This window comes from Lagenorhynchus albirostris, chromosome 2 (assembly GCF_949774975.1).
Source record: "Lagenorhynchus albirostris chromosome 2, mLagAlb1.1, whole genome shotgun sequence".
Classification (NCBI taxonomy): Eukaryota; Metazoa; Chordata; class Mammalia; order Artiodactyla; family Delphinidae; genus Lagenorhynchus; species Lagenorhynchus albirostris.
In genome coordinates this window covers 179,271,853-179,341,966 of record NC_083096.1, presented here as the reverse complement: position 1 = coordinate 179,341,966, position 70,114 = coordinate 179,271,853, and the positions used below count along the sequence as shown (strand labels likewise).

Here is a 70,114-nt window from a genome sequence, read left to right as displayed (position 1 = left end):
GAGGAAGAATATGAAAAAAGCACATGCCAGCTGTCTATCCCCCTTTTCATAAATTCTGTAATACTTGATAACTTCTGCTTACAACTTGCTGGCCAGAACTTAATCACGTGGCCCTATTTAGCGGCAAGAGAAGCTTGGAAATGTAGTGTTATAACTGTGTACATTGCCAGACTGTAAAAAATCAAGGATTTGTTAGTAGAAGAAGGGGAGAATGGATATTAGGTAGGCAAGTAGACAATAAAACACTATGTCTTCTTTCCTTGCATATTAGGACACCTGGCCTTTCCTCAGGACGACTTTAAGGGCCCACTTTTGAAAAATATAGGCAATTTTAACACACCTGCTATTTTGTTTTATAGACTTCACTTGTTACGATCCTAAGTCACCAAGGGTTACAGCTTAATATGACAGAAGAGTAATAAAATAAAGCAGCAGATTGATCTCTTTATATCTAAAATCTAATTTAAAAGAATTTTTTAAGGAGAAGAGTAAACTCCTTGAAGAATAAATTTCAGGTCTCTGTGGCTCTCCCCTTAGATCGTAATTCAATTCAGGCTTTGCCCAGATCCTGCTATGTGCCCGACATGGTGTAGAAGCAGGGGATAGAAGGAGGGCTGCGTGGCGCCCACCCACGGGGTGCTTGCTCTCTGGGAGGTGATACATGGGTGTGAAATGGCCTGAGATAGTGCCTGCGTTCCTTCCTCATTAGGTTAGGTGAGGAAAGAGACTGGTTACATTGGGTGGGGAAATCACTCATATTCCTGACAGAACTCGTCCAGTGGAGGAGAATGCCGGTCCTATGATGCTCCACGCGGGCTGTAAAGACCTTCATTAGCAGCTGCAGCTCTTCTCAGTGACAGGTTTTGGGGCAATTTTCTGGGTCTCCTGAAATCACTCAGTGATTTGCATGGGTCTCTTGAATTCTGCTGAGAATATTTCACCTTTTAGATTTCGTACGAAGCAAAACTCTTAAAAGATGGGGGAAAAAAAAAAAAGAAAGAAAGAAATCCTTGCTTTGCCCTCAATCTGGATCATTAAAAGCGTGTGTAATGAGATGTTCTAAAGGGACTCACCGGCTCCGTTTCAGTCATGGGTCCAGTCTTGGGAGGCCACCATTCCCAGCTCCACGGGGACAGACATGCGAAGGAGGGGTCAAGTGACTGCTTTGCATCCATCAGCTCAATGACTACTCTGAGAGAGAAAAAGATGCATCACATTTGAGACGAGGGAAGAATGCTTTTCAGGGGTCATTGTCCCGCGAGTATCGCCCCCACGTGGAGGATCGGGGACTTGCTTCCCCTTACCGCCAGCTGGCTGAAGGGATCTTTACGTAAAGAGCTCAAGAGGGCAACACAGGTGCCCCAGGGCCCCGTGCAACTCCCGCCTGAGAAATCGAAAGGTGGAGAAGGGACGCCTGGCTAAAGCACCCCCTGGCAGTGACATTCTTTCCCTGAGAGCCGGTTCAAGGTGGGAGCTTCTGGGGACCAGGTGTGCGCCTGGGAGAGTCTTTGATCTTCCCAATAGATCGCCTGGAGGGGAGAAGAGACCTCAGAGGAAGAGGTCTGATCTCCAGGGACTGGGGATGGAATTACAAATAACAAAAAGCCAGCCAGAGAAGGCATTTTCACAGGAGTCAAAAGAACAGCAGGTGTCAGCTCTTCCCTATTGAAATTTCCAAAGACCCTTCAAAGTGCCTGGTGTGATAAGCTTTGAATATCTGCTGAGCCCAGGTAAACCTCATCTGTCGCTTTCTCGTGTCTTCTTCCTGCAGTTCGAGAGCAGGCAGAGGCCACGGCTAGCAACCGGAGGGCAGCCCAGGTAGAAAAACTGTACCCTAGCCCCTCCCCTCCAGGAGCTGGGGGCAGGGAAAAGCTGTAACTCTGGGGTTCTGACTATTATATGGGACTAGACATTTTAAATCCTGGCTGGAGAGAGAGGCTGAGAAAGTCACGTCTCATCCAAGATTTCAGTTTCAGATTTCATCCAGAGGTGGAGTAAGCGTCCCAGCAGGTTTGAACCGGCAGTGGGGCGAGATGAAGTTTTGTCTTTTGCACCCAATGAGTCCCACTTGTTCAAGGTACCAGCTACATGTGAAAACTTTAAAAACATCTCAGGGTTAATCTCCCAGTTGCAGCAAAGCACAATAAGGCATTAATTAGGGCTCCATTTACACTTCTTGCTTCACCTCTAAGCACCTGTTTATGGGGAGCTGGTTCTTCTAATGGCTGCACTCATTCCTGTTCTATTTGTAATTCGGATTTCTTTAAGTACCTGGGAGCCATGCTCTAATATTAGCCAACTTTCTGGAACTTAATACAGATAAACTCATTCTAGGAGAATTAGGAGAACGTCATTAGCCTGTTACCCAATTGCATGGGTTCTAAGAATGAAGTATTTCAGAGACCCTAGCGCATGTTGGAGTTTCATATGCCTTTTACTTTGTAATGGGGACTCACGTACTCAACATTCTCCTACACTGGACTGGTGTTGATATCAAGGCAAAGTGTCTGATTTTAGCTAACACATAATTACCTTTTACAATAAAATTGCAGCTGGGCAGTTGAGGAGGTGTTGAGAGGGATACCGAAGTAGAAGCGAGAACTGGGCCCTTGAGGAGGTTTTTGCTGTGTGGACATTGGCTGCTGTCCCAGGTCTGAAAAGTGTCAGTCTTGGGGATAAACTTCTGTGTGTCTAGCACTCCCCATACAAAGGTCAAAGGATGACTGACTTGTTCTAATCCCAGGGCACAGGGGAGACAGGTGGGCAGGGTATCCTGGGCTAAATGATACTGCACAAGCCAGACACCTCTCAGATCCTCATCTACGGGATGCTGCCCCAGTGTGACTTTCTTTTTTCTTTTCAGTATTTTCTTTTATTGTGATAAAGCACACACAACATAAAGTTCACCACTTTAATCATTTTAAGTGCACCGTTCAGTGGCATTAAGTATTCACAGTGCCGAGTAACCATCACCACCATCCATTGCCACAACTTTTTTCATCTTCCCAAAGAGAAACTCTGTCCCCAGTAAACACCGACTCCCATTTCTCCCCTCCCCCAGCCCCTGGCAACCACCATTCTACTTTCTGTCTCTATGAATGCGTCAGTTTTAGGCATCACCAATAAATGGAACCGTACAACATTTGTCCTTTTGTGTCTGGCTTCTTTCACTTAGCATAATGTTTTCAAGGTTCATCCATGTTGTAGCATGTATCAGAATTTCGTTCCTTTTCGTGGCTGAATAATATCTCATGGTGTGGACGTACCACATTTTGTTTATCTGTTCATCTGTTCACTGATACTTGGGTTGTTTCCACCTTCTGACTATTGTGAATAATGCTTCTACGAATGTTGGTGAACAAGTGTCTGGGTCCCAGCTTTCAGTTCTTTTGGGTATGTAACTAGGAATGGAATTGCTGGATCATAGAGTGATTCTGTGTCTAACTTTCTGAGGAACCTCTAACTTGTTTTCCCTATAAGCAGCTGCACCATTTTACATTCCCACAAGCAGTGCATGAGCGTTCCGATTTCTTCACGTCCTCCCCAACACTTGTTATTTTCCCTTTTTTTGTTTGGTTGTTTAAGTACAGCCATCCTAGTGGGTGCGAAGTGGCGTCTCATCGTGGTTTGACCCGCGTTTCTCTAATGACTAATGACGTTGAGCATCTTCTTATGTGCTTTTTGGTCATTCCCATATCTTCTTTAGAAAAATGTCTGTTCAAATCCGTTGCCCATTTTTGAATTGGGTTGTTTGGTTTCGTTTGTTGCTGAATTGTGGCATTTCTTTATATATTCTAAACACTACAAATTTACGAATATTTTCTCCTATTTTGTGGGTTATCTTTTCACTCTCTAGGGTCCTTCGATGCACAATCAAATGGGGCTTTTTGCATACGTTGAAAAAAAAGTTGATGTGACAAAGATCTGCCAGCTGACAGCTATGTCATGTCAATTAATTCATCTATTTAACCCACAAGTGTGTATTAAGGAGACCCTCGTTCTGGGGTTTATGTTCACAAGAGATAGTCGCCACTAGACAGCTCCCCTTCGAAGCATTTATAGTCTAGTTAACAAGTCACTTCCTGTAAAACAGAGAGGCTGAAAAACACCCACAGTTGATGTTGGCAACTGACATGCGATCATTTCAAATGTGTGAATTCCAATCGGATGTGACAGGAAGTGCCCCCGCACCAAAGGAGGTTGGTCGGGGAAGCCACACAACTCCGCATCACCTGCCCCAAACCGCTCGATCACATTTACCACCAGCAATCAATATTGCCATCCTCACAGTATAGCATCTGGACCGTAGGCCATACGCTGTATGGCATCTAAGCTAGCAAGAACTTGAGAACATTAACTTTAGGTGTTACAGCATTCCCAGCTCAGTTGGTCCCTAACCAGGTCAAGATTATTATTTTCTGGGGAAAGAGCTCCTTTGTAGCTTTGAAACATATAAATACATCAGCAGTCCCACCTTTCATGGAGGCTACATCATCAAAACTACAGGAACAGGGCTTCCCTGGTGGCGCCGTGGTTGAGAGTCCGCCTGCCGCTGCAGGAGACACGGGTTCGTGCCCCGGTCTGGGAAGATCCCACATGCCGCGGAGCGGCTGGGCCCGTGAGCCATGACCACTGGGCCTGCGCGTCCGGAGCCTGTGCTCTGCAGCAGGAGAGGCCACAACAGTGAGAGGCCCGCGTACCGCAAAAAAAAAAATAATAATAATAAATAAATAAAAATTACAGGAACATTTTTTATTGAGCACCTAATTTATGTCATGGGTGCTCTGTTTTCTTAGTCTTGATTTTAAAATAATAATAAAAGTTATTTACTGTTATATATCATTGAGTTTAACAGAAGTAGATCTTACAAAACCAAAAAGTTAAAAGGCAGTCATTTATATAATCAAAGGAGTCTGTAGCTTTGAAAGCCTTCATCTTAAATTCTTATGAAGAGGTTTTCTGGCACAGATAAGATGGTTTTATAGAAGCATTAAATCTCTGGACAGGGCTTCCCTGGTGGCGCAGTGGTTGAAAATCTGCCTGCCAACGCAGGGGACACGGGTTTGAGCACCGGACTGGGAAGATCCCACATGCCGCGGAGCAACTAAGCCCGTGCGCCACAGCTACTGAGCCTGCGCGTCTGGAGCCTGTGCTCTGCAACAAGAGAGGCCGCGACAGTGAGAGGCCCGCGCACCGCGATGAAGAGTGGCCCCCGCTCGCGCAACTAGAGAAAGCCCTCGCACAGAAACGAAGACCCAACACAGCCAAAATTAAAAATAAATTAATTTAAAAAAACATCTCTGGACAATATCAGCAGAGACCCTCATCACGAGTCCTGGGCCCTGGACAAGTGAAAGCCGATCAGAAATCATGGTTGCTGAAATGGCGATACAAGTACATGAGGGAAATATTGCATCTGAATTACATGTTGTTTTCCAGCAACATTTTTGTTACTTAAGGCAAGGTACACTCATATTTCAGGGAGCCTAATGGCACTGACTTAACTTGCCAACTCTCCCTACTTGAAACCTCGCTCCCCTATGAGAGTTTAAGCTCCTTGTGTCTCCTGGACCCTCAAAAACTTGCTTGAGAGGGACTTCCCTGGCGGTCCAGTAAGACTCCACACTTCCACTGCAGGGGGCACGGGTTCGATTCCTGGTCAGGGAACTGAGATCCCTCATGCCGTGCAGTGCGGCCAAAATAAATAAATAATAAAGTATTAAAAAAAAAAAAAAAGACTTGCTTGAGAGTGGGGGGACCAATTGCTTAAGCCAAAAGGCCAAGCAGCATCCTTGATTATTCCTCCTCCCTTGTCACCCACGTCTAACGCATCAGCAAATCCCATCAATTTCCTCTCCGGAAGCCTCTCTCCACAGAATACAGATGTCCCTTGAATGTTGACCATGTGTTTCTGATCCTTTGACACCCGGGCCTTGCTGACCCTGGAGGGACTGCCCCCCCCAGGGCTAGCCAATTCCTAGAAATAGTCTGTGATTCACTCTGGCGCAAAGAGTGCCTTTCATATGCAGACAAACCCGTCCGGAGCCCTAAGCTCCGACCTCCTTCTTTACCAGGCTCTCAGACTCAGGCCACTATCTACCTGTCCTAATCCCCCGGGACCCAATACAGCCAACTAGGGGACAGCCCCTGTGCCCCGGAGCCTGCTGAAACTCTTCAAACTGGCCAATCCTAAGCCTGCTGACCCTGCCTTGCCCATGCTTTCCTTGGAAACCACTATAAAGGCCCTTGTACACATTTTCCCTCTCTCCCTCTGCCTCCTGGCTGACCCTGGTGCATCCCCACGTGGCCCTGCGTGGGCGGCAGGGCGTGCCCACTCTTCTTGGGAACTGGAACAAACTACCTTCTCAATGGCAGTCATCTCCTGATCTGTTGGCCTTGCCGTACCTGAATAGTAATAACATCTACATTTTAATACATCCTGGAGTTGTGCCCCTAGCCTGTCTGGACCCTACAATAACCCCCACCCACTCAATGTGCTTCTCCTCCAGGCCTGCAGCCCAGAAGCCCAGGGACTTTCCAAAATGAAAACGGATTGTGTCCTCTTCTTTAAAATTCCCTAGGGGCTTCCACTACAAATTAGAATGAAATCCACATTCCTTTCCGTAGCCTGGAAGGCACCACGTGTCCCAGCTTCTACAACCTGTTCTTAGGTCTCCCCTTGCTCAGTGCTCCAGCCACACTGGCCTCCTTTCAGCTCTGCAGAGATGCCAAACTATTTCCTGCCTTGGGGCCTTTGTACGTGCTGTTCTCTCTGCCCGGAACACTCTTTCCCTAGCTTTTGTGTGATTGGCCCTTTTCCCTCTAGTCTCAGTCAAATATCACCCCTGGAGAGGCCTTCCTTAACTGTACAGTCAGACACCCTGTTCCATTATTCTGTTTTATTTTCTTCATCACACTTGTCACTCTGTAATTATTCTTTTGCTGCTTTATGGTCCATCTCTCTACCCCACACCCCGACATGGAGTAGAACATAAGCTCCTTGAGAACGGGAGCCTTGTTCATGGCTGTGTTCCCTGAGCCTAGACAGCCTGGCATGTCGTACTGGATGAATGAATGAGGGGTACCTTACCTGTGTTTCCAGGACTGGAGAGGGGAGTAGAAGGGGCTGAGGAGTAAGGAGTTGTCCCCTGCTGTGACCCTGCAGCCACTTGGAAGCTGCTGGCTCACCAGAGGCTCCCCAGCTCCTGGCCTCTTATCAGGCTACTGCAGTGTCAGGGCTGAGAGAGACAGACAGTGCCTGCTTCCTGGAGAAGCCAACGGGAAGCCAGCCTCTGTCTCGTGAGGTTCTGCTGACCAGCATTTCCCCTGCAAGGGTGCCTTCTCCTTCCACAGACCCCAGGTTCATCTGTCCCCTGCTCCAGAAGCTTGGCTGTCCCCAGGCTGCGTCTCCACTTGGCCCAAAGGATATGATGCAGCTTTTGCCGGTGCAGAGATGTCTGGGGTGGCTGCCAGCACTTTTATCTTTTCATTTCATCTGCCAGCCAAGAGCTTTCCCCTGCTTTTGCCTCTTGAAGCTTAAGGCAAGAAATGTTGACCTTGAGTACAGGTGCTTCTTCATTTGTTACTCAAGGTCCCCTGTCCTGTTTCACACCAAGCCAGCGGCTCCCCAATCTTCTCTCTTCCTTTCCCTTGACCCACCATGTTCCCTGGCAGCCTCAAAAAAATTTTTGGGATTTTTTTTCCTGAGATCTGGTTCAGGCAGTAGGAGCGCTGCTAGTTTGCCCCCTTTACTCAAGGGTACCAAGGCACCTCTTTAGACTGTGGCCAAGTGGCTGCTTGGAGGAAACATTTCCAGAGTCATGCACAGAGTGAAGGGGACTCCAACCCCTGAACTTGGGGGCATTCATCTGACAAACATTTTTTGAGGATCTGCTGCTTGCCAGGCATTGGTCTGCTGGGGTCTGTCTTACTGCACCAGGGAGGGACTTTGGTCATGTCCGTGTTGCATAGAAATCCAAGCATATGTGTTTGGGGCACATTATGCGACAGTTCAACAAAGCATTCTGGGACAACTGGATAGTCACATGCAAAAGAGTAAAGTTGGGGGACTTCCCTGGTGGCGCAGTGGTTGGGAATTTGCCTGCCAGTGCAGGGGACACGGGTCCGAGCCCTGGTCTGGGAAGATCCCACATGCCATGGAGCAACTAGGCCCGTGCGCCACAACTGCTGGGCCTGTGCTCTAGAGCCCGCGAGCCACAACTACTGAAGCCCATGCGCCTAGAGCCCGTGCTCTGCAACAAAGACAAGCCACCCCAGTGAGAAGCCCATGCACCACAACGAAGCGTAGTCCCTCCTCGCCCCAACTGGAGAAAGCCTGTGTGCAGCAACGAGGACCCAATGCAGCCAAAAATAAATAAATAAATATTTTTAAAAAAAGAATAAAGTTGGACCTCTTACCTCTCACATCATACACAAAAATTAACCAAAAATGAATCAAAAGCCTAAACATACGAGGTAAAACAAACTCTTAGAAGAAAATGCAAGCATAAATTTTCATGATATTGGATTAGGCAAAGCCTTCTTAGATATGATTCCAAAAGCACAAGCAACAAAAGAAAAAATAGATAAACTGGACATCAGAATAAAAAATTCTTATGCTACAAAAGACACCATCAAGAAAGTGAAAAGACAGCCCACAGAATGGGAGAAAATTTTTGCAAATCTGGTAAGGGGCCTGTATCTAGAATATATAAAGAATTCTAACAACTCAATAATAAAAAGATAACTCACTTGAAAAATGGGCAAATAATCTGACTAGATATTTCTCCAGAGAAGATATACAGTCAGCCAAGAAGCACCTGAAAAGATGCTCAATGCCATGAGCCATCAGGAAAATGCAAATCAAAAAAACACAATCAGATCCACTTCACACCCACAAGGATGGCTAGAATCAAAAAGTCAGATAATAACAAGTGTTGGCGAGGATGTGAGAAATAGGATCATCCATTGTTGGTGGGAATGCAGACTGGTGCAGCCACTGTGGAAAATAATCTGGCAGTTGCTCAAAAAGTTAAACACAGAGTTACCATATGACCCAGCAATTCCACTCCTAGGTATATACCCAAGAGAACGAAAACATTATGTCCACATAAAAACAGGTATACGTTCATAGCAGCATTATTCATCATAGCTCAAAAGTAAAAATAACCCAAGTGTCCATGAACTGATGAATGGATAAACAAAATGTGGTATATCTGTACAATCAAATGCTATTTAGCAATAAAAAGGAATGAAGCACTGATACATACTACAACATGGATGAACCTTGAAAACATGATGTAGATACACATTATATATATGTGTCTATCTAACATACTATATATACACAAAAGGCCACATATTATAGGATTCCATTTATATGAAACATACAGCATAGGCAAATCCACAGAGACAGAAAGTAGATTAGTGGTTCCCTAGGACTGGAAGTGCTCAGGGAAAATAGGGAACAAGTGCTAATAGGTACATGGTTTCTTGTTGGGGTGATTAAAATGTTTTTTTCTTTTGCGGTACATGGGACTCTACTGTTGTGGCCTCTCCCGTTGCAGAGCACAGGCTCCGGACGCGCAGGTTCAGCGGTCATGGCTCACGGGCCTAGCCGCTCCGCGGCATGTGGGATCTTCCCAGACCAGGGCACGAACCTGTGTCCCCTGCATCGGCAGGCAGACTCTCAACCACTGCGCCACCAGGCAAGCCCAAATAAAATGTTTTTAATTGATTGTGGTGATGGTTGCACAACTCTGTGGCTATATTAAAAAACAATGAATTGTACACTTTAAATAGATGAATTGCATATTATGTGAATTATATCTCAGTAAAGCTATTACCAAAAAAATCATGTGATAAAGATCCTGGACAATCAAGAGAGTCTGAGAGTCTGGAAATTTATAATCTGTGGTAGGCAGAATAATGACTCCCTGAAGATGTCCAGGCCCTAATGCCTGGAACCTGTGAGTATGTCACCTTATATGGCAAAAGGGACTTTGTAGCTGTGATTAAACACATGGAGTCTGAGATGGGGAGATGATCCTCGTTTGCATAAGTGTGCCCAGTCTAATCATGAGTCCTTAAAAGCAGAGGTCCTTTCCCAGATGCATCAGAGAGATGAACCTAAAAATAATGACGAGAGATACAAAGCACTTGACCTGCCATTGCTGGCTATGAAGATTGAGGAAGGAGGCCACAAGCCAGGGAATGTGCTAGCTACTAGAAGCTGGGAATGGCCCTCAGCTGACAGCCAGCAAGGGAACAGGGGTCTCAGTCCTAAAACCACAAGGATCTGAATTCTGCCAACACCCAGATGAGCAAGAAAAGGGCTCCCCTTGAGAGGAACACAGCAGCCCTGCCACCCCTTGGTTTTAGTTCGGTGAGACCCACATCAGACTTCTGACCTAAAGGGCTGTAAGATAATATATTTGCTTTGTTTGAGCCACTAAATGGTAGTCAACTGTTATGGCCACCATAGAAACCAATATGTCACTACTTTATGTAGAATTTATGAAGCTAATTTTAAAAGAGAGAGAGAGAGAGAGAGAGAGAGAGAGAGAGAGAGAGAGAGAGAGAGAGAAAGGGAGAGAGAGAGAGTGTGCTGGGCTTTCTCATGCCTGGGGATGAAAAGATGTACTGGTGGTTGAAAATCCATGACACCTGTTCTTTCCTCCCCACCCTGTACAAAGAGCAGAGTGAAGAAGTAGAACTGACTTAGTGACTGCTTCCCCCAAATAGAAACTGCAACATGATTTTATTTCTAACTCCACTGCCCTCTCTTGTGAGTCATTCGTCTCTCCAGGTCTCACTTTCCACATCTGGGAAGAAGGCTCAATTAACCCTGACTTCTGCCTACCCCACAGTTCAGGAAGACAAAAAAAGTCAGCTTCAAACAGAGCTCCAGAGTGCTCCTTGCAGACACAGTTCAGGTCACGGGACACCCTCCATCACCACCACAGGGCATCACTCCTTTCTTCCGGCTTCCTTCAGAGGGTTTTGGGCATACCTGGTCCGATGGGATATGGAGTACCTTGTGATGTGGCATAACCTGTGATGTGGCGTATCTTGTGATGTGGCCTTGTAGCTGCTGTTAGCAAAGAAATGAGAAAAGCTTTAGGTATGCAAAGGTGCTAAAGCTCATCATAAAGCCCCGTGGACAAGCTTTGAGATTTTTGGTTTTAGGGGGCAACGCTCTCACACCTGGATGAAACCAAATTGTTTTCATGATGGAAAGAAAGCAAAGTAATGGTCCAGATCAGACTAGAAGGTACAGAGTCAGGAGGAGACTGAGATAAGGACTAAGAGTGAGAGAGGGTAGAGAAATGAAAACATCTCAGCTATGTGTGGGCATGGAAGTACTGGCAGGGAGAACAGCTGTGACACCCTAGGCTCATTTCATGTCACTCCCCAGTCCCCACCCCACTGACACCTAAGTGGACACATGCATGTTCTTAATAAGCTGCTTACTGCTGACTTGGCTTTGGGATGTTTTGAGAGGTGCCCTCGAGGTAACGGACGTTGGCTGTACAAGGATCTGGGAAACGTCCCCACCGCTCATATCAGTCTCTGAGCACTGCCTTCTCCCATCTGTGCCTCCTTTGGCCCCAGTTTACATGCTATGCGAGTGCACAGTGCACCCAGGGTTACGAACATGGGAAGGGCTCTTGGCCAAGTCCTGGCATCGTCCAGCATGGTTTGGCTGGCCGCCGCCCTAGACCCTCCCACCCACTTCCAGCTATGGAGGCAGCCGGGCAGGGACCCGGCTCCTTGACTCTCCTCTCAGGTCCCACCCAGTATGGCCAAATCCTTGCTGAGGCCCAGCAGCTCCGTGCAGACCCCCAGATGGCCCCTAGCTTTGATGACAGTGGAGCCCAGCCCCCCTTGGCTCCCCAGCCTTCCTGGAACCCTCTTGCTTAATATCCTCTGTGGTAATCACGCCGGTTGGCCCTACTTAGTCTGCTGGCCACTGCCAAGTTCCTTCTGCTAGTTCCTGACATTCCTACCTCTAATGGAACCTTCATGGAATCAAAAGCTGCTAAAAGTCTTCTTTCTCTGGTCAGAATGCCCTCTGTTGGGTGGTCAAGCGCTCTGCAGCACAGGTGACCAGGCATTCTCCTGTCTCTGGGATGGGAGGAAGGTGGGTCTGAAGAAGGGAAAGAGCTAAGATGCTCAGGAGTAGGGATGAGACCATCCAAGAGGTGGTCCTGGGTGGTCTGGCTGGTCAAGGTAGCTGCAGCCCTGCCTTATTTAACTCAAGGTCACCCAGGGTCTGCTGAGAAGCAGGAAGGAGCAGCAGCTTCTCTGATGGCTGCGGCCCCACAGGGGGCACTGACCACGCTGTAGGGCTGGGAGGAAAGTGGGCATGAAGGTGAGAGTGAGGGTCAGGTACTGTGTGATAATGGTGAAGGGTGGGGCAGAGGACCGGCATACCACCCACTGAGTGTCAGAGAGGTAGCTCACCCTGTCATCTCTTTATAACCTCACCATCACCCCGCAGAGGCCTTTTGCCCATCCACGATCTTGCTACTAAAGCCACACAGGTGCCAGCTACCACTTCCTGGGCACTTATCACAGGTTAGTGTCTTCAAGGTCACACGAGTGTAGTCAGAGAGCTGAAGCTGTCTGGTGGAGACACGGCCCACAGCCTGCTCTCCCAACCGTAAACCACTACTTCCGGATATTAAAAATGGGATGCGCCAAGCCGCCGGTTCCATAGATGGAGAAAAGCGAGGTCAAGTGACCTGTTCTAGGTCCCACAGCTTGTGCCAGATGGTGGGCAACCCGGCTCCTCGACACAACCACTTCCCTCGGCCCTCCTGTGGCCCAGAAGGCGGCCTCTACGGTGCACAAGAGAACCCAAGGCGACAGAGAGGGTCCGCTCACTTCGTTCTTAAGTCCAGCCCATCCACGGGAACCCAGGAATCATGTGGGAGGGCCCAGACCCCGACCCCTACCCGCAGCGACCGGAGCTAGGGGGCGTGGTCTCGCCTGCGCCTCTGCCGCCCGCCCCTGGTTCGGCCCCACTGCGCGCGCCCCTCGCCTGGTCCCACTGCGCGTGCGCGTCCCTGACCCGGAGGGGCCCCTTCTGCGCGCGCGCGCGCGCCGAGGCCGCAGGGGTCTACGGCCGAGGTCCCGCGGCTGCAGCGCCCTCGCGGTCAGTGACGAGTCTCGGGTTGGGCCGGGAAGGGTCGGTCGGGCCGGACCTGGCCTCGCGCCTTCCCCGTTCGCCGCCCCCGGCGTCGCTGGCGAAACCCGAGCGCGCGTCAGGCTCGGGGCCGCGTGACGTGCCCCTGTTAGGGTGGGCCCGGCGGGCGGAAGAGGATGCGTGGGGCCCCCGCTTGGCCTGAGCTCGGCCCGCAGCACCGGGCGCCCTGCGCAGCCCCCGACGTTTCCCGGAGAAGCGGCCGGCTCTGACGGGCGAGATGAAGTAAGCTGCATCCCCCGCTTTCTCTCCGGCTCCTTTGGCCGCAGGAATTATTTACAGCCCGAGGGTGACCGCGTGCTCGCGCCCAGCCGAACCCGCAGGCCCGGGACGCCGGCCCCTCGTGGCTGTGAAATCCTTGGGCGTTCAGTTGGGAAGAGTCACCCCAGCCACCACCCACCCGCATTCCCTTCTCCGCCTTCCTTCCGCGAAATAAATTATGGTTCGCTTCTGCCTCCGTATATCCCCTGACGCGGCAGTTGTGTTTGGTGGCGGGTGGGCAGGAGGCAGCCAGGCGCGGTCGAGGCTGGTCCGGAGGGGCCGGCGGCATCCCCTTTCCTAGGCTTTCTGCAGTTCAGTTCAGTGAGAGGAGGAACTTGCGGCTTCCCCACTCCCCCACCCCGGAATCTGCTTAATCTTTGGCATTAGCGCTCAGGTTTCGATCAGCGTTTCAAACACATCCATCCAGTGAATGGTTTTGCAGAAGTAAACCTATCTGGGTCTCTGAAAATCAGCTCACTCAAACTTGAATGTGTAGCTGGAAGTGAGAACTTCTGGAAAAATCATAAGCCGAAATTGCTTGTCCCCCAACCCTCTGTCCCCTCCCCCCACCAGGCCCGTAGCTTGTGGAAGGTAGCCAATGAGGGAAACCTGGGTAGACCAGGTGTATTTTTTTTTCCATATATATATTTTTTATTTTTATAGATCTTTATTGGAGTATAATTGCTTCACAATACTGTGTTAGTTTCTGCAGTTTCTCCTGTACAACAAAGTGAATCAGCCATATGTATACATATATCCCCATATCCCCTCCCTCTTGAGCCTCCCTCCCACCCTCCCTATCCCACCCCTCTAGGTCCTTGCAGAGCACAGAGCTGATCTCCCTGTCTATGCTGCTGCTTCCCGCTAGCCATCTATTTTACATTTGTGTCAATGCCACTCTCACTTCACCCCAGCTTCCCCCCCCACCCCGTGTCCTCAAGTCCACTCTCTATGTCTACGTCTTTATTCCTGCCCTACCACTAGGTTCATCAGTACCATTTTTTTCTTTTTTTAGATTCCATATATATGCGTTAACATACGGTATTTGTTTTTCCCTTTCTGACTTACTTCACTCTGTATGACAGACTCCAGGTCCATCCACCTCACTACTAATAACTCAATTTCGTTCCTTTTTATGGCTGGGTGATATTCCATTGTATATATGTGCCACATCTTCTTTATCCATTCATCTGTCAATGGACATTTAGGTTGCTTCCATGTCCTGGCTATTGTAAATAGAGCTGCAGTGAACATTGGGGTGCATGTGTCTTTTTTTTTTTTTTTTTTTTTTGCGGTACGCCGGCCTCTCACCGCTGCGGCCCCTGCCGCTGCGGAGCACAGGCTGCGGATGCGCAGGCCCAGTGGCCACGGCTCACGGGCCCAGCCGCTCCGCGGCACGCGGGATCCTCCCGGACCGGGGCACGAACCCGCACCCCCTGCATCGGCAGGCGGACTCTCAACCACTGCGCCACCAGGGAAGCCCGCATGTGTCTTTTTGAATTATGGTTTTCTCAGGGTATATGCCCAGTAGTGGGATTGCTGGGTCATATGGTAGTTCTATTTTTAGTTTTTTAAGGAACCGCCATACTGTTCTCCATAGTGGCTGTATCAATTTACATTCCCACCAACAGTACAAGAGGGTTCCCTTTTCTCCACACCCTTTCCAGCATTTATTGTTTCTAGATTTTTTGATAATGGCCATTCTGACCGTTTTGAGGTGATACCTCATTGTGGTTTTGATTTGCATTTCTCTAATAATTAGTGACGTTGAGCATCTTTTCATGTGCCTCTTGACCATCTGTATGTCTTCTTTGGTGAAGTGTCTATTTAGGTCTCCGCACATTTTTTAATTGGACTGTTTGTTTTTTTGATATTGAGCTCCATGAGCTGTTTGTTTATTTTGGAGATTAATCCTTTGTCCGTTGTTTCATTTGCAAATATTTTCTCCCATTCTGAGAGTTGTCTTTTCGTCTTGTTTATGGTTTCCTTTGCTGTGCAATATCTTTTAAGTTTAATTAGGTCCCATTTGTTTATTTTTGTTTTTATTTTCATTACTCTAGGAGGCGGGCCAAAAAAGATCTTGCTGTGGTTTATGTCAAAGAGTGTTTTTCCTATGTTTTCCTATAAGAGTTTTTTTTTTTAAAGTATATTTACTTATTTATTTATTTTTGGCCGCATTGGGTCTTCGTTGCTGTGCATGGGCTTTCTCTAGTCGTGGCGAGCGGGGGCTACTATTCGTTGCAGTGCGTGGGCTTGTCATTATGGTGGCTTCTCTTGTTGCGGAGCACAGGCTCTAGGTGCGATGTCTTCAGTAGTTGTGGCACGCGGGCTCAGTAGTTGTGGCTCATGGGCTCTAGCATGCAGGCTCAGTAGTTGTGGCACAAGGGCTTAGTTGCTCCTCAGCATGTGGGATCTTCCCGGACCAGGGCTCGAACTGTGTCTCCTGCATTGGCAGGCAGGTTCCTAACCACTGTGCCACCAGGGAAGTCGTCTTCTAAGAGTTTTGTAGTGTCTGGTCTTACATTTAGGTCTTTAATCCATTTGGAGTTTATTTTTGTGTATGGTGTTAGGTAGTGTTCTAATTTCATTCTTTTACATGTAGCTGTCCAGTTTTCCCAGCACCACTTATTGAAGAGGCTGTCTTTTCTCCGTTGTATGTTCTTGCCTCTTTTGTTGTAAATTAGGTGACCATATGTGCGTGGGTCTATCTCTGGGCTTTCTATCTTGTACCATTGATCTATATTTCTGTTTTTGTTCCAGTACCATACTGTCTTGATTACTGTAGCTTTGTAGTATAGTTTGAAGTCGGGGCACCTGATTCCTCCCTCTCTGTTTTTCTTTCTCAAGATTGCTTTGGCTATTTGCGGACTTTTGTGTTTCCATATGAATTGTAAACTTTTTTGTTCTAATTCTGTGAAGAATGCCATTGGTAGTTTGATAGGGATTGCATTGAATCTGTAGATTGCTTGGGTAGTATAGTCATTTTCACAATATTGATTCTTCCAATCCAAGAATATGGTATATTTCTCCATCTGTTTATGTCATCTTTGATTTCTTTCATCAGTGTTTTATAGTTTTCTGAGTGCACATCTTTCGCCTTCTTAGATAGGTTTATTCCTAGGTATTTTATTCTTTCTGTTGTGATGGCAAATGGGATTGTTTCCTTAATTTCTCTTTCTGATTTTTCGTTGTTAGTGTATAGGAATGTCAGAGATTTCTGTGCATTAATTTTGTATCCTGCAACCTTACCAAATTCATTGATTAGTTCTAGTAGTTTTCTGGTGGCATCTTTAGGATTTTCTATGTATAGTATCATGTCATCTGCAAACAGTGACAGTTTTACTTCTTTTCCAGTTTCTATTCCTTTTATTTCTTTTTCTTCTCTGATTGCCATGGCTAGGACTTCCAAAACTATGTTGAATAAGAGTGGCAAGAGTGAAATCCTTGTCTTGTTCCTGATCATGTGGAAATGCTTTCAGTTTTTCACCATTGAGTATGATGTTTGCTGTGGGTTTGTCATATATGGCCTTTATTGTGTGGAGGTAGGTTCCCTTTATGCCTATTTTCTGGAGAGTTTTTATCATAAATGGGTGTTGAATTTTACCAAAAGCTTTTTCTGCATCTATTGAGATGATCATTGATTTGTTAATGTGCTGTATCACATTGATTGATTTGTGTATATTGAAGAATCCTTGCATCCCTGGGATAAATGCCACTTGATCATGGTGTATGATCCTTTTAATATGTTGTTGGATTCTGTTTGCTAGTATTTTGTTCAGGATTTTTACATGTATGTTCATCAGTAATATTGGTGTATAATTTTCTTTTTTTGTGATATCTTCTTTTGGTTTTTGGTATCAGGGAGATGGTGGCTTCATAGAATGAATTAGGGAGTGTTCCTCTTTCTGCAATTTTTTGGAAGAGTTTGAGAAGGATGGGTGTTAGCTCTTCTCTAAATGGTTGGTAGAATTCGCCTGTGAAGCCATCTGGTCCTGGACTTTTGTTTCTTGGAAGATTTTTAGTTACAGTTTCAATTTCATTACTACTGATAGGTCTGTTTATATTTTCTAATTCTTCCTGGTTCAGTATTGGAAAATTGTCCCTTTCCAAGAATTTGTCCATTTCTTCGTGGTTGTGCATTTTATTGGCATATACTTGTTTGTAGTAGTCCCTTATAATCCTTTGTATTTCTGCAGTGTCAGTTGTGATTTCTCCTTTTTCATTTCTAATTTTATTGATTTGCGTCCTCTTCCTCTTTTTCTTGATGAGGCTGGCTAAGGGTTTATCAATTTTTGTTTATCTTCTCAGAGAACCAGCTTTTAGTTTTATGATCTTTGCTATTGTTTTCTTCGTTTCTATTTCATTTGTTTCTGCTCTGATCTTTATGATTTCTTTCCTTCTACTAACTTTGGGTTTTCTTTGTTCTTCTTTCTCTAGTTGCTTTAGGTGTAGGGTTGGATTGTTTATTTGAGATTTTTCTTGTTTCTTGAGGTGAGATTGAATTGCTATAAACTTCTCTCTTAGAATTGTTTTTGCTCTGTCCCATAAGTTTTGGGTTTTCGTGTTTTTGTTGTCATTTGTTTCTATGTATTTTTTTATTTCTTCTTCAATTTCTTCAGTGATCTCTTGGTTATTTAGTAGTGCACTGTTTAGCCTCCATGTATTTATGTTTTTTTCAGTTTTTTTTTTCTGTAATTGGTTTCCAATCTCATAGCGTTGTGGTGAAAAAAGATGCTTGATACGATTTCAATTTTCTTAAATTTTCCGAGGCTTGATTTGTGACCTAAGATGTGATCTATCCTGAAGAATGTTCCATGTGCACTTGAGAAGAAAGTGTATTTTGCCACTTTTGGATGGAATGTTGTATAAATATCAATTAAATCTGTCTGGTGTATTGTGTCATTTAAAGCTTGTGTTTCCTTATTTATTTTTTTTTTGGATGATCTGTCCATTTGTGTAAGTGGGGTGTTAAAGTCCCCTACTGTTACTGTGTTATTGTTGATTTCTCCTTTCATGGTTGTTAGCATTTGCCTTATGTATTGAGGTGCTCCTATGTTGGGTGCCTAAACATTTGTAATTGTTAATATCTTCTTTTTGGATTGATCCCTTGATCATTATGTAGTGTCCTTCCTTATCTATTGTAAGTGTTTTAAAGTCTATTTAATCTGATACAAGTATTGCTACTCCAGCTTTTTTCTGATTTCCATTTGCATGGAATATCTTCCCCCCCTCCCCCTTCACTTTCAGTCTGTATGTTTCCCTAGGTCTGAAGTTGGTCTCTTGTAGACAGCATATATATGGGTATTGTTTTTGTATCTATTCAGCCAGTCTGTATCTTTTGGTTGGGGCATTTAATCCATTTACATTCAAGGTTATTATTGATATGTATGTTCCTATTACCATTTTCTTAATTGTTTTTGGATTGTTTTTGTGGGTCTTTTTCTTCTCTTGTGCTTCCCGCCTAGAGAAGTTCCTTTACCATTTGTTGTAAAGCTGGTTTGGTGGTGCTGAATTCTCTGAGCTTTTGCTTATATGAAAAGCTTTTGATTCCTCCGTTGAATCTGAATGAGATCCTTGCTGGGTAGAGTAATCTTGGTTTTAGGTTTTTCTCTTTCATCACTTTAAGTATATCCTGCCACTCCCTTCTGGCCTGCAGAGTTTCCACTGAAAAATCAGCCGATAACCTTATGGGATTCCTTTGTATGTTATTTTGTGTTTTTCCCTTGCTGCTTTTAATATTTTTTCTTTGAAGTTAATTTTCGTTAGTTTGATTAATGTGTCTTGGTGTGTTTCTCCTAGGGATTATCCTGTATGGGACTCTCTGTGCTTCCTGGACTTGGGTGACTATTTCCTTTCCCATGTTAGGGAACTTTTCCATTATAATCTCTTCAAATATTTTCTCAGACCCTTTCTTTTTCTCTTCTTCTTCTGGGACCCCTGTAATTCGAATGTTGGTGTGTTTAGTGTTGTCCCAGAGGTCTCTGAGATTGTCTTCAATTCTTTTCATTCTTTTTTCTTTATTCTGCTCCTCAGCAGTTATTTCTGCCATTTTGTCTTCCAGCTCACTTGTTCGTTCTTCTCCCTCCATTATTCTGTTATGGATTCCTTCTAGGGTATTTTTCATTTCAGTTATTGTGTTGTTCATCTCTGTTTGTTTGTTCTTTAGTTCTTCTAGATCTTTGTTAAACATTTCTTGTATTTTCTCAATCTGTGCCTCCACTCTATTTCTGAGAGTCTGGATCATCTTTACTATCATTACTCTGAATTCTTTTTCAGGTAGATTGCCTATTTCCTTTTCATTTATTTGATCTTGTAGAATTTTACCTTGCTCCTTCATCTGTGACATATTTTTTTGCCATCTCATTTCTTTTTTTGTATGAGTTGGATTGTGTTGTGTTCCTGTCGTACTGGTTGTTTGGCCTGAGGCTTCCAACACTGGAGCCTGTAGGCTGGTGTGTAGAGCTGGTCTTTGTGCTGAGATGAGGACCTCCGGGAGACCTCACTCTGATGAATATTCCCTGGGGTCTGAGGTTCTCTGTTTGTCCAGTGGTTCATATTTGGAGCTCCCATTTCAGGAGCTTTGGCCCAACACCCGGCTCGTGAACCAAGGTCCGGCACTCCGTGTTGGGTGGCAAAAAAAAAAAAAAAAGAGAGAACAATAACAAAGTAAAAAAAATTAGACTAGGAAATGAACAGACATGTTAGAAAGAATATAAAAATAAAAATATAGATGAAACAACAACCAGAAGGTAAAACAGAACCGCAGTAGTAAAAAAGAGGAGGAAAAAAAAAAAGGTGGAAAAGACCTTGGCTGTGGAGGGCAGGGCCTAAGCAGGGGCGGGGTTTGGGTGGTGGGCGGGGCCTATGCTTAGGCCCACAAGGCTGGAAAAGGCCCCGGGAGGTGTGGGGGGGTGGGGCTTAGGCTCAGTGGAACAGAAGGGACCCAGGCGTGCCTCCCGCCTCTAGTCTCAGGGGGCGGGGGAACCCCACCTGGGAGCCCAGAATGCTTCCCAGGGTCGAGTGGGTGGAGCCAACACCCTCTGCTCCTCTCCCTCTCCCGCTCCTCTGGTCATGGAGGGCCCCTTCCGCCTGACTTTCCTGTTCTCCCCCACCCCCACCCCCACCCCCGCCCCGGCCTCCCTCCTACGCCCCCAGGACAAACGGGGCCCTGAGGGGGCCTCTGAGGGCGGGCGTAGGACCCAGCCCAATAACTGGGCAGGCTTCCCCAGCCGACTGGGCAGAGGAAATGCTGGGAGTACTCCCCCCCCCCCCGATCCGAGCCCCCAAGGGTCCCTCCAGGCGTGGGGACCCCTCCCCCCTCTCAGCCACCCCGCCCCCCAGGGGTGCCCCCCAGCCTCCAATTCTCCTCCCCGCTCAGTCCCTCCACGTCCTACCGGTTCGTTTGGGGGTTCCTCCTGTCTCCTTGCGCGTCGAGGTCCCCCACCAGCATTCAGCAGGCTGGGTGTATTTTAAATTATGTTGTACATTTTCTACAGTGATCAGCTTATGAGGCTAAGCTTTTGGCATGTTTTAGGATCACCTGAGATAAAAAGGCTCAGTGTTTGGCATGCACAGAGCTCATTTTTAGGCAGTATTTTGTGTACATGTTTCTTTGAGGTACATAACTGCTCAGCAAATAATCACTCCAGGCAAACATTCAAAGTTATTTTTATCCAAAGACTAGAATTTACTAAGTGACTCTTATTGTCAGATGGTTTTAGGCTGTTTAAAAGGGAAACAGTAAAATCTGTGGGCACAGGGAAACCAGGAGGCACCTTTGGTCATATGTGGCCCACCCACTTCTCACTTTATTGATGGAACGAGGCAGAATGTCACTGCTTCTTGCCAGATTCCACCATGGACTCTGCCAGGCCCTAACCCCCGGACAGAGCAGGATGTCTGGTTTTGCTTTTTGTTGCCCTGAGCTGGGAGCTGGGTGGCTCTCTGTCTAGGAGACCTCTTACCACCATTACCTCTCAAAGTATTTTCACCGTCATGATACGGGGGGTTTTCCCCCAGACATTAAAATGAGGTGGACGATCCCCATTTTCCACCTGGAGAAAAGGCCCTGAGTAGTTAAGTGAAAGGCCCAGGGCTGCAGAGTTAGAGGTTTACTCTACTCCTGTATTCTTTGGGCTAGATTATAAACCCCTCATGGGCTGGGGTGGGGACTTTTTTTAACCATCTCAGCATTATATCCCTTTGATTTTTCATCGGTATGACTGGAAGGGCACAAAGTTGTCGATGTGCTGTTCCTTGGCACTTTTTTCTGTTGTGGGAAGTTAACTGGTTCTGCAGCAGTTCCAGGAGACGAGCGGGAGAAGTCGCCTTATTCATGATGTTCTTGGTTTAATAGTGACAGAGGCTAACATTTCTGGGGCGCTTACGGCGTGCCGAGCACCGCGCCAAGTGCTTTATATGGACTGTCTCCTTTCGTGCTTCTCATCGACTTGTTTTCCCACTCTGTGGTCAAGGTTGGGAGAGGTTAAATAACTTGTGTAAGCTCACACAGCTACTGAGTGGCTAAGGAGTGCAGAAACAAGCCCTTCCCCGGCAAAGGGCCTTCCAGGTTTAAAGAAAGCAGCTCAGGCTTAAATACAGTGTCTTCGTGATGTTAGAACGAAGGTGAGCGAATCCCTGTTGGAGTGGACATGGGAGGCCACGGCCATTCACAGCAGGGAAGCAGAGCTGCCGACCAGCTTGGGTCGCTTACGTGAGTGTTTAGACCACTGTCATTCCAGTCTTGGAGGGGAGCAGAATCAGTGTCCACACGAAAACAGTGGGGGTTTTTTTGGGTTTTTTTTTTGTGATTTACTTATTTTTGGCTGCATTGGGTCTTTGATGCTGCTGTGCGCGGGCTTTCTCTAGTTGCGGCGAGCGGGGGCTACTCTTCGTTGGGGTGCGCGGGCTTCTCATTGCGGTGGCTTCTCTTGTTGCAGAGCACGGGCTAGGCGCACGGGCTTCAGTAGTTGTGGCGTGTGGGATTCAGTAGTTGTGGCTCAAGGGCTCTAGAGCGCAGGCTCTGTAGTTGTGGCACACGGGCCTAGTTGCTCCGTGGCATGTGGGCTCTTCCCGGACCAGGGCTCGAACCCGTGTCCCCTGCATTGGCAGGCGGATTTTCAACCACTGCCCCACCAGGAACGCCCCTAAAACAGTGTTTTAAATTTGCTATTTGGGGTTGTAGTCACACGTTTTACAGGTAGGTGGGAAGTAAGTGCTGGAACCAGGCTGCCTGTATTCAAATCCTCTCACCTCTGAGCTGCCTGACCTTCAGTAAGTTATTTTATCTCTCTGCACCTTAGTTTTCTCTCTACTCATTCTAAAAATGGGGACAGTAATAGTACCTGTCTCATAAGCTGTGGCAAGAATTAAATGGCATGGTGCCTGTGAAGCTCTTAGCCCAGTATTTGGCATTTAGTTAAATGCTCTATATTCTCTTTTATTGTTCATAGTATCATTTCAGGTAGTGAGCTGCTGCCATCGTGTGCTGTGTCACAGTGCGTGAAGTCACCATTAGAGATTTATTCCTTCATGCCATCATTCACACGCAGGTGCTCATACACAGGTGATGGTGGTCTTGGGCAATGGGAATTCTTTTGTTCATTCAGCACATATTTACAGTGTACCTTCTGTGTGCCAGGCCCTGTTTTGCCAGGCCCTGGAGGTGGGCAGTGAACAAAACACAAAAACCCTTGTCCTCATTGGAACTTAACGTTTTTGAGCGGGGGGGGGGGGGTGACAGACAATAAACAAAATAAATATACTTATCGCATACAGATATGTACTACGGGGAGAAATAAAGCAGGGGATGAGATGAGGGTTGGAGGTTTACGATTTTACTCAGAGTCGGCTGAGAAAGCCTCCCTGAGAAGGTGACATTTCAGCAAAGAATTGCAGTTAGTGAGGGCGTGGGCCACGTGGACACCTGCAGGGAAAAGTAGGTCAGGCAGCGGGAACAGCAAGTACAAAGGCCCTGAGGCAGGAGGATGGGTGGCTGGAGCCCAGAGAGGGGCAGATCAAAGAGATAGGAGAAACGATCAAAGAGGTAATAGATGGGAGGCCAGAATGTGTAGACCCCGCAGGCCACCGAACAGAAGAATGACATGATCTGACTGATGCTATAAACAGATCACTCTGCTGGGTTCGGGCGAAGATAGAAACGGGAGGCCAGTGAGCTGGTTCCTACAGTGGTCCAGACAGAGGTGATGGAGGCTGGGACCAGAGTGCAGAGGTGGAAGGAGGTGAGAATGGTGGGAAGTAGTTGTATGCTAGATAAGTGTTGGTCGCAGAAACTATAGGACTTGCTGACAGATCGGATGACCCCAAGGTTTCTGGCCTGACACCTGGAAGGTTTGAGGTGCCATTTGCCAGGGATGGGGAAGATCTGCATTTGGAGCATTTGGGGGATAAGGCAGTTCAGCTTTGAACGTGGTTAAGTCTTGCGGGCACCCAGCTGTTGGTGTCAGAGTAGTAGTTGATTGTACGAGAAGGGAGTTTAGGGGGAGAAAGTCCAGACTGGAAATAACCACTTGGTGTATGGGCATTTGTGTGCTGGTGAATGTTTAACAACCTCTGAAAGGGTGGCGGTTGGTGGTGGGGAGGCAGGTTGATGGCATTTGCCGACAGACACCTGCTGTGTAAATGTTCCCACGCTGGCCAGCCTCCAGCACACGTTACAGAGTATCTATCTTCACCTTACGGACACAATAGGTTAAATAATGTCAAGAGCATAGATAATAGTAAAATGAAGTAAATCAATTAGGGAGTGTTGAGTTTTGAGTATTTAATACCTTTGTTTGTTTTGTTTTAAGAGTTTGATTTATTTATTTTTTTCTTTGGCTGTGCCACACTGGCTTGTGGGATCTTAGTTCCCTGACCAGGGATTGAACCCGGGCCCTTGGCAGTGAAAGCTTGGAGTCCTAACCACTGGACCACCAGAGAATTCCCCTAATCCCTTTGTTTTTAGTATAACTTCTTTGGTTATAAATTTGTGTAATTCGGTTTTCAATAATGGCTGTGTTTACCAGCTGACTTGACAAATGCCTGAAGATTCAGCCGTGGCATCTTGTGTGCAGGTATGCAGTGGCCCCAGCACGCCGTTTGGGCCACAGGGACCCAGGATTGATACCTAACGAGGTGATGGGAATAAGGGTTCTCTGAGATTAGGGAGGAAAAAGCCTCAGAGCTGATCTTATGGATTCTGTCCCCTGTCCACCCTCGAGGGGGACGCATGCAGGTCACAGTTCATCGTGAAGGGTCCGGCTGGCATCTGCTTGGGGATGTACGGAGGACGCAGAACGCAAAGGAGAGAGTGCAGGAAACACATTGGAGTTGGCGAGTGTAGAAGGGACGGGGCACTTTCCCTTGTACTTTAGCTAAAAGTCACCTTCACTTTGAACTCTTGTTTTACTCCCATGCATTCTTCTAAACATTCCGAGCTCCTGAGCTGTGATTTGAAGGAAATCCCCCTTCCTCCTGCGGGCAAACAGAAGGTGGAGGTCAAAGGTGTCCACGTGGCATTGGGAAAGGGATCAAAGCGGCAGCAGACTCTGGCGTTCACCTCCCAGCTCCTTTCTCCTGCCGCTTGTCTGCTGGGACCAGAGGATCAGAGGTGCTTCGTCCTGTGGCTTCCCAGAAACGGCTCTGCCGCTGGAGCACCCGCTCAGGCCGGGGCTGTGCCGGGACTGGTCCTGGGTGCACCCCACATCTGCCTCTTTCACTTTGGGCAGAACAGACGGGAACCCCGCTTCTGGTCCATACCCTCTGGCTGGCCACGTCAGTGCTCACAGCTTTGGGGATGTTAGCAGAGCCGCACTTTACAAGGTGAGTCTCCCAGGTTGCCCGGTAGGAACCCCTCACCCTGGAGCTGGGGGCAGCGAGAGGTGCCCTGGACTCTGGACGTGGGCCCGGTCAGTCCCAACTCTGGGATGAGCTTTGTCACCCCCAGAGGATGCCTCCGCGGCACCGCACTTGGTAGCGTAGTGTGTTTCTGGCAAGTATCTTGAATAATAATTGTTGTAAATGAAATCGCATCCTCCACACACTGAAGTTATAGCTTCGAAGAGTTTGGCCTTAACTTCTGGGTGACACTCAGTTATCAGCTCCATGCCTCCTATTTCAGTCCTTTATTTCCCGGCCTAAGGCTGTAGGCGCTAAAGTGCCCTTACAGAAAGGCTGTGGCCGTCTCCCTGATAATAGAGATGTTATCTCCTTTCTTTGGAAAACAGAGTTTAGGAGCAGGAAAGTGCTGTAGAGGTCCTTTAGCTCCATCTCTTCACAGATGGGGAAACTGAGGCCCACCAGGGTACATGCATGTTCAAGGTTACGTGGTGTTTAGATTCTTCTGGGGAAGGATCATCATGTGTTCCAATCCACAGTCTAATACACTGTCCTCCTGTCCTGGAGCGGCTCAAACTTTGCACTAATAGTTTTCTTATTTATTAATTAAAAATAGAAGCGATGCATAGCAGGATCTGCCGTTGGAATGCCGCTTCCGTGTCTTTTCTAAGTTCACGTATGTAATCTTAGTAGGGGTTGTATTTCACAGCCCGTTCCTCTCAGAGCAGGCAAGGAGGCAGGAGGAAGTGCTTCAGAAAATCCTGCAAAAGCAGAGCCTTGCAGCCCAAGAGCAGTTTAGGCCACAGGTGGGTGTAGAGCCGTCTGGTTCCCTGTTACCTCCCCTCTGCTCCAGGGTGGGCACCCTGACCTCGACTTTGACGTAATTGGGCTTCTCTGAGCCTGTGTATTCTCTGTCGGGGCAGCAGGGAGGACACTTGCGCACCCGTCTTCCTCCTCTCAGGGTGTAAGGACCAGCAGATGCTGGGGTGTGTCCTGTGCTGTCTGCAGGGCGGGGCTCTGTAGACCCTGAGAGGAGGAAGTGGCAAGGCTTTCACCATCTCAGCTCATCTGTGCAAGCCTCCATTGGTTTGGGGGTGTTAGCCCACTTGTAAGGTGAGGACTGCCTGGGTGACTTAATTGGGTTACACAGCTCAGAGGTGGCCTTGAGCCCATCCTCTTACCCAAAGGCCCCCTTCCTCCACTCGACTAAGAGAGCTGTTTAACATAGTGACTGGGGCCTCAGGCTCTGGGACTCAACAGTTGACTTCACCTACTGTTTCCTCATCCATAGAATGGGCATCCTTGCAGAACTCTTCCCAACAGTGTTTTTTTTATTTTTTTTATTATTTTTTTTTGCGGTACGCGGGCCTCTCACTGCTGTGGCCTCTCCCGTTGCGGAGCACAGGCTCCGGACGCGCAGGCTCGGCGGCCATGGCTCACGGGCCCAGCCGCTCCGCGGCATGTGGGCTCTTCCGGGACCGGGGCACGAACCCGTGTCCCCTGCATCGGCAGGCGGACTCCCAACCACTGCGCCACCAGGGAAGCCCCCCAACAGTGTTTTGAGGGAAGGTTGAGATAGTGCATTTACGTCGTCTGGCACACGCTGACTGACTGGTAAATGTCAGGTGTTAGGCTCGAGGTCGTTAGCAACCAGGTTTTGCAGGGGGATGGGCAAGTCTCAGCCGTTGGAGGCTGCTTTGAAATACCCGTGCTTGCACCTGCCCTGGGCCTGCTGGATCAGAGGTTCATTGCCTTGGTGAAGGGAGTAGGAGGCAGGTTGAAAACCTTCCAGGTCGTCTGATGCTCCGCTGACAACAGCCCTGGCTCTGGGCTTCACCGCTCAGTGTCCCAGAGCCCTTCTCCTCGCAGTGGGCTCTGTGGACCAGCTTTCAGCACCTTGGGCCCCATCCCCGGATCCTTTGCATCAGAATCTGCATTTTAAAAAGCTCCGCAAGAGATTCATAAGCACATAGAAGTTTGAGAAACACTGTTAAGGTTAAAAAACATGGTGATAAGAAAACCAAACACACAGAGCCACACCCCCTGACTTGTTTAGGAAAGGGTGGTTCCCTGGTTGTTTAGCAGCCACAGAGTAAGCAACCATGTTGCAGTAACTGATATTTCTGATCTGTGTTTGTTTAAAGGAGGTGGGGGGGGGGACGTAAGCAGGAGATAAGGGCGGCTAACCTGGGAACTTGGAACCGGGACAGGGCTGGGCAGGGAAGACCGCAGTCGACTTCAGAGTCAGAACAGGGTTAAATAGAGACCCGGGGGTCGGCTCAGGCCGAGTGGCCAAGCGTCACGGCTTTCTGCAGTTTTCTGGGCTGGGGTAGACGTGCTGGCCCTCGGGGCTCCCTCGCCTGCCCATCCAGGCGCATCCAGACCTCTGGCTACCAGTATCCGGGCAGGAGCTCTGAGACGCGGCTGCCAGCTGGCCGCTCCTCCTTCTCCAGGCTGTTCTCTGGGCTTCAGATTTCTCGCTGCCTCTTTCCTGCACTGACCTTGCAGCTTTCCCTTCCCTCCAGACAGGGGCGGCTGCCAGGTGAGAAAGAAATGCTTGCAAGGCCAAGGACAGGACAGCAGGAGGAGAAAGCGGAATGGTTCTCCGGGCCGTCTGTGGATTTGGGCGTGAGCGCACATAAAGGGACAGCGGAAGAGGAAGCTGAGGGCTGCTCATGTGGTCCCTTGGTCCTTCAGTTAAAGTTCCAATGATGGGAATGTCTGGTGTCCTATAGAACTGGTGCAGACACTGTTGCTGGAACCTCATCTTGGTTTGGCCACTAACCAGGGCCATCTTGGAGATGGATCTCAAGAGAGATGGGGAAGGGGCAAAGGGCAAAGTGAGAGGAGGGGGTCGATGTCAGAGTCAGGGGCAGGTCTGGCCCCTTGATATAGGGGATGGTAAAGGGATGTGGGAAGGTCTGCAGGGCCTTTGCAGAAGCCCTGCTATTTCTTTAAACCTCAGTGTCCCTATCTGTATAACTAGACTGTAGCCTCATTGTTGAGGATTTTGTTAATCCTTTATCGGTAGAATACTTGCTATATAATAAGTGCCGTATAATAATTATTACTGTTCCTTCGTCAGTCTTCTCACACCCCAGACTGGGCCCCGGTCCCCCCACCTATGTCTGAGAACCCGTGTTGCTTTCCTCCCGCTTCCTCTGCCTTTCCTTCAAAGCATTGGCCTTGGCAGGAAACTGGAGAATGGGAGAGCCATGGAGTAGGAGTCGAGCGTATCAAGCCCTACAGCCTTGGTCAGAGCAGAAGGCCAGAGAAATTAAACCCTCTGGTGCATTTGTGACAGGTCCAAGGCCTCTCGCCTTTCCTGCATGTCAGCTGCTTCAAATTTGAGGCTGAAACCTAGCCAAGAAGTTAGGCTAACCTTGGCGAGGCTGAGGTGTGTAATTGCTACCCGTCAGCCCTGGAGCCAAGGAGCCTGGTGCCTGCCCGGCTCCCCGCTTTCCCACCACGGGACCTTCACCTTCCTGAGCCTCAGCTTGTCTGTCTGCAGAATGAGGGGGGGTGCTATGATAGTACCCCCTCCACTGGTTCTTTTCAGGGCTCTTGTCCGGATTCAGTGAGAGCCAATGCACAGAAGCGCTTAGCTCCGTGTTGGGCACCTGCTAGCATTCAGCGTTTGCTGCTATTAGCAATATTCCATAATGATAGCTGCACTTATGTAGTGCATTATAGGAGATAGGCATTTTCCTAAACATGTTTTCAATGTTAACTCATTTTATCCTTTTAACAGCCCTATGGTGTAGGTACCACTAATACCCCCGTTTCCGATGAGGAAACTGAGGTACAGAGAGGTTAAATAACTTTTTTTGAAAATGTTTGTTTGTTTATTTATTTTACTTTGGCTGCACTGGGTCTTAGTTGCAGCACACAGGATCTTTTAGTTGTGGCATGCGTGTGGGATCTAGTTCCCTGACCGGGGATCAAACCCAGGCCCCCTGCATTGGGAGCATGGAGTCTTACCCACTGGACCTCCAGGGAAGTCCCAGAGAGGTTAAATAATTGTTCAGAGTAAGGGTTGAGCTGGGATTCAAACGCAGCCAGTTGGTTCCAGAGTCCGTGTTTCTGATCACTGTGCTGTAGCAGTGATTAGGGATCATTTTGTGCTTGGAGCCCAGTCGACAAGGGAAGAGCAGAGGAAGAAGTGAGGGGGCAGTGATGTCTCCTCCCAAAGTTCCAGCCATCATGCAAGACCAAGGCCTGCTGCTCCGATGGTCCCGGCCACCCGTGCTTTGCGGACGAGACTGGCCTCGGTCATAGAGTGGGCAGCTCCAAGTGCACGGCTGCACTGGGACCTCCCTGGGGGCTGGTGCCACCTTGCCCTGCTCCTGCAGCAGAATGGCCCACCTCTAGCAAGTGGCGTCGTCCTTGCGTCCTTGCGGGGCAGGCTCCTGACCCACTGAGGCAGAGAAGCCAAGCTGCTTAGGAGGGAGAGGGAAGCTGCGGGACTGTAACATTTTCCTGAGAACAAGGTGGCTGTTTCTTGCCAGGCAGGAAGCGTTTGATAACCTAGAAGTGTGTTTCCCTCCTGCATCGCAGCCGCCTGAGCCGTGTCTGATCCTTCCTTGTTCCTTGTCTGTCTTCCCCATGTGCCCCAGGCACGCAGGCGCTTGGAATATGCTCACGGCGGCTGTGTGCATGGCCCTGCTGGGCTGCCTGCAGGCCCAGGAGCTGCAGGGACACGTCTCCATAATCCTGCTGGGAGCCACTGGGGACCTGGCCAGAAAATACCTATGGCAGGGGCTGTTCCAGCTGTACCTGGAGGAGGCGGGGAAGGGCCACAGTTTTCGCTTCCACGGGACTGCTCTGACGAGCACCAAGCAGGGCCAGGAGGTCATAGCCAAGGTCCTGGAGTCCCTCTCCTGCCCCAGGGACACAGCTCCCGGTCGCTGTGCTGAACTCAAGGCTCGGTTCCAGCAGCTGAGCGAGTACCGCCGCCTGAAGACACCTGAAGACTATCTGGCCCTGAGCAAGGACATTGAGGCCTGGGTCCAGCACGAAGGCCTCCGGGAGGCCGGCAGGATTTTCTACTTCTCGGTGCCCCCCTTCGCCTATGCAGAGATTGCCCGCAGCATCAGCAGCAGCTGCCGCCCAGGCCCAGGTGCCTGGCTGCGCGTTGTCCTTGAGAAACCCTTCGGCCATGACCACCGCTCAGCCCAGCAGCTGGCCACAGAACTTGGGAGCTTTTTCCAAGAGGAGGAGATGTACCGGGTGGACCATTACCTGGGCAAGCAGGTGAGCCTGCAGCTAGGAGCCTGCTGGGGTGGAGGGAGCTGGTGCAGGTACACCCCGTCCACAGGGCCACACCGATGGCGGAATTGGTCCTGAAGGCGTCGTGAAATCTGGGCTCCCATGGTCATCTTGACTGTGGGCAGGGGGTAAGAGGCCAGAGGAAAGGCGGTGAGTGGCAAGGGCAGGACTGCTTGGCCCATGTCCACTTGTCCAGCCACCTGTTCTTTCGTGTATCCTGTCCTCTTTGTTTCCCAGCCAGGGTTCGGGCTCTGACGTCTCCACGTTGCCCTGCGTTCTCTGCAGAGGGGGCGCTGAGACTCTGGGGTGTGGACCTGGCTTCCAGCTGGGCGTGCTGCGGGAATTAGAAGTAACCACCTTACTCCGCACCCATCGGCTCTTTCTCAGTACCTTTTTCTTCCTGAGTTCTGTTTTGAACCAGAAGGCTGGTAACGAGATCTTAAAATGTAATAGGGACCCTAAGTCCATGCTTCTCATCCAGGCCCTGTGGTGGAGCGAGGGGCTGGCCTCCTGGGTGATGCTAGTCAGCTGGCCAGTTCTCTCTGAACATACCTTCAGGGCCCCTTCGGGACGCCTCTTCCCGGAAACCACAGCAGAGAATACACGAGCACCTGTGTTCTCTGGTGCCGACCAGGACGTGGGCCCAGGGCCACGGGGGTGGGGGTGGGGGTGCATCACGTAATCATCTGGGGCAGAGGCATCGCCTTCCGTCCAGCCTTATTTGGAGTTGCAGTATTCCAAAGACAGGTCCTCAGGCCACTTGCCCATCCTGGTAGGTTTTTTCACTTGTTTATGGGAAAAATTAGAAAAACAAAACCAAAAACTGGATGGTATTCAATTTGAAGCTTTTCTTGCTCCATTTTTAGTGTTAAAATATCTCTTTTATTAAAAATTGATGATAATAGAAGATAGAGAATCCTTAAATATTTTCTTTCTTTGCAAACTAAAAAGCTGGTAACCCTGTATAGGTGACGGAGAGGCTTCTGGAGTCCTTACTGGGCTGTGAAGCCCTGGCGTCCAGGGACCGCTGCTCCCGAGAGCGTCTCTTCTGAGCAGGGGGCAGAGAGGCTGGGGGCCCTTCCTTGGGTCAGGATTCCCTCTTCGTCCTGAGAGGAGCCACAGCACCACAGTCTCCTTCCCTGGCAGGTGGTGGCCCAGATCCTGCCTTTCCGAGACCAGAACCGCAAGGCCCTGGACGGCCTCTGGAACCGGCACCACGTGGAGCGGGTGGAGATCATCATGAAGGAGACCGTGGACGCAGAAGGTGCGTGAGTGGTCGCCGCCCCGCGTCTGCTGTGAGGCGTCGGCCCGCAGGACTGGAGGGTCTGCCAGGCCCCCGCGCCTTGGCCAGTGCTCAGAGGGGAGCTTTTGCCGGTGTGTGGTCTCCCTCCAGGGCCGGCCGTGTGCCCAGCTCTGGGTCATGCTATACCCTGGGGTACCTGCAGGCAAAGCCCACGTGGTCATCGCTGCCCTTAGGGAGCGTGCAGTCCCGTTAAGCAGCCTTGGCCCAGGTGCTGAAACACTGGCTGGCAGTGAACCCTGGGAGGTAAGCTGGCTTTCCTGTGAGTGTGGTGGAGACCGGCAGCTCGCACGAGGGCTCCCGGGCTCGTACGCAGTGGTTGTATCAGCGGCCCCCTCTGCCTTCTCCTCCCCCCTGCTCGCCTCCTGTCCCTCCTGTGCATTCGCTCTCAGCTCACTGGTCACTCGGTTGGGGAGCCCTCTGCTGACCGTCCCGACAAGGTCCGCTTCTGCTGCACACTCAGAGCGCACGTGCCTCCCTTCCCTGCCCCTCTGCGCTCTTGGCCTCGTCTCATCCCCGCCCCATCTGTCTTTCCCAGCTCCTCGCTGGTACCTGGCACACACCTGGGAAGGGCTGACCAAACACCGCAGGAATGAGCGGTGTTGACCTGGGAGTAGGGACACCTGAGTGTCAGGCCTGCCTCTGCATCCGAGTGACCTCAGCACGCCCATTCCTGTCCCTCATCTGTGAGGCCAGCGGGTTGTGTCAACAACAGCAGCTGAGGCCCCTTTGAGCTCCAGCGTTCTGTGATTCCATCACGTCTTGTGAGCATTGACTGTGTGTGTTCAAAGCATCGGTTCTAACCCCAAATCATTAAAGCTAATTCTTACTGTTTGCTGATGCCCCCAGTAGCCATATGAGATGGGCACTGTTATTAGCTTCCACCTACAGACGAGGTTTGGTGACGAGCCCAAGGTCACGGCCGGAAGTGGTGGAGCCGGGTCCTGGTCCAGGCAGTCTGGCCCCGGCACCAGGCTCTGCACCACTGCAGTCAGCTCGTCCCCATCACTGTGTTCCGCAGCCTGGGCGGCAGTGCCGGAGGCCACCGTCCCCACCCCACAGTGTGTGCCTGGGCGGAGGGGAGGGCCCCTCGGGCCTGGATGGGGGACCAGGAGGTCAGTCTCTTTCTCTTTCCCTTGGTGACTCTCTTCAGCTTTCTCCCCTTTGTCTTTGAACGTGTGTTTAGTGCTATAGAAGCGCTCTGGGGGCTGCAGTGATAGAGAGGTGTGAAACCCAGCCGCAGTCCCCTGATACCTCAGGGGTTCACTGGGGGAGGGAATATATCAGGACAGGCTCCACAGGGAATGATGCAGATGGTGCTTTGGGGCCGGGGCGGTGGGCTGGGGTGTCAGGCAGGAGGCAGCCCTCGAAGGGCTTTGCTGTCCTTTAGGGGAGCTGGGCTTCTCCATCTGGAACCCATATGAGAAAAGAGGTGCTCTCCCCACTGCCATGAGCCTTCGTGGGTCTCGGGGATCCTTCCCAGGCCTCCCACGTGTCCCCTCCTGTCCTCAAGCAAGGGCTCAGGCTGTGGGTTTCCTCCTTGTGCCTGTGTGTGTTGGGTGTCCTGGCAGGACTGAGGGCTGGGCTGTGCCCTGGCTTCATCTGCAGAGAGATGAGCTATAGATCCGGCACTGAGAGTGTGGGGCGGGACGGGAGGAGGCCTCTGTCACCCCAGCTGTGGGCCAGGGGCAGGGGCCAGCACCTCTCTGCCTGGGCTTGACACGGGATCTTCTCTCCTAGCCCATTTCTGGCAACTCCTTCCCGGGCCCACCCTGGGCTGGGGAAGAGCCGTGATGTCTGGAGTTACCAGTTGGCGCTGTTGCCTCTTATTTCTTCCAACCCTGCCACCCCATCCTTCTTGCTATCTGATGTCACTTGCAGGATCCCTGCGGAGCCAGGGGCTAGGCAAACTGCAGACCTGCTTATCCTTGCGAAGGTACCTTTGGATGTTGGAGAAAGGAAAACAGAAGGCAAAACAGAAAGGCAGGGAGAGGCCTGGGCAGATCTGTTTGCCACGGCAGGCCTACGGCAGGGAGAGTCTCGGGTTTGAACGGCAATGTAACAGCTGAGGTCCAGGAAGGAGGGTGACGCCGCGCCTCTGCCTTCAGGGCTGCTGTGTGTGACCAAAGCTCAGGCCCTGTCGCCTTCGTAGTGTGGGCTCCGACAGTGGATCTCACGGCTGCTAACCCCAGAGCACGTGTTGCTCCACTTGGCCCAGAGGCAGAGAGAGACAGAGCAGGGCAGGCGGCGGGGACCCACCAGCCCTGAGGGGCTTGCAGCCAGAGGGGGATAGTTCAGCCCACTGTCCTTGTCAGAGGTGGCCAGCAGGACTGCAGCTGTCCTGGGTGCTGGGTCTCCCTGGTTGGCCCATTTATCTGCTGGTTGGATACACAGGCATTGGTAGTGATGGTGGGATGACTTCCTGCCTCTGTGCTCATCCCCGCAGGGTGGCGCTGTGGACCTGGGTCCTCGGTAACAGTGAGAACAGAGGGTCTCTTCTCCTCTGTGTCTGTGTCTGTCTCTTTCCCTCCCTGCCCCCCACCTTCTGTCTGCCTGTCTCTCTTTCCCCTGGGGCTCGGGGACCCGGGATGCCAGGCTTCTCTGCATCCCGAGGAGGCGGCCGGGTACAGCCCTGTGGCCCCAGCATGGATCCTTGCTCTCCCCTCTGCGTCCTGTTTTGGAGCCCATCCCCCAGGGAGGTCCTGCAGGAGCTGGGGACCCTGCAGCTGCCCCACCATGGCCAGTAGGCCCCGTCCCAGCACATCAGGGCCTCGGCTGTGCCTCCTCGTGGGGTTGGGGGCGGGAGGCTGCAGGAGGAGAGACTACCCTCCCCGCCAGAGGTCACAGTGTCTTGATGTCATTTGATGAGCTCAGCAGGCCAGCTGCCGCAGCAGGACTGAGCATGGCCAGCAAGCGTCCAGGCAGGATTCCGAGCCGCGTGGTCTGGCCGTTAAGCAGAAGGACAGAGTGTGGCGGCACTCCCCCTCCCCCGTCCCCCTCGCTGACTCCTGCGCCAGGAGGCCCGGGATGGCCCAGCTCCTGGTGGCAGCCTAGACTGCGGCCTGAGTGCTCAAAGGGAGGGGCTGCGGGCGCTGACACGCGGGCTTCTGAGCTGCACGGTGGTTTGGATGTCTCCCCGGCCCCCAGCCCCACCATCCAGGCCCCCGGCTCCCCGGCTCCGTGGCCGTGGGAGAGGGTTTTCCTCCTTTTCTGCCGTAGCCCCTGGCCCAGAGGAGTTTGCTGCAGTCAAGGCTGCTGCATAGGCAGGAGGCGGAGAGAGCAAAGGGGAGGCGGGAGGAGAAGTGGTCCTTCTGCAGCCCCAGCGCTCAGCCTCATCTGGGGTACCCCTCTGGGGAGTCCCCGTCCAGTGAGCCCCTGAGCGTCACAGAAACCCTGGGTACCTGCCGGGGTCTCCTGAAGCAGCACTCCGGGCCGTCCAAAGCGTGACCTTATCTGGGCCACTAGCCTGTGTGTGGAGGTGACCCCTGCCGGCCCTCATCGCGGCCACTGGGAAGGGCTCTGCTGAAAGGGGGGCTGGTCGCTCATGGACTGAGGTGCAGCTGTGCAGACCAGGCTGCCCTTTCTTCCGGGGGTGCTGGGATGTGGTCCCAGGTCGGTGGCCCCTCAGAACCCAAGCTCCTAACCACTGCGCCTGCAGCCCCTCTGTCCAGGCCGTCGGCAGTTGGCCTTCCTGCCAGGGTGCGCTCGGGCTGTCTCTCTGCTGCCCTAGATTCCCCTCTGGCTGGAAGGCTCTGTTTTTTTTGCAGGGGAAAGGAGGGAGACTTCTTGAGGACAGTGTAGCTGTCACTGCTTTGGGAGGGTCCCTGTTCTGACATTGGCATGATGCCCGTTGACCTCTGAGGGTTGGAATGATCATTCCGTACCCCTCACTGAGGGACCAAGGCAGCCAGCATCCTCCCAGGTACGCACCAGCTGTCTTACCTCCCAGCCTGGTGTGTGAGGAGGGGCTGAGAGGTCGCTCAGCTCCCCTACCCGCCGTCTGTAGGGCTGTCTGCAAGGTGAGCCCAGGGCAGCTGCCGGGCCTCCAGCCCGTGGACCCTCACTCTCCTTGGCCCTCCACCTTTTTATTTTTAGCCGTCCCAGAAGCTACTGGTAGAGATGGCAGCTGGCTTTTAGTTTTTTTTTTTTTTTTGCTGGGAAAATCCGGATCTCCCACAGTGTGGAGGCAATGAGGAGGGGGTTTCTGGTCCCAGATCTGAAGGCTGCATCTTCAGCACAATCTCTATGTAATGATGGTAACCCCTGTTACCTCTCTCTTGGGATTGTTTTAAGGATTAAAGCAGATAATGTGCATGGAAATACTCTACAAAAGGAGATGCTGTTCTCCTTCCAGGTTGGCAGGGAGGGGAAGCAGCAGTGTTCTCCGTCTCTCTGGGCTCCACGTGGCTTGTAGGTGACTTGTGTTGGGTTATATAAAGACCTGTAATGGATCTGCAATTCTCTCTTATTCCCAATTTTTTTTTTTTTTTTTGCGGTGCGCGGGCCTCTCACCATTGTGGCCTCTCCCGTTGCGGAGCACAGGCTCCGGACGCGCAGGCTCAGCGGCCATGGCTCACGGACCCAGCCACTCTGTGGCATGCGGGATCTCCCCGGACCGGGGCACGAACCCGTGTCCCCTGCATCGGCAGGCGGACTCTCAACCACTGCGCCACCAGGGAAGCCCTCTTATGTCCATTTTTCACATAATATTATCCTCTCTCTCACTTACATATGTATTTAAATTTCCATGTATTGACAATTTGCATAATATATACCTTTCAGTAGCTCTGTGTTTCTGTTCAATTCTGTTTATATCACAGAATATGAATTATTCTATTATTAGGCATCTCAGTTTCCACCGTAAAATTCACCCTTTTTTAAAGCGTACAATTCAGTAGTTTTTAATATATTCACACAGTCACGCAGCCATTATCTAATTCTAGAACATTTATGAGTGTTCTAAAAAGTATTTCTTCTTAAAGTATACTTCTGAAGTGGAATGACTAGGCCTGAAGGGTGAAAACGACTTCATGGCGGTCATTACCTTATCGGACTGTTTTCCAGAAAATTCTCAACAGCAGCGTCCATCACTAGTGGTATTCCTACAGCTTTGCCCGCATCGGGCGCCCCCGTCTCCCCTGTTCCTGCCCGTTTGGTAGGTTTGCAGCAGCTCTTCTCAGGCGTGTGGGACACAGCTGCTTCTGCCTCACGTGGGGTGCCGCCCCGTGAGGTTTCGGAGGGCAGCACGACCAAGGGGCAAAGTGACGGGTCTCCTGTGCTTGTGATCCTGTGACTTGGATGAGCTCTGGGTTTCAACAGTTTGGGAGCCAAGTTCATAGGGGTCTTTGTTCCTGTCGTCCCACCTGGTCATGCTTTATTCTGTCCTTGTTCACGTATTGATGGGTTTTTACCCCTCAGCTTTCAACCTAGGAAGGATGCTAGGAGTCATTATGGATCATTTTCAGGAAAAATCAGTCCACGGTAACTGGTGGTAACCAGAAGAAATCACATTGTTGGGTGCCGTCAGGAGGACCAGCCCCTACCTTCCTCTCCCTGCCTGCCCCCTCCGCCATGAGGTGCGAGCGCTGGGCCTCATCACTCCACGTTAACTGGAAGTACAGCTAAGCAGGAAGGGATCAAAGTCCACAAACGTATGGGCCGTGCTAAACACAGGCGCACCTTCACCCCATCCCGAAGCTTGAGATTAAGGAATGAAGGAAGCTCTCTTTTACACAGTGGGTAGTAAACCTATGAATGCGTTCTCCCCAGGAGTGAGAGAGGATAAAAATAGGAAGGGGGCCATTTAGGGATTTGCTGAACTAATGACTAGTAAGCAGATGACAGGGCTTTTTAGGACTCTGCTGTATTCTCTCCATAAAGCATTCATCTGTTCTCAAAGCTTTAATTATCCTCTTTACACTCTTTAATCTCCTGTATTTCATTGATTCTAAGACACACATTTTTACATATTTGAACCTCTCTAAAGCTGGGTTTACCATTGATGGGGTGATATCGTTGAATTGGCAGCCTGTTTCTTAGTGGTGACAAAATAATGATGCTTTCACCATCATTGGCATCTTTGATGTGATGAGATTTAGTCTATCTCCAGCATTCATTGCCTTCCCAAGCCCTAGTATCATACCTCCAGCTGCCCTTGAGATATTTTCACCGGGTGTGTGTCACCACGTCAGACCCAGCAGATTTAGAACTTAAACCATCATTGCATTTTTCTCATGAGATACCGTCTGCTTTTTCTAACTTCCTTATTTTCAAATGGTGAGCGTTCTCTGAGTTGCCCAGCTGGTAACCTTTCTCTCACAGCCCCTGTAATAATAACGCTGGCCAATGTTCATTAGTGTTCCCTGTGTGCCAGGCACTGTTCCAAGCCCCATTAATCCTCACAGCAGCCCTACAAGGCAGGTACTGTGACCAGTCCTCTTTCATATGTGACGTGGAGCCACTCGCCCGGGGTCACAGGGCTGAAAGGTGGCAGAGTGGGTCCTCGAACCCGAGCAGCCTGGTTCCAGAGACTCCAGATCACGACTCCTGCACTGCCTTTCATGGATCCAGCCCGTGACCGTGCGGTCTTCACTCACGCACTGAATAATGTCTCTGTGTTTCACTGTTTGCTCTGGCCCCTGTTACTTCCTTTGATTGCAGCAAAAGCTGCCCCGTTGATTTCGTTTCCACCAGTCCCCTCTCTGTTCATCTTGCCAATCAGAGATGGCTTAATCTTCCCACAGCGCCTCCTTCAGGGGTCCACTTCCCTACTCTTCACACCGTTTTTTAAAAAGTTTTATTGATATACAACCCACATATCATACAGTTCACTTATTTAAAGTTTACAATTCAGTGGGTTTCGGTGTATTCACAGAGCTGGGCATCCGTCACCACGATCAATTTTAGAACATTTTCATCACCCCGCAAAAGAAGCTCCGTACCTCTGATTTCCCCCTGCCCCCAGCCCCTGGCAACTGTGAACTTACTCTCTGTCTCTGTGGATTTGCCTATTCTGGACATTTCATGTAAATAGAACGTACAGTATGTGACTTTCTGTGTCTGGCTTCTCTCACTAAGCGTAATGTTTTCAAGGTTCTCTGTGTCAGTGCTTCATTTCTTTTTCTTGCTGAATAACATTGTCATGTGGATGGATGTACCACATCTTATCCGTTTATCAGTTGGTGGACATTTGGGTTGTTTCTACTTTTTGGCTATTGTGAAGGGAACTTTATTTTTATTTATTTATTTATTTATGGCTGCGTTGGGTCTTCGTTGCTGCGCGCGGGGTTTCTCTAGTTGCGGCGAGCAGGGGCTACTTTTCGTTGCGGTGAGCAGGCTTCTCACTGCAGTGGCTTCTCTTGTTGCGGAGCACGGGCTGTAGGCATGCGGGCTTCAGTAGTTGTGGCTCGCGGGCTCTAGAGCGCAGGCTCAGTAGTTGTGGCGCATGGGCTTAGTTGCTCTGTGGCATGTGGGATCTTCCCGGGCCGGGGCTCCAACCCGTGTCCCCTGCATTGGCAGGCGGATTCTTAACCACTGCGCCACCAGGGAAGCCCTTGGCTATTGTGAATAACGCTGCTCTGAACATTCATGTACAAGTTTTTCCGTGGACATATGTTTTCATTTCTCTTGGGTGTGCACCGAGGAGTGGAATTGCTACAGTAACTGTTTGACTGGTGAGGTCAAGAACTTTTAATAGCTCCTCAAAGCCCTCCGTCTAGTTTCCAAAGCCCTTTCCATCTGCTCTTGGTATCTGCTATTCCGAGTCACAACCTGGCCGCTTCTGCCAGACCAGGCTCACCCTCACTGTCGGACCCGCGTGTCGGGGCCTCTGATCTGCGGCTCATGCTTCTCCCCCCAACTAGGACATGGTCCAGGGGCAGAGTCAGCCCACACATGTATTTCTTTGAGACACACAACGGCTTAAAAAATCGGAATTATTTGTGCAAGTGAGACTATACTTAATGATCCAGATTTTCATGTTCTCTAAAAATTGCAAGATTTGGTCACCGTGGGCCCACATACCTGTGAGGTACCCCCCGCCTGACTGCAGCTGAGGGACACAGCCCTACCTTGTCCTTCTCACACCTTTCCTGGCCTGCTAGGTGCTGGGGTCCCTGACCTCTGACCTAGACCCATCCCTCCAAGGCCCAGCTCGGCTTGCTGCCCATCGCGCTCCACTTCCGAAAGCCGCTGGAGCTCGCGCGGCTCAGCTCCACACAGGAGGCTGTTCAGATGGGAGTGCTGGGTGGCTACAGGGGGGCTGTGACAGCACGAAGAACTGCAGGCTCTGGGGCCAGCTGCCTGGGTGCAGATCTCATGTTTACCCCCTTCTACCAGCTGTGTGACCTTGGGCCAGTTACCTGACTTCTCTGAACCTCAGTTTCCTTACAGTTTAAAATGGGGGTAGCAGTAGGACCCCTTTATCTGTTGTTACTGTGCGGGGTAAATGGACTGATATACATCTGTTATTATCAATATTATCGTTACTGTCTTTTTCCTGATGTCTTCTCAGTGATAGTGTGCGAACTTTGGAGACCAGACCGCGCCGGGGCTGGGAGCTCAGCCATGGCTTCTCAGCGGCGGGCACGCCGGGCTGGTTGTCCTGTGCGTCTGGGGTTCTGCCTCCTCGGCCAGAGCTGCAGCCTCACGCTCCACCCCGGAGGACGAGGGCACCTTCCCACGAGCCGGCTGTGGGCCTCACTTCCTGCCCTGCAGCGCTGGCGCCGCCACCAGGCCCGGCCTGTGGGGCTGAACTCAGGGCAGGTGGTCCCTGCTCCCCGTCCAGCTGGCTCGAGAGAGATGGCGAGCTGGGTCAGGGCAGGTGGGCCGGGCAGGTCTGAACCGGGAGCCACTTCTTTTTGTTTGTTTGAATTAAATATTGACCAGATAAAAAAGAATGCTTACACAATCTAGGGAAGATACGCAGAACTGTGTGTGACGAATGCCAGGGTACCTGCCAACCTTGTGTCCCTCCCCCAGTCCCTGTCCTTTGCGTTCCAAGTTCCAGGTGGACTTTCCCCTTGCTTCTCTTTATTGTTCCTATATGTGTCCGGTTCCCTAAACAACGTGCCGTTTCATTTCGAAGAGCCGTCACACTGTGTGTGTGTGAGAGTTGAGTCTTTCTGTCCCTTTAACCTGCATTCACCATAATCTCTCCAGACCTGTCTTCTAATAACTGACTTTATTTCCAGCTGTTCCTAATCCATAAAACCCACCTATGGGATTTCTGATTTCCCCTTGTATTTTCCATTGATTGAAATTCTGTTTATTCTGGTCATTTTATGTCATAGTTAATTTTTAGCAAAGCAGTCAGGTTTCTTTCCTCGGCACTGTGCCTTTGAGGTGGATTCCTGACGACGCGTGTGTGTTCGCTTTCTCGGCCGTACAGTGTTCTGCGATGTGACTGCAGCCGCGCATCTGGTGCTCGGATGCAGCAGGGAGCAGACAGATGCAGTCCTACTCTGACAGAGCTTCAAGGGTTCCAGGGAAGACAGATAAACAGGCACCCAGTTAGTCAGGTGAACTGGCCAAAGACAGGACCCCCAGGAGGGGAGGCCCGGAGGTCGGTAAAAGTCTCCTAGAAGCTGAGACCCGAAGGAAGAGTGGGTCCCATCTTACAGGTGGCGCCCGTGAACGCCGGGTAAAGACTGCTCTTCCTACTGTGGTGGTACCTTTTCTGTACGTAAGGCTGTGATTGGCCCAGATTTTGGCAAGTCAGCTGAAGGTGAACATGTCGTCTGAGCTGCTGTGCATTTGAACCCTAAGCCTTTAGACCACCGCGTTGTATGTACTTGAGACACTGATAATCAGAGTTCATGCCAAGGTCTGGAGGAGGGAGAGTAACGTGTGTGGTTAACCAGCTCCTGACTCTGCTTGTCCTAGCCCTGGGCCTCTGATTCTTTCCTCTCACGTAGAGCCAGGACAGTCATGGTACCCTCTGCGCAGGATCTCTTGGGTGTGATGGGGACAGTCGTGGTACCCTCCAGGATCTCGTGGGTGTGACGGGGACAGTCACGGTACCCACTGTGCAGGATCTCGTGGGTGTGACGGGGACAGTCGTGGTACCCTCTGCGCAGGATCTCGTGGGTGTGACGGGGACAGTCACGGTACCCACTGTGCAGGATCTCTTGGGTGTGACGGGGACAGTCGTGGTACCCTCCAGGATCTCGTGGGTGTGACGGGGAAAGTCGTGGTACCCGCCGTGCAGGATCTCATGGGTGTGACGGGGACAGTCGTGGTACCCGCCGTGCAGGATCGCGTGGGTGTGACCGGGGGGCGGGTGCCTAGCGTCTCCGCACTGTCCCAGGCACAGCAGGCGTCAGTGTTGTCACTGCCGGGCTCTGTGATCAGTGTTCTGTGTGTCACCCTCTTTTAGCCTCTCAGTAACTGTCCACCGGGCAACTTGCCATCTCCACCTTTATGTCTAAAGCTTAAAACGAGCTCCTGGTTTCCCCTCTACCAGACCATCCCTCTCCTAGTCTCCTCATCTCAGTAGATGCCGCCGCTGCCCGTCTTTGCTCAGGCCCGAGTCCTAGGAGTTGTCTCTGGTCCTCCCTTGCTCGTGCTTCCCCGCATCGGTCAGCGGGCCCAGTCAGTTCTGACCCCAGAAAGGATCGTCCGCTCCGTCCAGCTGCCCTTTCGATGCCGCTTTAGCCCAGGCCCCACCGTCTCCCGCTGGGCAACCGCACAGCCTCCTCCTCGGTCTCCTCTTTCTGTAGCCACTCTCCCCGCAGCAGGCCGGGCGTCCGTGAATGTACGGAAGAGCTTGTTGTGTGCTGCTTCCGACCCTCCAGTGGCTTCCCCTGAGCTTAGAAACAAGTCCAGCCTCGTCTCCAGGTGCTCCGAGCCCTGCCCTCCTGCCTGCTCTCTCCCGCTCACCTCCTTCTGGGCGCCTGGCGGCCGAGCTTGTTCCTGCCTCAAGGCTTTTCCTCTCGAAGCTCCCCTCCATCCGGAATGTTCTCCCCAGCTTCTTGCAGGTCTCAGAGGGGCCCGCCCGTTCCCCTCTGTCACGAGCTCTGTCTGTAACGTCTTTGTTGGCTTTTCTCCCTCCCATCTTCCCTCCCTCCCTCCCTCCCTCCCACTCACTGTGAGCTGCCGGCAAGGACCTGTCTGTTGCCCGGCGACTCATGCGCGTGGTAGGGGGTGGCAGTGAGCCCCATTTGATGGCAGCATGCAGAGCAGAGACTCAGAAGTCAGGTAACTCGTCAGGGTCACGTGCTAGCAGGCCGCCCAGGGCCAGACCTGATGGCCAGGGCCCAGGATCCGCGCATGCAGTCTGGCCTCAGCGGGGACCAGAGCCTTCCCCAGGCAGGTGCCCGGAGACGCCCAAGGGGCCTGACACCTCCTGGCGGAACGGTTCTCGTTGAAGGGAGGTGGCTCAGAGACGCCGCGCTCCTTCCTCCCCCTGTGCTGCCCTGTGGCCCACTCTCCGCACTGGGGACCCGAAGCACAGGTGGGGCTCCTGGCGCTCGTCGGGGAGCTGCTTACGACCTTCGCCCTCCTCCCGCACAGGTCGCACCAGCTTCTACGAGGAGTACGGCGTCATCGGTGACGTCTTGCAGAACCACCTGACCGAGATCCTTATGCTGGTGGCCATGGAGCTGCCCCTCAACCTCAGCAGCTCGGCGGCGGTGCTGGAGCACAAGCTCCAGGCCTTCCGGGCCCTGCGGGGCCTGCAGAGGGGCAGTGCTGTCGTGGGCCAGTACCAGGCTTACCGCGGGCAGGTGCGCAGAGAGCTGCAGAAGCCAGACAGCTTCCACAGCCTGACGCCGACCTTTGCAGGTGGGCTCCGGGGCTGGGCACGGGCTGCGGGCCGCCCCCACCCCTATCCCCCAGACGGAAGCACTGCTCCCAACCCGGACGCCCTTCAGGTTGGGTTGGAAGGGACTTGAAGTGGGGTTTTCACAAGGGTGCTCAGTGGCGAGTAAGAAGTACCCCTGCCTCTCTGACCTCCCGCCAGCTCAGAGCCGCGGGTCACCTGCTGGCTCCCTCTGGGCGGAGGACACCTCGGTGGCGGTCTCCATTCAGTCCACGTCCTCGGATCCCGCCGGGGCTCGCCAGTCTGGGCTCAGACCTCGCTTTGCCCTTGTGGAGCTTACATCAGCCCCCAGAGAGGCTGCAGGCCTGCCCGCTGCAGCCAGGGGCACTCCCAGTGGGCAGGTGCCCAGCGGGGCCGTCCTCTGGACGCTTCCACAGGCTCAGAGCTTTCTGGGGTAGCAGCCGCCACAGCCAGAGCAGCAGCTGCCTGTCGGGCACTGACCACGTGCTGGACTTTATGTGCATTATCTCATTTAATCCTCACGTGTACAGACGCGTCAGGCAGGTGTGATCATCACGCCCCGCTAGAGGTGAGGAACCATGAGGCTCAGGCAAGTTGCCAAAACTTGCCCAGGGTCACGCAGAGATAGTACGTGGGAACTTGAGTCTGGAGGGCACTCGGCGTCCGGCTCTTACCGCCGTGGTCCCCGCTGCAGGTCTCCTCACCTGCACAGCAGTTCCCCACTGGCCTGTGGCTGAGAGCCCTGTCCACCCTCCCCTTCTCCCTGTATGTGACGGCCTCAGCGCGTCCTGCGTGCTCTGCAAACAGGAAGGAAGTCCGTGTCCCTAGGAACCCACAGCCCCTCAGTCAGGATCGCTGCTGCCTTGCCCACCCTCCTTGAGACTCCTCTCAGAGCCTCTGGGTTGCAGCCTCTCAGTCCAGTTCCCCTTTGCTTGGGGACGATGACTCTGAGAGGTGCCTCAGGGAGCTGGGTGTCCGAGGTGGCCCCAGAGGCTGCTTTTCAGCACCGACTGGGCAGAGATGGTCACAGAAGAGGTGAAAGATGGGGGTGAGGCCAGCGAGGCCAGGGGTGCCCAGGGGAGGGCTCGCAGAGGGGAAGGCTTGCTGGCAGGAAGGAGAGGAGAGGAAGGCAGGTGGGCCGAGAGGACCTGGTTCTTATGCTGGAGCATCACCTCCACTGCCCCCCGTCACCCCAGGCGTCCTCGTGCACATCACCTCCACTGCCCCCCGTCACCCCAGGCATCCCCGTGCACATCACCTCCACTGCCCCCTGTCACCCCAGGCGTCCTCGTGCACATCACCTCCACTGTCCCCCGTCGCCCCAGGCATCCCCGTGCACATCACCTCCACTGTCCCCTGTCACCCCAGGTGTCCTCGTACACATCACCTCCACTGTCCCTGTCACCCCAGGCATCCCCGTGCACATCACCTCCACTGTCCCTGTCACCCCAGGTGTCCTCGTGCACATCACCTCCACTGTCCGTCACCCCAGGTGTCCTCGTGCACATCACCTCCACTGCCCCCCATCACCCCAGGCGTCCTCGTGCACATCACCTCCACTGCCCCCCGTCACCCCAGGCGTCCTCGTGCACATCACCTCCACTGTCCCCTGTCACCCCAGGTGTCCTCGTGCACATCACCTCCACTGTCCCTGTCACCCCAGGCGTCCTCGTGCACATCACCTCCACCATCCCCCGTTACCCCAGGCGTCCTCGTACACATCACCTCCACTGTCCCTGTCACCCCAGGCGTCCCCGTGCACATCACCTCCACTGCCCCCTGTCACCCCAGGCGTTCTCGTGCACATCACCTCCACTGCCCCCCGTCGCCCCAGGCATCCCCGTGCACATCACCTCCACTGTCCCCTGTCACCCCAGGCGTCCTCGTGCACATCACCTCCACTGTCCCCCGTCACCCCAGGCGTCCTCGTGCACATCACCTCCACTGTCCCCTGTCGCCCCAGGCATCCCCGTGCACATCACCTCCACTGTCCCCTGTCACCCCAGGCGTCCTCGTGCACATAGACAACCTTCGCTGGGAGGGTGTCCCTTTCATCCTGATGTCTGGCAAAGCCTTGGATGAGAGAGTGGGCTACGTTCGGATCTTGTTCAAGGACCAGGCGTACTGTGCCCAGAGCGAGAAGCGCTGGGTCCCGGCCCAGAGCCACTGCCTTCCTCAGCAGATCATCTTCTACATTGGCCATGGTGAGCTGGGCAGCCCAGCCGTGCTGGTCAGCAGGAACCTGTTCAGGCCCTCCCTGCCCTCCGCCAGCTGGAAGGAAGTGGAGGGCCAGCCTGGGCTTCGCCTCTTTGGCCGCCCTCTGTCTGATTACTATGCCTACAGCCCTGTGAGGGAGCAGGACGCCTACTCCATCCTCATCTCTCATATCTTCCACCGCCGGAAGGACTCCTTCATCACCATGGAGAACTTGCTGGCTTCCTGGGTCTTCTGGACGCCCTTGCTGGACAGCCTGGCCCACGAGGTCCCACGCCTCTACCCAGGAGGAGCAGAGAATGGACACCTGTTGGACTTTGAGTTCAGTGGCAGCCACTTGTCCTTCTCCCAGCCACCACTGGAGCAGCTGGTGGGGCCGGATTCCGCTCCGATGCCCAGCGACTTCCAGGTTCTCAGGGCCAAGTACCGAGACAGCCCGCTGATATCGGCCTGGCCGGAGGAGCTGATCGCCAGGCTGGCCGGCGACATCGAGGCTGCAGCTGTGCAGGCTGTGAAGCGCTTTGGCAAGTTCCACCTGGCACTCTCAGGTGGCTCGAGCCCCGTGGCCCTGTTCCAGCAGCTGGCCATGGGGCACTATGGCTTCCCCTGGGCCCACACACACCTATGGCTGGTGGACGAGCGCTGCGTCCCGCTCTGGGACCCTGAGTCCAACTTCCAGGGCCTGCAGGCTCACCTGCTGCAGCACGTGCGTGTCCCCTACTACAACGTCCACCCCATGCCCGTGCACCGGCGCCAGCGGCTCTGCGCCGAGGAGGACCAGGGCGCCCAGGCCTATGCTGAGGAGATCTGCACCCTGGTGACCAACAGCAGCTTCGACCTGGTGCTGCTGGGCATGGGCACCGACGGGCACACGGCCTCCCTCTTCCCTCAGTCCCCCGTCGGCCTGGATGGCAAGCAGCTGGTGGTACTGACCACGAGCCCCTCCAGCCCGCACCGGCGCATGAGCCTCAGCCTGCCCGTCATCAACCGCGCCCACAAGGTGGCGGTGCTGGTCATGGGCCGGATGAAGCGCGAGATCGCCATGCTGGTGAGCCGCGTGGGCCGCGAGCCCCGGAAGTGGCCCATCTCGGGCGTCCTGCCTGACTCTGGGCAGCTGGTGTGGTACATGGACTATGACGCGTTTCTGGGGTGACGGTTGCCTCTGCCCTCCGCTCACCCCCGCGCCTTCCTTCACCCGCCCTCTCTCCGCCCTCTCAGTCCTGCCCCAGCCCGCGTGCCCTGCTGTCTGGAATCTGATGCCTCGTGGTCAGGCTCCCGGAGACGAAGGACAAAGGCCTTCCCCAGCCCCCGTGACCGTCCCTGCCTAGTGGTGGTGGGTACACACCGGAACAAGGAAGAAATGGAACCTCTGCCCTTGAGAAACTTCAAATCCAAGTCAGGAGAGAAATGTCCACCTTAAGAAAAGACCTGCAGCAGCTACATGTGAACACCAACCAGCGCAAAATAGGACGGTCTGAAAGCTCCCCGCGTGAGCAGGAATGTGGTGGGCCGAGGTTAATGGGGGTTTCCTGCGGGCCGGGCCCCTTCGACCAGCTCTGGTGGAAAAGCAGAACGTGGACAGTAGAGAGCAGGAGCCCAGGCGCCAGTGGCCCTGTGCCCCCCCCCACAGCAGGCTGCCGGGAGCCCTCACCTCTGCTCCATCCCCTTCCTCGTGAGCCTCTGACTCAGCTGCTGTCCTGTCTCCTCCGGGGCCACCTCCACCTGCTCTGCATCTCGGGTCTCTTTCTTTTCAGTCCCGACCATGGAGATCTTCCCACCCCCTCTCTGTTTCTTTGCTGTCCCTCAGACGCCCCATTTATGGACAGATGATGATGACAGTAACACGGTGACAAACAAGGTGTTAAAATGGATCCAGAAATCGTGTGACTGGTTTGCAGCTCCTTTTCTCAGTAGATGGATTTCTCTGATGGCAGGAGGCTCTGGTTCCCCAGCTCTGTCGGGGAAGACCACTGCCCCCACGCTTGCGCTCCTGTCCCCAGCCAACTCTGCGTGAAACACACTGGAGATAGACGATCAGGCCATTCCAGGGATCCCACGTTTAGGAGGGTCCTTTGTGTCTCAGGGGACTTCCCAGTGAGTGTTTCCACTCTCGGTGTCCCTTCTTGTTTTACCTGGGAAGATCCAGTTAAATCTTTCTCTGACGGTGACATCTCATTTGGGGGGAGAGCTGTGACATCAGGTGATCGCGACCATCCGGGTGCTCTGATCTGACCAGGCTGAGCCAGGCCTCCCTGGTGGGGCCCTGCAGCTCATGTCCGCACTGGCTGCCAACGACCGTCTCAGGGACTTGACTGATGGTCAGCGCCGAGGGCGGCTGCCGCCTGCCCTTCTCATACTACCTCGTGGCGGCGTCGGCCTCCTGTCTGCCGGTTCCTCCTGCCAGCGCTCACCTCACCACTAACGCGTTGCTGAAGATCTGGGGGACACCAACAAGCTTCTCGTTAAGAGCAGGTGGGTAGTCCGCTCCTGAGAAGCCATGGGTCAGTAATACCTGTTTTTCTGAAACCCCCAAGGCAGGGGCGTCTCCAAAATTCTTTTTTAAAAATCAAGCTTCTCAGGACACTTCTTTTTTTTTTTTTTTTTTTTTGGCTGCGTTGGGTCTTCATTGCTGCTCGGGCTTTCTCTAGTTGGGGTGAATGGGGACTACTCTTCGTTGTGGTGCACTGGCTTCTCTTCTTGCGGAGCAGGGGCTCTGGGCGCACGGGCTTCAGTAGTTGCAGCACGTGGGCTCAGTAGTTGTGGCTCACAGGCTCTAGAGCACAGGCTCAGTAGTTGTGGCACACGGGCTTCGTTGCTCCGCGGCATGTGGGATCTTCCTGGACCAGGGCTCGAACCCGTGTCCCCTGCATTGGCAGGTGGATTCTTAACCACTGCAGCACCAGGGAAGCCCTCTCAGGACACATTTAATTTTTATTTCAATTTCCCACATAGCCATGTCCCCAAGATATGTCAATAAAGGATAAGACAGGTGTTTCGGTGTAACTGTTTCCCCATCTTATAGTCACATTTTGTATCAGGCAGATACATCTGATCAGGCAGATGCAAAGTGTCAAGGTCACAACAAGGGCTTTCCTGGGTGAGGAGGAGCATCATGAAATCTGTTTCTCTACATTTGATTGTTTATACTTTATTCAAGGCAATTTACACTTCTTCAAGGATTTAAAAGAGTTCTTGCTGTGATTTGAGATGTGTGCCTGTGAGGTGGGCGCTGGCAGGGGGCCCTGCACCTGTTGATATTTGGCTTCCCCTGGTCTCCAACTACCTGGTCCAGACAGGACATCTCTCTTTAGGCCAAGAGAGCTCACCTTGGCCAAAAAGAGCACAGTGCCGGGGTCAGGAAGTCTCCTACCTTTCTGAAGAGTCAACATTTTTTTTTTTTTTTTTTTGCTTGCGGTACGCGGGCCTCTCACTGTTGTGGCCTCTCCCGTTGTGGAGCACAGGCTCTGGACGCGCAGGCTCAGCGGCCATGGCTCACGGGCCCAGCCGCTCCGCGGCATGTGGGATCTTCCCGGACTTTAGCTTTGATGCACCTGGTGGGCCGGCCTGCAGGAGCGGACACGTGGTTGTCGCCCGAGTGCCGCCTCTGGCCACGTGGGGGCGCCCTCGCACCATCCCTGCTGTCTGGAGCGCGGGGGCGTTTCCCCTCCGCGCAGGTTCCTGCGCTTCCCGGGCCCCTTAGCTCTGAGCAACGCCCCCAGCCCTACTCCCCACGCCCCCCGCCCCCGCCGTCGTTCTTTAGGAACTTCCTCTGCGAGAAAGAAGGGGACCTCCACATACCTGAGTGTTACTGCAAGACCATTTCTGAATAATAGTGAGTCACTGCGAGCCTGAGCCTGGCACGTCCTCTTTTCAGAGGAGCGCCTTGCCTCAAAATGTACTTTCATCTGTGGAGAGCGCCTCTAGGGGCAGGGGCAGGTTTCCTTTCCGGAATCAAGTGCTGTCTTAAAGTCGCACCAGGAAGATCCACTGGGAGACACTGTCGTATTCCTGCTTCCACCTGCTCCCTTTCCCCTTTCCCTCCCTTGCCCCGCGATGGTGGTTTTCAAACTGGATCAGGACGCACAGCAGAAAACACACTTTAGGGCATGAGCGAGGGCTCACGTTCATGCATGAATCTACGTCTCAGGCTAAAGTTTCAGAAAGGAATTCTCACTCTGAGAATTCAGGATACCTTCTCTAATTTTTACTTTTAAAAATGCTGCTTGTAATTTGCTAAATTGAGTTGATCTATAGTTTGAAAAGTGCTGCTCTAATCTGACTTTACCCTGTGGTATAAGCCAAGGCCCCAGGGTTTGGAAGGGAGCACATGAGCCCAGCTCACACAGGGAATGCTCATGACTGCACTGGGACTGGTACCCACGCCTCGGACCAGTCCCAGGTGATGCTGCGCCAGCCTCTGTGGTGGGATGCTTGCTTCCTCCATCACGAGGGAGGGGAGGAGTAGGTGTTGAAGGCAAGGTGACCAGAACCCTGGGGCTTGTGGGAGCGATGATGATGTGCCCTTTACAGAAGGGTGATACGTTCCAGGCTCAGTACTAAACGCTTTGCACTGTGTGGCCTCGTTCAATCTTTACAACAATCCTGTGAGGAGGTGGAGGAATCCTGATTTACCAATGATTTTGAAACTGAAACTGGAGTTGTCTAATGACAACAGGCCAGTTGTTCTAAGCCAGACGTGGACCCCAAGCCTTCAGGGTTCTAGACATGCGCTGCCACCACCTCCCCAGGGAGCTCGGTGCAGCCGCGGTTCCCAGAACCCAGGCTCTCGGAGCAGACCCCACGTCAGAGGCCGTGTGGGCCTGTGAAAGGCAGCAGGGCCCCTCCTCCCGGAAGCCGGGTCAAATCCCCATCTCTAGAGCAGGCGTTACTACCATTAGCTGTAGGGAAAGAATTTGGGACTTTCCGGGTTGCTGTAAGCTAGATTCTGATTTTGCTCCGGGAGCAAAGTTTTCTGTTAACCACAAGTTTGAACAGTCCTGTTGACCTGCCCGGCTTCTCATTCCTCTGCAGACAGTGCTTTCTTCCCAGTCCGGGGCCTCCCGCAGAGCAGCACAACCCCAGCTGTCTGCCAGCGGGCGCTGTTTCACAATGCTCCCTGGAGGGCCGCTGTTCCGGAACGCAGGGCTTGGTCTCCCCGGTCTGGGGGCTTTCTCCTCCCCATTTGTACAGAGAGCTGGGGACGGTGTGACTGAGAAAGGGAGGGAGACGCCTCTGCAGAACCTCAAGGGGCAGCTTCCTACAAGTTAGTTTTCAGAAACGAGCTTTTTTTCCCTCCACAGAAATACGTGCTACCTGCAGGAGCAGCTTCTGCGTCAGCTTTACCAGCTCTGTTCTTATCCTTAGGAGACGGGCCCTGCGGACCTCAGCCCGTTGGTAGAGAAGTTGCCGGGCAGCGGGTCCGTGTCAGAGAATGAGCAGGTCACAGGAAAGGCCAGTGGTGACACGAGGGGGAGCTGGCCGTGGCGGCAGGCCCACGTGATCAGCGCCTGCCTGCCCCGCAGACATAGACTCCGGGGAGCGGGGAGGCCCTGGGAGGCTGCCCGTGTGGCCCACGTGGCCCACCAGGGGCCATGCCTGCTGAGCGGAAGAGCAGCCCCATGCCCTCAGCCCTCCCACGGCGCTGCTCTGGGCACCGCAGACCTCGGGGCTGCAGCTGAGCACGTGGCGCTCGAGGCGCTCACTTTGTTCAGGGCGATTTCCATGAGGAGGAGGGTGGTTCCTCCAGCCTCATCCACATTTGGTAGCTGCTCAGAGCCTGGGACGAAGAGCTCTCGGCGGCCCCGAGCATCTTGGTCGCAGTCACGGATTCGAATCTCTGATAACCCACCCTTCTGCCCCCGTGGGCTGGCCAGTGTCGGCCCAGGTGTCAGCCGAGGTCCATCTTCCGTTGGTCACTTGAAGTTTCGGGTTGGGCGCCAGTGTGTGCTTTGTGGTCCTTTGCTAGGTAGTGTCCACATGAGATGAAAATCCCACTTCGCACCCTTCCTGCTCTAGAGCAGGCTGCTGCCTCCTGTGTAGATCAGCCTTCGCCGGAGGAAGCCAGCCACACACAGGCCAGCCTGTGTTCCCGGAGGACATGCGTCTTCCAGGACATCCCGGGGCCCTCTTCTAGGGGCGCGCACTCCCGGCCTCGCACCGTCAGCAGCTCGAGGTGGGGCCGGAGTGAGAAGCTCCCAGGATTCCGAGGCTCATTGCGAAGCAAGGCGCAGACTTAACTGAAGCTGTTGTCAGCACCAGAGAGGAGTAGCCAGAGATTTGAGGAGGTGCTTCTGATAGCACAGCCAGCCAGGGAAAATGATCCCTTTGATGAAACTTTCTCTCCAGCCAACTTTCGGGAGAGCCCATCTGTTTGCAAAGTGGGTCCCCAGCGCTGTGTGTGTGTGTGTGTGTGTGTGTGTGTGTGTGTGTGTGTGTGTGTGTGTGTGTGTGTGTGTGTGTGTGTGTGTGTGTGTGTGTGTGTGTCTGTGTGTGTGTCTGTGTGTGTGTCTGTGTGTGTGTGTGTGTGTGTGTGTGTGTGTGTGTCTGTGTGTGTGACCCACAGAAGGGGAAGGGCGGGGATCTAGATGAAGTACACTGCTTTTATTCTTGATTCCCAGGATGGTCTTTGTTTAAAACTCTTACCTTCCTCTCAGGTGTTTTAAAAGCAGTCTCTGCATCTTTTCTGTCCCTCCAGCGTGGGAAGGGATAAACACGTTTTCACTCACTGAAAGCTGCATGGGGTATGTTTGAACGGCGAGTAGCTTTGAAAGTGGAAGTGTAAACAGAACTACATATATTTGTCAGTTTGGGTCTTTAGCTGTACCCCCACAGAAGTCTAGACTTGAGTACAAGCGGAAAGGACCCTGGAGGAGCTGGTAGTCAAGGGCCCAGTTGCATCCACTTCTCCGAGATGTGGCCTGTACACTCTGCCCCTCCTGGCCCTTCATGTGGGAGAACGGGCTGAGAACAGACACCGTGGGCCCTCTGCTGGGTCCAAGAGCCGTCGCTGCCCATGGCTGAGTGAAGGGCCTCGTCTCCAGCACGTTGGCGCCGTGCTTAGCAGCGAGTACCAGAATGAGACCTAGATTAGGGCGGGGGGTGGGCGTGTGGGCACGGAAATCAGGGCATGTTGCAATCTGGGTCGTGTCCGTGCGTGCTGTCCCGAGCTGGGAGAGCCAGCACAGCACGAACTTTTGCCGGGAGAAAAGAGAGACAGGAAGACTCTTCTCAGAGGGCCTGTCTGTTCCCTCGTGTGCTGGGAGACCGTGGCCGTGAACACCTCCACCCCCGCCCGCCGCCCGTGGCAAGAACATGCCATGCCTTTCTGCAGAGACAGAAACCGCCCCTGGTTTTTATGGAAATACTGCACACTTTTAACGATGCCTCTGACAATGAGACATATTCAGAACAGAGTTTTTAAAATGCCTTTTTGTATGTCAAATGTACCATGTATTCTTTTAAACAATGAAATCGTTTTGCCAAAATTCATGCTTTCATTTTCTCTGGGAGATGGAGTGTGACGGCTGTGTGTGTGCTTGGAGCAGGGGGTGGCGGGGGAGACCCAGTTACCCCCGTGCCCATCACAGGTGGGACGTCTGAGCAGCCAGCTGGTCTCCACTTGCTTGAGGGCCCCTGGGCTCCTGGGAGAGACAGTGGGAGGGCAAGACGACTGGGTCTCATAGGTTCCCAAGCAGTCTGAGGAAAGCTGTCCCCCTACCCCCCGTCAGCCTAGCTGGCAGCCCACCAACGGACAGAGCCTCACCCGGAGGGTGCTCGCTGTGCTGTCTGACGGGGAGGTCGGGACGGAGCACCTTTGGAAGCAGCAGCGCCTGATGCCATCATTTGTCTTCTCTTGCGTTCTCTGCCATCACTCCAGCCTGTGTCATGATCCCAGGAACACAGGGTCCCGGGGGAGTCGAGTGAAGCTGCAGGACCACTGGGGGTGCACAAGCCGGGGATTTGCTGGTTGTCGTCCGTGGTGTGCAGGACCCGAGCGGACCTGGAGGCCTCACGAGGCGGGGACGGGAGCAGCGTGCACGTCCAGAGGGGGTGGGATCCCGAGGGACCGAGAGGCACCGGTGACAGACACACCCAGAGCCCCCCGCCCCCGGGAAGAAGGGAAGGCCCGTGGGCAGTAGTGAAGGCTGGAAACCGAAGGCTGCAGTCACATCCTTGATGGAGCCTTGGCCTGGGAACACGGAGCACGCATGCCCTCGGGGAGGGCGCCCAGAGCTGGGGAGCGTGCCCGGGTCTCTGCTGGCGGCCTCTGGCTGTGCCAGCCTGCCTGCCCCAGCTCCCGACACAAGGGGACAGCGCGGCTCCGGCTCCCCCCACTCCACACCGTTCACCCCTCACCTGTCCGGCTGAGGACCAAGCCTGCAGACTCCAGCGTCTCTTGCATTTCGGGTACTTAGTGCCCTGCGGTAAATGTGTGAGTGAATGAAGGGCAGTCATGAAAGCAGGAGAGGAAGCATCAGCTGCAGCTGGCAGAGCTCTTGGATGGCCCAGGTGTCGTGGTCCAGGCCGCCTGGACACTTGCTGTGGCCCCTTCTCCTGAAGGAGATGCTGAGCAGGACCATCTGCCTGGAAACGCACAGAGGTGGCCCCAGTGGCCAGGGCTTGGGACCGGGGCTGAGTCACCAAGAGAGGCTCAGGGGGGTCCACCAGCAGGACCCAAGATGGGTGTGCAGGCCCCAGGCCCGCTGTCTGTGGCTAAGGAGAGGAGAATGGGAGCCGGCACCTTGGACAGGAGCTTCTCAGAGCTGGGGCGGCCAGCGGAGAGGCGGGACAGGACGGGTGGAGGATGAGGCAGGGGTGGCAGCCGGAGGGGGAACCCGGCCTTGGGTGGTCATCTCTAGAGGAGACTGGACCTCTTGCCTTCACAGGGGGCTGAGGCAGAGGGGGCAATGAAAGGTGGTCCATCCATGTCGGGGACCAGCGCTTGTCGGCACTAGAGGGATGGGGTGGGAGGCACGACAAAAGCAAGGCAAGCTCTGAGCCCCACGCGTGGCGATTTTCCCACTTGCTGCAGGTGGAGAGCAGGGCTGGGAGGTCGGGGCCAGCTGCCAGGCACTGGAGGGGAGGGCCTCGAAGCCCCGGCTCTGCTCGTCCGTCCTACGCCCTGCCTCACCCTCTGCTCTGCCGTCCCCTTTCCTGTCCCAACCCCCTGGCTTGTGGGAACCCATCATCACATTATTTGCTTGAAGAAGCATTCTTGGAAATAAAAACCGTAAAACTAAGCTCAGTGCCCCCTGCCCACACACACCTGTTCCATAAACCTTTACTTTCAATTACAGAAAAAAAAAAAAAGGAAAAATATGGAAAAAAGCGCAAAGGCACAACTACGAATCCATGCAGATTACTTCCACTCAGCATTAAACACTGTAAGATCTTTGCCTGCTGTCTTTTTTTAAGGAAAAACATCACAAATATTTTGGTAAAATAAGGCTTACTTATTATAAGTGAATTCATAGAGTGCGAAAAAGTACACAAATGAATGTTCAAAAAAAAAAAAATCACTGCAGTCCAGTCCCCTCCACTGCAGAAATTAGCAATATTAGCAAAAGGTGAACCAAAGCTCGTGTCCTCCTGGAGCCTCTCCTCCTCGTTCTCTTGATCCCTCCATCTGCCCTTTGTTTTGGGTGGTCCGTCCGTCCGTCCATCCCTCTTCGAGTTCCTCTTTCTCCTCTGCGCCCTCTTCACCAGCAGATGGCTCAGTGGCTTCCTCAGCGGCGGCCGACGCAGGCCAGGCGAGAGACCTCGTTTCGCTGATGGTCATCAAGAGGTGACCGTCGTCAAGACCTGCCGGCTGACACTGAATCTGGGGGACCAGGTCAGTGTCCGCCGACCCTGAGAGTGAAGCCCTGGCCGGGGTCGGGGGACTGCTGCTTTCACTGCTGTCTTGTCCTCTTCCTCGATTCTCTTTGTGAATTTCATTATGTGTCCCTCCCCCTTCTCACTTCCAATCAAGAGGGGAGGCAGTTTGGAAAAGAATTGTCTCCCGTTTGGATTTCTATTTACGTATAAAAAAGACACCACTAAAAACATGAAATAGAGGAGAGTTGTTCACAGCGCCTGCCACCCTGCCTAGTAATCGTTGTCGTGTCCAGCCACCTCCCTCGCCCACGAGACTCTCATCTCAGCGGTCTCTGTCGTCACACTTTTGTGTCCTGCTTTATTTCATGTTTATCTCATCGTGAGCATTCTCCACACGTCCTCATGGCCTTCATACTTTGTTTCCACGCAAGCATGAGATCCATCAGCTGATAGCATCCTGTTAACAGGTCCTGTCCTCTGTGGTGGAACGCGTAGGTTATGTCTAGCTTTTACCTGTTGGAAGACAGTGCTGCAGCAAAGCGTACTTAGAAGGCAAAAACCCTTTTTATTCTTTTAAAATTACGGAAATGTGAGGTTTAAAAGGACCCGGTACACGTGAACGACTTTGTAGTCGAGAAACAAACCCTGATACGACAGTAATTATAACCACAAGAATAATCAGTGGCCTAGGAAGGAAAGGAGGGGAGAATCTGAAGACACAGGAGGAGGCTGGAAACCTCTAGGTCAGAAGAGAGAGGAGGGAACCACGGGGCTGGCACGGTCACAGGCTGTGTCGGGAGCACGACCCCTGAAAAGAGAAGTGAGAAGAGGCTGCAGGCCAGGGCGCCAGGCCCAGAAATCCTCCTTCAAGAGTTCTTGAGCCCCTGGTGCTACACTTCGGGTTTCCAAGCCCTTGGATTCCCAGGCCACTTGCTACTGTATTGCTGAATGGTGGCCATCACTTGCTACTTTAACCCAGACTCCTTTGGTCGCAAATGACAGAAACCCATCTCAAACTAGATCTGAAAGAAGAAGGAAGTGGCCGGCTCCTCTTCTTGGAAAGCCCAGCGTGGGAGCAGCTTCAGCCGGGCTGGGCTCAGGGAAGTCAGCCAGTGTCACCAGGAAGCTGTTAGGCTCTCCTTTCATTAGGGCTGCCAGATTTAGCAAATAAATCTACAGGACGCCCAGTTAAGGTTGAGTTTCAGGTAAAGAACAAATACGATTTTAGTAGCGGTATGTCCGAGGCAACATACGGGACAGACCTAGACTGAAACATTATTTGTTGTTCATTTGAAATGCAAATTTACCGGGGTGGCCTGAGTTTAATCTGGCGATCCTACCGTGCACGCTGGCTTCATTCCTGCCTCATGTACCTGGCCTTCCCTGGGAGGGATGGTGGTTGCCGGCAGCTCACAGCATCTCGATGGCCCTGGGACGCCCAAGGGAGAGAGGGCCTTGAGCTCACGGCTCTGCCTGGGACACCCTGGATAGGACTTGGTTGGGTCCAGCAAGGGTCACTGTGGTGGCGGCACCGGGAGGTGCCTGGAGAGCCCTCTCGCTTCCCTCCCCACCCCATCAGAGCACCCCGACAATTCTTGGATATGAACAGTTGAGGTTTTCTCAATGTTTGTCAAGTTCTGGGCAATCAGTGCAGCCCGAAGGCAAGTACTGGGCTCCCCTTTTTAATCAGATTCCTGCCCCAAAGCCCCTCCTCGTGGGAATTCGGGTGGCACCCATCTCTGAATTGATCACTGGATGGGGATGGGAGGCAGTTGCCCATCCCTGGGGTGTTGCGATCAACGGGTGGGTCGCTCCCAAAGGAGAAGCAGATGCTTCTCTCCCAAAGGAGACACCAGATCCACGTGGACCCACCACGCAGGCTGAACGCACGCTGGAGAGCTTCAAACTTTTCACTCGGTGCCTTCCGGTCCTTAGAAATCAGGGCCGTCTAGTGAAGAGAAGTGACCATTTTAGCAGCTGGTGTTCCGTGTTCCGGAGAACGGAGCATCCACCCAAAAATTTTCTAGTCATAAAGCTGTTTCAGAAGCAAGTCATCCTCCAAGAAGCCCAAGCTGAGGATCGTGTTTACAACCAGTTTTCAGGTCATCTGCTCCGACGCCCACCCGTGTCCGGGAGCAAAGTGAGAAGGGGAGGCGGGAGGGAGTGGCCACAGGGGTCCCCGTGCTCTTCAAGGTCAGCACAACCATGGTACTTTCCGTGCCTTCTCCTCAGCAAACGCTAAAATTACTCCCGGTGCCTCAAAAAGTCCAGGGCAACAACGACCTCTCCCATTGCAGCCGTGGTTTGATTCTTTGCAAATATTATGACTAATTGGCTTCTGTGGAGGGTTGTCACAAAACCATAAAAGGCGGAGTAGACGGCCAGGGACGGCAGAGGCGCAGTTGCCCGTGTCTTGAATTTGAGCGACGTTCCAAGTTGGTTGAACCCAACAGACGGGCTGCGAGGGGCTGCAGGTGCTGTGCACCGGCCATCTGAGGCGGGAAGGTCCCTGGGCTGGACCTCAGGTGACCCGGAAGCAGTTTGGAGCCGGGGTCCCGCTGCAGCCTCCCCTGTGAGGGTTGTGTCTATGTGTCCCCATCCTGGGACGGCCACCCTGGCGACTCCATCACAAACAGGCTTGGTTTTTCCTAGAAAGGGACTCTCGTAGCCCGTGCCTCTCTCCTTGCTCTCCAGGCCTCCCTCTCCCCACACCCCAGCGCCCCAGAATCCACCCAGCAGCTCTGCTCAGGGAGGCCTGCTGTACCCGCTCAGCCTGGCCCAGCAGGGAGGCCGCCCCTCTGGGCCTCTTCCCAGACCTGATCTTGAGGACACCCGGCCTGCCCGCACGCCCTGGAGAAGCCATTTGCGTGGTGTGAGCGTGGCAGGGAAGGAGCCCAAAGCCCGTCTTCCCGCTGTCCCTGCAGCGTGAACCCCAGGCTGGAACCAAAGGCCTCGCTCACTGCCCAGGAGGCGGCTGAACACATCTGTGCCCAGCAGCCCCTGAGCACCAGGCTTGGGGACAGCCTCTTTCATCTGTTTCAACATTTATTGATTGGTGTTGAGTCCCGGAGAGAGGAGGAGGTCCATCCCAGGCCCTGACCCCTGGGGCCCGGTGTGCTGCGTGGGTGTCAAGACTGTGGGGTTCACCTTCCCACACGCTTCCCTCCCTCTGCCCGCCCCCCGCCCCCCCGAGGAGGGCAGATGCCCGAGGCTGGACCGGCCAGGCTCCCTCCCCGGCCGCAGAGAGGTCCACAGAGAGAAGGTGATGCACAGGTGTCTTCCGTGTGCCCCACTCTGCCTCCTGCCACCCCTCACCCCCGTCTGGGTCCCAGCAGGTTGGTCTGCATGGGCTACATCTCAGGTTCCCTTGGGCCCCGGTTCCAGTCGGATCCATCGATGGGACAAGAGTGAGGAGGGTAATTTATTACCCCAGCTGTGAAGGGTCCCCTGGGCTGGCCATGTCCTTGAAGGAAGGTCACAGCACTGTGCAGCCAGACCCCCCATGTGTCTCTCCCTTGGGGTCCCAGTGCTTGTTCCCTTGCACGGGCCCTTCAGACCTGGGGGTGGGAATAGCCCTCCCACCCCATCCCGAGGGCTGTGCTGTCCCCCCTGGGTTCCCTAATGGGCCCAGACCTCTGTAAACAGTCCCCTTTGCAGCTCTCCTCAAATTAGCCTAATTTGTGTGAGCCAGCAGGCTGGGGTCCGGACTGAAAGAGCTTCCCTGGAATTTTCTACCTGGAACTGGTGGAAAAGAGTGTTTTTCCTGTGACTCAGACCTGTTTATGTGTTTGCCTGGGGAGCAGGCAGCCAGGCCTCCTGTCCCAGAGAAAGAAGCCGCTTAGACAAGAGGCACAGAGGGTTCCAACCATCCCCGTGGCTCCCAGGTTTGCCCCGCCCACGCCGTCCCAGTTTTGTGAATCAATCCATCCCACCTCTTTTTCCAACTTCAAATAACTCGGATTAGATTTTTGTCATCCGCTGGATTTTACAGTGGACAGGTGTGGAGCACTGTTCTAACACTACATTGGAAGTGTGATCAACAAGGGGGTGATGGAGGACACGGCAGAGCACTGAGCCCCACCTGGGGGCCGGGAGGGCTTCCTGGAGGAGAAGGTGCTGAGTCAAGTCCTGAAGGGTGAGTAGACATCAGCCAGAAGAGGAGGGTGGGGGCCTGAAGCAGCCTGTGTTGGTTGTGGGGGGGGCACACACAGTTCTGTGCTGCGGAACAGTCCAAGTGGCCGTTGTGGGCAGCAGAGGCGACAAGAGGCCAGACCTCAGGGCCTTGAAGGCCAGCCAAGGAGTGTGGACATTAACCCAGGTCGGTCCCAGCTTCTCAAACTTCTCAAAAACTTCACTACACAGAGCTGGGGGGTCTTGAAGCCACAGGACAAACAAAGCACCATGTCCTAGGACAAAGTCTGTGCCCCAGGAGTTGAAGGCACACATTTTTATGTGAAACAAAGCTGGAGCAGAAAGTAAAATTCTATCCCTTTCCAATATAAAGCACAAGATGCCAAAGATACTCCCACTTGTGTTGGGTTAGGATGGTTGGTAGGGAAAGCTGGATCATCACTTCCTGGGATGGTGGGGTTGTCAAGGGGGCTGCTAACTGGGGAGGGGTCCAGCCAGGTCCGGCTGTGGTGTGAGGGCTCAGCAAGACGGGGATCAGTGAAACTGTCCATCCTGGAGTCGTCCGTCCGTCCATGCATGCATCCATCCATCCATTCCACAAGTAACTCACCACGGAGGCAAGTGCTGGGGACACAGCCGTGAACAAGGCAGGCAGGGTCCCCCCTTCCATAGCAGCCTGTGATGTGTCTGGTGACATACCCTCCCCACTAGCCCGGCCGACTGCTCGTCTCTGGGGCCCCGCTGTCTGGTACACACTCGGCAGCCAGTTCGTGCTCATCGATGGAGTCAGCGACGGCTTCAGGACCAGCTCGTCAGGTTGTGCGGCCGTGTGTTTTGGATCCGCAGAGAGGCCGCGCCTGCTGCCTCCACGAGGTCCCCGCTCCGGCTCTGTTCACACAGTGGCCCCCACTCCAGAAGCGCTCCTGCCAAGAGCGATTTCCTGTCGGGCCTGAGGCCTGTCCAAAGAGCGAGGGTGCTCGACTAGCCTGTGGCACAGTTTCCGCCCCTCGGTAGGATGTTGGGAGCAAGGATGCGGGTCCTGCCATCCTGGGCCTCCCCAGGATCCCTGGGAGAAGACAGCGCTCTGTGGGGTTAAAAGTCCAGCCCTGGAGTCAGTCATATCTGGCTTCAGATCCTGGCCCTGCTGCTTCGTTGCAGAGTGATGGCCCAGTTTCACCACTATGAACTTTGGTCTCCTCCTCTGCTAACCGGGAAGATGAACCCGGCTTTGTGGGAAGGAGGCACAGAGCCAGGGGTTCAGCATGGCCCTTGTCAGGAGAGGCCCACAGCCCAGAGGCACGGGCCCCAGCGACAGCAGGTCGTGTGTCCTCCGCCATGCCCACTCTTCCGACAGTTGGGGTCTCTTGGGTGCCAGGGCCTCTGTCTTACACCAGAGCAGGCTCTCAGGTGCTGAACTCGGCCTGGAGCAGCAAGGCTCTGGGAAAGATGGCAGTTCTGGGGTTCCGGGGAGCAGGCCAGGGAGTCAGGAAACAGCTCCACAAGTTGGGGTCACAAATTACGTCTTCAGGAAATGCCGACAACTGGTGTCACAGTCACCCACTCACATTTGTTGAGCACCTACTGTGTGCCAGGCACTGTGCGTGGTGTTGGCTAAACGGGACCCTCCCCAGGACTCCCTGTCTGGTGGGGGAGAGAGACAAGGCCCAGGCGACAGCAGCCTGGCTGGGAACTGTGGGAGCGCATGGCAGGGGCGCTTACCCACCCCAGGGGGGTCTCACAGGCACTGGGAGTCAGGAGAGGAAAGGCTGCTGTGGGACGCAGGCTCAGCCTCTTGCCGTCTCTGGGCCTCGGTCTCATGATCCACAAGCCGAGGGTGTTGGAGCTGCCAGAACCCCAGAGAGTGGTTCTCTCTCGGGTCCTGGCAGCCCTGATGGGATGTAACTCCCAGGCCTCCCCAGGGTCCTGGGGGACCTACTCCTACTTATGACCTGGAAGCCCTTGGAAAGCACAGGGCCTTCACAGGGTGTGGCTGTGGAGGCCGATTTACCAGCAAAGCTGTCCATCCAGCAGCCCAGGCCTGGTTGGGGGTCGGGGGGGCACCCAGCCCCGCCTCAGCAGTTGCCTTGCCCATATGCCCAGGCCTTCACCTCCCCGGGGGCACCCAGAGGCCGGAAGCCCCTAAGGGAACACTGATCTTCTCTCTTGGGCCTTGGCTGTAGCCCCTGTGTCCTTCCCAGCCACCCCGGGGGACAGAGGAGACCCCCACATGTGTACAAGCTACAGTCACTGGAGAGCCTTCTTGCAACCGGCCCTGCTGGGCGCAGAGAAACGCAGGTTGACAGTCCCGCAGGTGGCCCTGGCTGCAGGCGTCCGCAGCAGAGTGTCTCCCAGGTGTGGCTTCCAGACAGCTCAGCTCACTCTTGGTACGTGCAAGCCGCCTGGGTGGTCTGGTATCAGAATGAAATCCAGAGGCCAGAAGGAGCCTGGGTTCAAACTGCCACTCATTTCCTGAAAGTTCCTTCTGGAGCTCCAGACAAACCCACTGGCTGAGTGGGGAAAAAATGAGACCCTTCACTTAAAACCAGATGTGAGCATGTGTCCTGAACCAGCCCAGGAAGCCGGACACCACCCTGCCTTCCTCTGCCCGTCCCAGCTCTGCAGGCTGGGTGAGCCACCTCCCCGCCACACGGCAGACGAAGACCCTGTTCAGAGGAAGCAACTTCTTAGATGGCACCTAAAAATATTGACTTGGGTTTTTTTCTTTAAATAGAAAGGAAACAACTCACTCCACCCCAGTCCTCCTCTTGGGTAGTGAGTGGGCACCCTGGGGACCTCACCCAGACTCAGCTTCCCCAACACTGAGCGGTCGGGGGATGGAACAAGGACAGGTGGGGGACACGGAGGGGCCCACCCGCTCCTGAGGGCAGACTCCTGGGGCAGGGCGGACCCAATGTCCCAGAGTGCCATCCGTCCTGAGAGGCACTGGGCGTCTGTGTGGCACCTAGAAATCAGAGGACAAAGGCAACCAGATGACCCCTAAAATGCAAAGGGGGCTCTGATGCCCCGGGCCACCTGGCTTACTGACCTCACCTCCCCCAGATCCTCCACGGGCCTGGAGGCCGGGCAGGAGCTCTCCCTCTGTGTCAGACACCGGGGCTCTGCGCTCTGCCTGGACCTGACAGCCCTGCTCTCATTTCTGGGTGGCTGCCTTCATGGGGATCCTCAGGCACGTGGGGAAGAGCTCTCCAGGGGCCCCCTCCAGCCGGGACACCTGTCTTCCTTCCGAGCCACAGTGGAACACAATGGAGAGATGCAAGTGCCTGGACTGGACCATCTCCGAGAGAGAAGCAAAGGGAGAGAGCCGTGTGTGGTACACAGCCCACAGGTTAGAGCACAGACGGGTCTGGATGACACAGAGGAAGCTGGCCAGAGGGTTGCCTTGGGGGACGAGACTGGGGATCCCTTTTGTACTGTTTGAAGCTCCTTTTTTGGACTTGATTTCTATTTTAATCAAAATAATGCATGCAAATAGTTTTTAAAATATCGGAGTAAAGTAAAACAAGTAAAACAAAAAACCCCCAGCAATTTCCTGTCCCGCCCCTCCCCAGGCCCAGTTGCTACACCCAAGAGGTGGCTACTTGCAATTATTTTTAGCTGTTTCTTCTCATATTTAGAGCTGTATTTCTCAACAGCTTGCTAATACTATTGTTTCATTTCTTTTTTCACTTATAACATCATCCAAATGTCTAAAATCTAAGAAACTACATAGAATAATGGTTAAGATGCTGACTTTTGAGCCAGATTACCTGGGTTCAAATCCAGGCTCTGCACTTACTAGTAGAACAACCATGAACAAGTTATTTATCTCATCGTGCCTCAGTTTCCTTATCTATAATGTGGGATACTAGTGCCTACCCCATGGGGCTCAGGCGAGGAAGAAATGGACCAACACATGTACTTTGGACCTGGCACGTAAGAGTCTCTCAATAAGTGTTGACTATCAACATCGTGATCATTTTTACTGTTATTATGATCTTCCATCTATGAGTGATGAGAATCCGCATTCTTTTCCTTCCAACTTCATAATTTAGTTATATCACCATTTTGATTAAATAAACATTTATTGTATCTATTGTAATGAGTATCCAAATATCATTTACAGCTGAGCCACATTGTATACTATAATTAAATTTCCTTTCTGGTATGTATTTTGTTACGTTTTTCCTGTAGTTAATTATTGCCTTGTCTTTTAATTTCCTATCACTGATTCTTCCCTTCAAATCCCTGAGAAAACTGTGACTCTCCTCTCAATTCGGTCATCCATCAGCTCCACTTCTGGAGCCTTCCAGCCTCCTGCTCCAAGCCAGCATGGTTGCTCCCTGAGCAGGGGTCCAGCATGGGCAAGGGCCCGTGAGAATGAACACCCAGATCAGGGTTCTAAATATCCCTCTCCTGCCAAAGGTATCAGGGCTCCTTGGAGAAATGGCTGGTTGCAGGGTAAGCATAAAATGAGCCTGGAACATCTAGCTGTGTAGGAATGGAAATGTTCAGAGTATGGTGGACATTTGTCAAAAGGACATTACAGAAGACAGCTTGATGGGGCTCCCACTGGCCAAAAAGGCACAATTTGAGCATTAAAATAAATCATGATAGGGCTTCCCTGGTGGCGCGGTGGTTGAGAGTCCGCCTGCCCATGCAGGGGACACGGGTTCGTGCCCCAGTTCGGGAAGATCCCGCGTGCCGTGGAGCGGCTGGGCCCGTGAGCCATGGCCGCTGAGCCTGCGCCCCCGGAGCCTGTGCTCCGCAACGGGAGAGGCCACAACAGTGAGAGGACCGCGTACCACAAAAAAAAAAAAAAAAAATCATGATAGTAATGGATTGTAATCCTTTGAAGTAGGAATCCAGGAGTTCATACCAATATAAACAGAGAAATCAAATGAAAGTTTGACCAGGAATGTAATCTTTACATTGTCTCAAAGCACCTACCCACAAAATAGGTGTTAATTCCAAAGGGGAAAAGAGTAACTTTACAATAGAAAACTCTGGCAGACGCTACCTTAATTACATGGTCAAAGTTAGTGTCACCAGTAATGGGACAAATACAAATCAAGCGTCACCTGACGGGAGGCCGTGAGAGGAAGCCAGCATCGTGTCTGTGATCTTCCTGCAAAGAGGCCCAACTTGAATTTAGCCGTGAGGAAACTGACAAACCCAGATGGGGGGACATCCGCAAAATAACTGGCCTGGCATCTTCCAAAGGGGCCAGGTCATGAGACTCAAGGAGATATAGAAGGGAGGCAAAGAGGTGCAACCACTAAAGGTGACATGTAATTGTGAACTGGGATTTCTGCTCTGAAGGCCATTATTGGGACAACTGGCAGAACTCGTAGGGTCTGGGGATTAGATGTGCTCACATCCCAAAGTGAGGTTCCTGATTTGGATGGATGTCTTTTTTTTTTTTTTTTTGCGGTACGCGGGCCTCTCACTGCTGTGGCCTCTCCCACTGCGGAGCACAGGCTCCAGACGCGCAGGCCCAGCAGCCATGGCTCACGGGCCCAGACGCTCCGTGGCATGTGGGATCTTCCCGGACCGGGGCACGAACCCGTGTCCCCTGCATTGGTAGGCGAACTCTCAACCACTGCGCCACCAGGGAAGCCCTGGATGGATGTCTTGTGGTTCGGCAGGGGAGAAGCCTTGTTTGGGAGTGATGAGGCATCATGCTAGAACTCTCAAGTGGTTCAAGAAAAAAAATCCTTTACGCTGTTCCTGCAACTTTTCTGTAAGTTTCAGGTCATTGAAAAACAACAACCAAAATTATTGATAAGGGTAGAGAGTCATTATGGAAGTGATGGTGCCTTCTCTTTGCTACAGCAGCCCACAGATGAGGGAGGTCCCGCTGGTCTGGGTCCCTTAGTGAGGGCAACATGGAGCAGAGCTTCCCTACAGTGAGATGAACAGGGAGTGTGGATGAGAAATCAGTGCTCTGAGCTGTGGGGAGCTGGGTACCATCATAACCTCACCTCTCCTGACCGACTCAGAGACTCTGCCCAGATGTCTGTCATCCTGGGCTCCCCTTCCTGTTTGAAAGTGAGGCTTAGACAGCTGATGGAAACTCAGTGTCTGTGTGGGTGGGGGGATGGGATTGTGGAGGTGGTACTCATCGACCGTGGAGTGCCCTTGTTTGTCGAGGACCCTCAGATGTGAGGATCTGCAGGTCTTTGCTCTTGGACAGTTTAGTTTCCCCCAAAAAGCTCCCTCTAGTCTCTTGTCTGTGGGGAAAAACCTTGGCCACCAGTGCCCTGGGAGCTGGTGAAGGGGGCAGGGGTTCCACGGTTACCAAACCAAACCTGGCTTCACTTGCCTGCCTACTCGCAGTAAAGTCCTGACACCAGGTTGTGGTGAAGGAAAGCACAACGTTTATTGCAGGCGTCAAGCAAGGAGTCCAGGCAGCTGGTGCTTAAAAGGCCTGAACTCCCTGAAAGCTTTCAGGGAAAGGTTTTTAAAGACAGGGTGAGGGAGGGGCTTTGTGGGGTGTGTGATCAGCTTGTGGACATTCTTCTGATTGGCTGGTGGTGAGGTAATCAGGAGTCAGAATCATCAATCTTCTGATTCCAACTGGTCTGGGGTCTACGTGCTTGTGGGCAGCATGCACTTAATTTCTTCCACCTGGTGGGGGCGTCACTACCTGCAAAACAGCTCAAAGGACATGGTTCAGAATATTATGTATAGTCCTTGAGGAGCAACTAAAGATCCTTGACTTTGTTTAATGGCTAAACTATTATTATTTTGTCTTGCTTGACTTTTTTCCTCCCCATCTGATTCCCACTCAGCAGTGGAAGTGATATTTGCAAAATGTGTATCAGAATTCTTAATGTGCCCACAAGGCTCTAGGCAGTCTGCCTTCTGCCTGTCCCTTCAGCCTGCATGGACCACCCCCTCCCCCCCACCACACCTCTCCTGGCTCCTTCCTTCTACAGCTCCTCCAAGTGCCATTCTCCCTCCCTCCCTCCTTGGGGCCATGAAGTGTTGCCCCAAGGCCTCTCTGCCTGGATTTCCCTTCCTTGCCTTCTTCTCATAGTCATCCCCTGCTTCTCCTCCAGCTCCCAGCTCCCATCCTATCCGGCCTGATCCTATTTTCCCATTGCACACTATCCCATGTACCCCTTCCTCTGTACACTTGTCGCAGGAGTTAGTTTCACTCTTACTTATCTCAGAACTTGGTACACCATAGGCTCTTGTATCAGTCAGCTGTTGCTGAGTAACAAACCACCCCAAAACACAGTGGCTTCAAGTTACAACCATTTCTTCTCACTCACATGTCTGCAAGGTGGCTGGGGGCCAGCTGGTCCCACCAGGCTTGACTGGGTGGTTCTGCTTTGGGCTCTAGGGCTCCCTGATGTGGCTCACAGCTGTGTTCTATGCACTCATCCCAGGGAAGAAGGGGAAGCGGAAACCCTTGGGAAGCTCTTCTCCTGGTTGTCACAGAGGTGCCAAGAAGGAAAGCCCAATCGTGCAAGCTCATTTCAGTGTCTGTTTGAGTTGCACATCTGCTCACTTCCCATTGGCCACACCAAGTCTGAGCTCCACGTCACAGGGTGGGGAAGGGCTGTCTCCAGTGGCTGGGGTGGAGGACAATAAATATTTCCCTCCTGCAGTTTTCAATCAATATTTGCTTGAGCAAGATTAGTCATGGGGAAATAAAGGGATGCAGAATTCCAGGAGGGTCCTGAATGCTTTGCAAGTTTGACATACCCAGTGCTGACCTTCAGGAGAGTGTTTCTGGGAGACCCTGCAAAGGTCAGCGTTAAGATCCCGTGGAAGAACGTAGAGATGCCGGTCCAACTTCATCACGGGGTGGCCACAGAGGGAGACCCTGGGGGTGGACTCGCTCTTCTCTTTCCTCACTGCTCCGGTGGTCTCTCCCCTCATTACACTGGCCCCGCTGATGCCTCACAGCCCACAGCTGGCCGGCGGTCAGCCCTAGATGCACTTCTTCAGAGAACATGCTGCCCTGCCGGCCACACCCAGCAGTGCCCTGCTCTCCCCTGCCTCCTTGTGATGGCATGTTCCCGTGTCTGGGAGTTACCTCACAGACCCCGTCCCCAGAGGCAGGCAGGAGGCCAACTGATGCTTCCCTGCTCAGCCTGGAACTTCGGCTGGGCAGACTTCCACTCTCAGAATCCTCGTCTGTGATCATGCTATAGGTTTGGATGCCTTAATTCTTTCTTCTTCCAACCTGATCCCTCCTGGAGAGAAAAATTCAGGACATCCCCAATGAGGAAGTAGTCCAGCCAGAACGAGCATCACCAATTCCCAGCTGGAAAGTGCCGGGCTTTGTGCAGAAGGGTGGTAGGCCTGATGCTTTAAGCTCTTGGAGGTATTTTCCAGGAGTGAGGCAGAATGGGAGCTGATTCATCTCATTCTCCAAACTGGTCCCTGTGGGATCAATGCTAACCTTAGAAGCTCCCAGCACAGAATGGGAGCTCACTCCCACTAAATGTTTGCGTAATGAATGTGGCAGCTGACCCCCTGGCTGGAAGATGGGGCATCCTGTGATAAGGATGGAGTAGAGAGGCCAGACCCGTGAGTTTGAACTCATTTTCAAGGTGTCTACCAAACATGGCAAACTGCTGTGGGGGACAGGAAGGAGATATGAGTCCCTGAATATCGGAGGTCTCTGATCTGTCATTTGGGACAGAAGGGTTACCTTTCTAGAATCTTTACATAGAGTCTTTAAAAAAGAAATTAATTTTTGGCTGCGCTGTGTCTTTGTTGCTGCGCGCGGGCTTTCTCTAGTTGCGGCGAGCAGGGGCTACTCTTCGTTGTGGTGCGCGGGCTTCTCATGGCAGTGGCTCCTCTTGCTGCGGAGCACGGGCTCTGGGTGTGCGGGCTTCAGTAGTTGTGGCACGCGGGCTCAGTAGTTGTGGCTCACGGGCTCTAGAGCGCAGGCTCAGTAGTTGGGGCACAGTTGCAACTGTGCAACGCGGGCTAAGTTGCTCCGCGGCATGTGGGAACTTCCTGGACCAGGGCTCGAACCCGTGTCCCCTGCATTTGCAGGCAGATTCTTAATCACTGCACCACCAGGGAAGCCCATAAAATGATTCTTTATTATCACTTGTTACTCTCTGAAATGATCTCATTTACTGTTTATTGTCTGTCTCCCTCACTTACATGGAAATGGCCAGGAGTCTGGTCCATTTTGTTCACTACTTTCTCTCCAGCCTGCAGAGGAGTGCTGTTCGATATTTATTCATTCAGTTCCTCAATATTTAGTAAAAAATAAAATAAAATAAATACTTGGAGGGGTGTTTCACTTGTACTGGAGTTTTACTATAATATTGAAGATGTTCCCACGGGGAAAAAAATACACTGAAGGACTATTGAAAACCTCCGGTGAAGAGTGAAGACAGGCATCGAGGTCTCAGCTGGCTCACTTTTAAGTCACTGAAAGTGTTTTTGAATAACTTTACAATAATTATTGTCACAAGCCCAAGGTCATCTCTTTATTAATTTCTTCTCAAGGCCATAGGCACTCTCCTCAAGCCTGGTTGCCACCCAGTGTCTCATTTAAAGCGTCTGAAACTTTGCTCAGCGTCATCCCTTTGTTCTGATGACCGGCAATGTCTGATAGAGCTACAGTGCAATACCACACTCTGCCAGCAGGTGTCCCTGTCTACTAATTATGTGATCAAGAGTGAACCCCACAGACCTTTAAGGCAGAGAAGAGTCTAAGAAAAGAATCCGTGTACTAATTCGTGAATGCTTTAAGATCAAAGTTCTGCAAGATAAGGTCTATTCTACTTCAGTTTCACTTCATGAGCTAAGTATATGCCGTGTTAGGGATGCAGAATGGGCTTAAATTTTTAAAAATATGCTTCAGCGTTCTTTCTGTTTTGGTGTATCCTGCCACACTTTTGTGTTATGGATCCCATGCTTTTTAAGGAAACCTCTTTTTCTTATTGTCAACAATAATATCTAAAATGTGTCTATTATCTTGACATTCCTCTAAACCCTCTGGATCTCATTTTAGCACAATACCTTTCACATGTTGTACTCAATGAATATTGGTGGAATGACTGCTACTCTTTCCCCACCACCAAATCCTGGAAAACTTGTAGAGCTATTCTACAGGTGAGAAAACTGGATCCCAGGAAGATTAAGTAACTTGCCCAAACTCACACAGCTGGTGAATGGCAGCTCCGGGGTTTGCCCTAGACTTGTCTAATCCCAAATCCCAATCAACAAAAGGGACTCAAAGACAATGGGAGCCCCCAGGAGGCAGGAGCTTGTGAGGGCAGCAGGATTCTGCTCTGAAGGCTCAACGTGTGTCTGAGACATC

General features: G+C 52.6%; 1 protein-coding gene across 2 annotated transcripts; it reads left to right on the top strand.

The window, feature by feature from the left end:
• Nucleotides 1-13,133: 13,133 nt before the first annotated feature.
• On the top strand, nucleotides 13,134-48,875 carry H6PD (hexose-6-phosphate dehydrogenase/glucose 1-dehydrogenase). 2 transcript variants are annotated; one of them, XM_060141523.1, is made up of 5 exons: nucleotides 13,134-13,432; nucleotides 29,923-30,559; nucleotides 31,721-31,838; nucleotides 43,386-43,655; nucleotides 45,660-48,875. In XM_060141523.1, exons 1-5 carry the CDS (start codon nucleotides 13,428-13,430, stop codon nucleotides 47,018-47,020), a joined length of 2,391 nt encoding a protein of 796 aa, XP_059997506.1. In that variant the 5' UTR covers nucleotides 13,134-13,427; the 3' UTR covers nucleotides 47,021-48,875. The 2 variants fall into 2 exon arrangements, with proteins under 2 accessions (XP_059997506.1, XP_059997505.1); XM_060141522.1 differs by lacking the exon at nucleotides 13,134-13,432 and adding an exon at nucleotides 22,120-22,181.
• Nucleotides 48,876-70,114: the final 21,239 nt, after the last annotated feature.

Coding starts and splice junctions, on each gene's coding strand:
- H6PD (XM_060141522.1), top strand. CDS start 22,120: ATGGGAGGCCACGGCCATTCACAGCAGGGAAGCAGAGCTGCCGACCAG. Junction 22,182..29,922: donor GACCAGCTTGGGTCGCTTAC/GTGAGTGTTTAG, acceptor CATGTGCCCCAG/GCACGCAGGCGCTTGGAATA. Junction 31,839..43,385: donor GGAGACCGTGGACGCAGAAG/GTGCGTGAGTGG, acceptor CCTCCCGCACAG/GTCGCACCAGCTTCTACGAG.